Source organism: Acinonyx jubatus, chromosome A3 (genome assembly GCF_027475565.1).
Source record: "Acinonyx jubatus isolate Ajub_Pintada_27869175 chromosome A3, VMU_Ajub_asm_v1.0, whole genome shotgun sequence".
NCBI lineage: Eukaryota > Metazoa > Chordata > Mammalia > Carnivora > Felidae > Acinonyx > Acinonyx jubatus.
In genome coordinates, this window is record NC_069388.1 from 80938441 (window position 1) to 81010529 (window position 72089).

General features: G+C 44.5%; 1 protein-coding gene across 1 annotated transcript; it reads left to right on the top strand.

Annotated features, from left to right (window-relative positions):
* Nucleotides 1-27442: 27442 nt before the first annotated feature.
* Nucleotides 27443-49691, top strand: SLC1A4 (solute carrier family 1 member 4). The gene is made up of 8 exons (XM_015073646.3): nt 27443-28298; nt 36294-36336; nt 38521-38583; nt 39936-40102; nt 42739-42972; nt 44162-44356; nt 44664-44798; nt 46754-49691. The coding sequence occupies exons 1-8, from the start codon at nt 27772-27774 to the stop codon at nt 46986-46988; spliced, it is 1599 nt and encodes a 532-aa protein (XP_014929132.2). The 5' UTR covers nt 27443-27771; the 3' UTR covers nt 46989-49691.
* The last annotated feature ends 22398 nt before the right edge of the window (nt 49692-72089 follow it).

Here is a 72089-nt window from a genome sequence, read left to right on the forward strand (position 1 = left end):
AATACCAAGAACATTTCCAAGTTTGTTTGTTTTTTCACTTTTTATAAGTGAATAGGACCAGACATGTTATGCTCAGAGCTGGACTGGAATGTTTTTTTCTTCCTTGCCAAAACAAGAACCGATAATTAGAGCTTAAGTTATTTTCACAAGGCAAAACAGTGAGAGAACATGAACGGGAGACCAGAGTTGTTGCACAGTGGAGACCTGCCCAGGGTTCGACCCCTGAGCCTACAGTGGTGTGAGGAAAAGTATAAACCTTGCTTGGGCTTGCAAATCAGGGTCTGAGCTAGACCATAAGAGCCCTCCCATTGTTAAATTCTGTAGTTCTGTTTTTCCTTTTTCCCATTCATTCATTCAACATTTTTTTTGAGTGCCTACAATGTATCAGTCATTGTAATAAGAGCTGGGGACATCAGTGAAAAATCAGAGAAACCCTCGCCCTTGTGGAGTTCAGAACTCCTTGCAAACAATCTCAAAACACAGAGACTTCCACTCTTTGTCACTATTCCAATAATTCATTCATTCATCTTTCAAATGAATTGATTTCTCCAACATCCTCATGTCAATGGATAGGACAGATATTCCTGGCCCCATTTTCCCAATGGGCAGACCAAGAACTAATAAATACAAGAAGCATTAGCATGACCATTGCAACCTTTAAGGAAACACACACAGAGGTGGAAAGGTCCAGATCTCACTTCCTAGAACCCCTGTCAAGCTCCTCTCATGGACTGGAAAAAAAAATGGAATGTATGGATTTTCTGATTAAAAAAAATTTATGTTTATTTATTTTTAAGAATGAGAGAGACAGAGCATGAGCAGGGGAGGGGCAGAGAGAGAGGGAGACACAGAATCTGAAGCAGGCTCCAGGTTCCGAGCTGTCAGCACAGAGTCCAATGTGGGGCTCGAACCCACGGAACATGAGATCATGACCTGAGCTGAAGTTGGACGCCCAACCGACTGAGCCACCCAGGTGCCCCTGGATCTTCTGATTTAATACCAATAAGAAAGCTGAGTTTCCAGACATGACTGAAGGAGCAGTGGTGAATCTAGAAAAATGATACTGCAGTAAGACAGGTGAGGCTTCCTGACTCCTTGGGCAAATAAACACTGCCTGTCTTGCTCCGTTTCTCCAAAATGTTCACATCCCCCTTTGGCATCCCAAACCACACCGACCTACAGCCCTTATCCAGGCTGGGATACTGACACCTCCTCCGGGCCCACAGAGAGCCTGGTGGCCATTGAGTCCCTTCCATTGATGCCATCCAATAGCTGAGCCTGGCACTCCCTAAATTGCCCAGTGGGGCTTTTACAGGGCACTTAATAACTTACCCATGGCTCTGGTTCCCCCAGCTCCAGGCTCCCAGCCAAGTTCTCCGAATTGTTTTCATTAGCAATGAAAGGGCTTTTTAGCCTTGCAGCGGAATGCAGGGGCTTTTGTCTCCTTTCCTCACAGGGCAATGAAGTCCCTTTCAGGCTGCTCTTCTCTCCCAGCAGGGCCCACCCATCAGAAGGCATCCAGTCCTGAATGTGGGCCTGCCAGGCCAGAAGGTGGCTCCCAACAACTCCCCAGGTGGTCTCAAGTTGGCAGCACGAGCAGAACAGGTTATCTGAATCTAATCTGTTCCTAAAAGTGTGCTGGAGATTTTAGGATATCGAGTATCTATAGTGCATTAATTAAAATGGGAAAAATAATAGTGCGTTCCCAACCTAACCAAAAACCCCAACCAATAGCCTCTCAATCACTAAAACACTCAAACACTTATAAACAATCCACTAAGGAGCTCTAAAAAATATAGATCAGTGGTTCCTAAAAGTGTGGTTGCAGACCAGCAAGCATCAGCATCCTGTGGAAACTTAAAAATGCAAATGTTCAGACCCCAAACTAAACCTACGAAGTCAGAAACTCTGGGATAGGGTCCAGCTGTCTGAGCTTTAGCAAGACCTCCAGGAGATTTAGATGCATGCTAAGGCCTAGGAACCACTGATACAAAGCATTGAACAATTACCTAACTATTTAACATTTAATGAACACATTGGAGGGTACCTTTGGGGTTTTTTGTTCGTGTTTAAATTTTATTAAAAAAATTTTGTTGAGGTATAATTCAACTATTACATTCAGGTGTACAACAGTGTTAACCTTTGTAAACGTTGTAAGCCAGTCACCACAATAAGTTTAATTACCAACTGCACCTTACAAAGTTAATACAAGATGATTGACTATATTCACTGTTCTGGACATTACAATCCCACAACTTATTTATTTTATAACTGGAAGTTTGCACATCTTGGTCCCTTTCACACATTTTTTTCCCCCAACACCACTCCCCTCTGACAACCACCAATCTGTTCTCTGGATACATGTGTCTGGGTTTTGTTTTGCTTTGTCTTGTTTGTTTTGTATTTTCGATTTCATACGCATGGGAAATCAGGTGATATTTGTCTTTCTTTGTCAGACTTATTTCGGTCCTAATACCCTCAAGATTCATCCATGTTGTCACAAATGGCAAGATTTCATTCTTTTTTTATGACGGAGTCGTATTCCATTGTGTGTGTGTGTGTGTGTGTGTGTGCATGCCACATCTTCTTTACTCATTCTTCCATCAATGGGCACTTAGTGTTTATGTTGTCTCCACATCTTGGCTATTGTAAATAATTCCACAGTGAACATAGGGGAGCATACATCTTTCCTAAGTAATGTTTTCATTTTCTTTGGATAAATACCCAGTAATGGAACTACTGGGTCATATGGTGTTTCTGTTTTTAATTTTTTAGGGGAACTCCATACTGTTTTCCATAATAGCTGCATCAATTTGCATTCCCACCAACAGTGTGGGAGGGCTCCCTTTTTTTCACATTCTCACCAACACTTGTTATTTCTTGTCTTTTTGAGTGTAGCCATTGTCACAGGTGTAAGGTGATAGCTCATTGTGGTTTGGATGTGCCTTTCCTGGATGATTAGGGATGTTGAGCATCTTTTCATGTGCCTGTTGGTGGTCTATATATGTTCTTTGGGAAAATGTCTATTCAGATCCTCTGCCCATTTTTTTAATCAGATTGTTTGTTTGTTTGTTTGTTTGTTTTATTATTGAATTGTATAAGTTCTTTATCTACTTTGGGTATTAACCCCTTATCAGATATATCATTTGCAAATCTTCTTCATTCAGTAGGTTGCCTTTGTGTTCTGTTCACTGTTTCCTTCACTGTGCAGAAGCTTTTTAGTTTGATGTAGTCCCATTTGTTTATTTTTGCTTCTGTTTCCCTTGCTTTTGGAGTCAGATCCAGAAAACCATCACCAAGACCAATGTCAAGGAGCTTACTCCATATGTTTTATTCCAAGAGTTTTATGTGCCTGAGCTTTAGAAGACAAAAGCCTATTGATTCCCCTAGGAGGCAAGAGAAGTTGCTACTTCCAGGACATATCCATGGGGGTGGGGAGGCAAGTGGAAATATAGGTACGCAGGTATCATTTATCCCTCAGTGAGCCTTAAAAGACACCACTGATTTCTTCATCAGGAGAAGCTGCTAAAGCCACCAGTTTGCACAGCACCGCACAGTTTTTCCACCCCAGAAAGGAGAGGAAGGCTCCACCCAGATCCCAGACTACATATTTGGAATGGGCAGACCCTGTCCACCCTCCCTTAACACACACACAGAATCCCTTACCTGCAGAGGTCACCTGAAGCAGCAGTGTCAGGGTAAGGACTCCCTCACTATGCAGCTTCTTATGGGAAGCAGTGAGCACAAGAGTTTTTGTTTTGTTTTGTTTTTGTAAAGAATGCAACACATTCTCTATAATTATTATTTATAGTGATTATGCATAAAATTACAGTTATGGTTTAACACATAATACAGGAGAGACATTATGTGGTGAGGTCAGCCTTCCCAGGAGACAAAAGACTTGAGTTTTTCAGAATTTCTATTACGACTCCTCTAAACTGTAAGCCCTCAGTGGTCAGTGTCCCAAGTCCTAATCATCTCTGTCCTCCCACACTCAGACACTACTGGCCTCTGTAATGATTTAGTGAATTAACTTCTTTCTGCTCCCTGTTCTTTATTTAAGCACCCAAGTGAAGATTAAAGATAAAATCCTTGCCCAACAGGGGCGCCTGGGTGACTCAGTCAGTTGGGCAGCCCACTACAGCTCAGGTCATGATCTTGTAGTCTGTGAGTTTGAGCCCCGCGTCGGGCTCTGTGCTGACAGCTCAGAGCCTGGTGCCTGCTTTGGATTCTGTGTCTCCCTCTCTCTGCCCCTCCCTGCTTGCTCTCTATCTCTCTCTCTCAAAAATAATAAACAACAACAAAAAAAATCCTTGCCCAACATGTCCCTGTGGACCTGTGGGAGGATGCACTTGTGATGTTTGCATCTGAAATGAGATCAGTGCCTAACTCCCAGAATTCTGTGAACAAAGGGGTTGAGAGTGTCCATAATCCTTCCAGGGAGTAAGAGTTAGTTGGCCCCTAAAAAGAGCCCACTGTACATGGCAGGTCCAGAATTGAGGCCAGCATCCATCAGTCCAATAGAGAAGTTTTCCTCAAAGAGGGAGACCATTGTTTCTCTCCATCATTAGATACCCAGAACCATCTGAACTCTCACTCTCCAAATGTTTGCTGCAAAAACAAGACAACATTTTTACTCAAAATTCACTACGTGAATCAAACATCATCCCATCAGAGAATTGTTGTGGCTCCTTCAACAACGTTGAGGTTTCTGGAATCCCGGATAGGGGCTGTGCTATAGACACATCTCAGCTCTTAGTAGTAGAAGCACCTCTCATGCCCGTATTGTTCGTACATATTGTGAACATGTCTTGTAAGGAAGTTGAAAAGCCTGTGAATTAAGTAGCTAGCTTAAAAGACCTAAAAATCCCCATAACTTAGAAGAAGAAAAGTTGAGAAGTGATAAAGTATATTTGCAAGAGGTGAAAACATGACAGGCATAAATGTAGCCATGCACATATCCCATCTAACGTGTGTACAATTTATTTCTGTGCACTCTGTGCATTAATTTTGGATCTTTAACAAATAATTTCAATATTTATGTTACATTGAGGGACTGCCTATAAACTCCTCGAGGGAAGTTGTAATGCAAAATGGGGATCATATGAATGTAGTTCTAGGTGTAAAGCTATTTGTGATGTTTAGCAAAAGGATATGAAATCAAAGCAATTGTCAGCGAATTTTATCAAACAGCCAAAAAAAATTTTTAAGAGAGAGAGAGAGAGCAGGGGAGGGGCAGAGGGAGAGAGAGAGAGAGAATCTCAAGCTCTCTAGGCATGGATCCTCATGCGGGGCTTGACCTCACAACTGTGAGATCATGACCTGAGCTGAAATCAAGAGTCGGACACTTACCAGACTGAGCCAGCCAGGTGCCCCAAACAGCCAAAATTTTGGTTAACTGGAACCCTCAAGTAACCATTATATTTTTCTAAACTCTAAAATTATGAGGAAGAAGCAAGTCCCCTGACAATAAATTCAAATTAGGACTATAACCAAAATGAATGAAGCCAAAAGCCATCTCACAGTGCTGGAATATAGCACCTCAGCTCACACTCATAAACTACAAGGATCAGTCCTTGCATCATAAAGGACCCTGATTAGGAAAATGGCAAGACGATCTGGAGACGGATGGCAGTCGCAGAACAGTGTGAATATACTTAATGCCACCTAACTGTACACTTAAAAATGGCTCAAATGGCCAACTTTATGTTATGTATATTTTACCACAACAAAAAAAGAATATGGCGAGTCATTGACTTTCTTGGTTTTGTAGGCTTATTCCAAGTGTTTAGTTAAGACTCTTTGGGGGCGCCTGGGTGGCTCAGTCGGTTGAGCATCCGACTTCGGCTCAGGTCATGATCTCACGGTCTGTGAGTTTGAGCCCCGCATCGGGCTCTGTGCTGATGGCTCAGAGCCTGGAGCCTGCTGCGGATTCTGTGTCTCCCTGTCTCTCTGCCCCTTCCCTGCTCATGCTCTGTCTCTCTCTGTCTCAAAAATAAATACAAAACATTAAGAAAAAAAAAGACTCTTTGGTTGCAGAAAAGGAAAATTGTAAGGAAGCAGGGGTACATTGCAGAACCCGAGGGCAGGAATGCTAAGAGGTCTCGGGGAGGAATAGAATCGGGAACTGAAGGGCCATGGAGACTCTTCTTTGTCTCAGCATTTGTCAGTGATTCTGTTTCACCCACATGCTCTCTACAGCTTGGTTTCTCTGTCTCTGGCCCGCTGAATGGAATATGCTCACTGCCTTCCTCTGTCCATGGCTCCCGAGTTCACTCCTCATGCTTATCCTCCCACATTAAGAAACTTGCAGTGTCTCACTCCCAGCTCCATATTCCGAAGAAAGGGAAGCTGATTGGCATCTCCTGGCCAGGTGGCCTCCCCTGGTCCAATCAATCCAGGGCTGGTACAAACATGCCAATTTTCTCTGGGGAACCCTGAATGATGCAGCATGGTATACGTGGTTTTTTGTTTTTTGCTTTTTGTTTTCATTTTACTCTGTTCCTTCACAGTTCAATACAAGAGTCAACTACTGTAAATAAAACAAATCTCCCAATTGAGGTCAACTATTCAGCATGCCTAACAATTTCTAGGTTTGCCTTAACTGAACGAAGCCTGAGCTCTTCATTTTTGATCGCCAGGGTGAGCATTTTCATTTTCCACTTTACATTTGTTTTATAAAATAACCACTGCAGGGGCGCCTGGGTGGCTCAGTCAGTTAAGCGTCCGACTTCAGCTCAGGTCACGATCTCGCGGTCCGTGAGTTCGAGCCCCGCGTCGGGCTCTGTGCTGACAGCTCAGAGCCTGGAGCCCATTTCAGATTCTGTGTCTCCCTCTCTCTCTGCCCCTCCCCCGTTCATGCTGTGTCTCTCTCTGTCTCAAAAATAAATAAACGTTAAAAAAAAATTTTAAAAAAATAACCACTGCAAATATAATTAAATATTTAAGTAATCATCCCCAAACTGTGACATTGAAAAAAAAATAATAAAACTCCAGAACAGAGCCGTTGGCTGGCAAGTGACTCCACCGTGTGAGAGCTGGAAATGTTCATTTTTCTTAGCTGATGCACGAGTGTCCGAATTTGGCATACAGCCCTCAGTTTAGGAGAGTCAGTTAGAGGGTAAAAAGGAAGTTTAGGTTGTCTTAAACCCCAGCCATTAACGTGGAGAATAATCTATGCTAAGTAGCAGTGAGGTGTAAGTATATAGTAAGTCTCAAGCCAAATTTGGCAAGTGACCAAAAGCAAGGCAAGGAAGGCCATAGAAAGACTGAACCAAGGACAGATTATGTCTGCTTTCAGGAGGAAGGGTACTAGGGACGGCATTTGGTCTGGGCCTTAAAGGATGGGACAAATTCTGACACATAGATAAAGATTGTTAGTGTTTTAGGAAGTCAAAGAAATAATATCCTTTTTTTTCCTCCCTCCTGAGTTTTGAACTATTTGAGACACAGACATAGGAGTCTGTCTGATGGAAATGAAAATATCATTCTTGTTATTATAGAGCTGTTAAGATAACATGACTAAAGTCTGTGGCCAGTGGGTTTATGAAGGCTTAGCCTCTGAATTAGACACATTCCCCGGTCTGGGGCCCAGTTGGATGAATGCTTTAAAATGCACAGCAGGGATGTCAACCAGAATACAGGCCCATCCTAAAAGAGGAAGGGGCTGGGGCCAGTGTGCCCAGGTCTTTCTCTTAGAGCCACCTACCAGATTATCACTTCTGAGATGAAGACTAAGGGAGAGGAGGGGAAAGGGTGTTAACAGTTATCTAGGAGAGGGAGCTTTTGTTAGCTAAGACATAAATGTGTGTTGTTGTTATTGTTTACAACGAGTGTGTATTATTTTCATAACAGGTATTATTTGTATACTTACAAATGAAGCCATTCCCTGGAGGACATTTGTTCTGTGCTTTGAGGCAGGGGTAGCATTTACCAAATGACTTGTGAGCTCATGGTTGCATACCCTGAAACTGCCTCTACAACATGCACTCTACCCACTTGCCTTACCAGTAGAACCCTGGTTTTGTCCAGGGTGCCCAGGTCGTAAGGCTTGATTTTTCTGAGCTCCTTCACAGTTAGTAGCAGTCATGTAACAGGGTTTGGGGCAGTGAGATATAAGGGTATATCTACTGAATGGGCTTCCAGAAAGACGTTTTCCTGATGAAAGGAAAAGACTCAGTCGCTTTGCGACTTTTGCCTTTTGTCCTTGTCCTTTCTCCTGCCTGAGACACAGATAGAATTGACATCTGGAGCTGCAGCAGCCCACTTGTGACCATGAGGACAAAAGTCACATGCTAAGGATGGTGACCCAAGGAACTAGACAATGTTGGGGTCCTTCATGACATCATAGAGTCACTGTACCTATTCTGGTCTGCTCACCTCCAGATTTCTTATTGTGGGGGAAAAATATATTTAGTTAAACCATTGTCAGATTCCTGTTACATGCAGGCAAATGCAATCATTTTGTATGCCTGCCCATGTACATCATTGATTGATTACTACAAATGTCACATACCTGATCACATAATTTCAGCTTATGTTCGTGATAGTAAGCAATGCTTATTCAATATTAAACAATTATACAACACTAGCATGTGTAACTTTGATCTATGACCAAAATAAGAAAGCTTTAAATACAAAGAAGGATCTTGAGGTTCTGAATGGTATCTGAACCAAACACAAATTTAGACCACTTTAAAGTGAAGGTAAGCAAACTGAGCTTTAACTTTCTAAAAGAAAAAAAATCTAGGTGTTTGTCACCCCAGATGAAACAATGAACACTCTTTAGAGTAGCCTAATTTAAGAGGACACAGATATCACACAATATATAGCTTCACATCCTTTCCAACTTTGCTCCAATGTACCTGGTCAAGGTGGAACTTTTCACAGCACGCAGCACTTCAAGCATAGGCCAGAGCTGCATCTGACAGACCTCTCAGCCACAGCAAGGCTGTTTCCAAAAGAAAGAGAGGTGACTTTTAAAAGACATACAATATTTAAAACACAAATACATAAAAGACACAAAACAGGGGCGCCTGGGTGGCGCAGTCGGTTAAGCGTCCGACTTCAGCCAGGTCACAATCTCGCGGTCCGGGAGTTCGAGCCCCGCGTCAGGCTCTGGGCTGATGGCTCAGAGCCTGGAGCCTGTTTCCGATTCTGTGTCTCCCTCTCTCTCTCTGCCCCTCCCCCGTTCACTCTCTGTCTCTCTCTGTCCCAAAAATAAATAAACGTTCAAAAAAAGAAAATTAAAAAAAAAAATCATAGTCCAAGGGACACCTGGCTGGCTCAGTCAGAAGAGCATGCAACTCTTGATTTTGGAGTTATGAGTTCGACCCCCGCATTAGGTGTAGCGATTACTAAAAAAAAAATAAACTTAAAAAAAAAAAAAACATAGTCCAAGAATAGGAGTTGGTGTGGTCTAGGAAATCCAGGTTAACATTCACAAGGAGAACCTGCTAGTTGTCACTTTGAATCAGCTTTCTACTGCATTTTTTTATTTATTAAAAAATCAGATTATGCAAGTAGGTCATGTTCATTGCGAGAAATTCCAACAATGCAAAAGTATACAAAGCCCTTACCTGCTGGACTGTACACTCTGCAAGGGTAGGCCAGAACCATTCTATCTACACACAGTAGGGCTTCAAAGTGGCAGCACGCCCCTTCCATGGCTAACAGGCTAAGGTGTTGCATTACAGGCCTCTCCTATGCAGAATTTTAACAAATAAACTTTTAATTTAGAATAGTTTTAGATGTACAGAAAAGATGTATGGAAAAGAGTTCTCATATACCCACACCCACCTTCCCCTGTTTTTAACATCTTCCTTTAGTATGGTACATTTGTCACAATTAATAAACCAGTACTGACACTGTATTCAGATTTCCTTAGTCTTTACCGAATGTCCCTTTCCGTTCAACATCCCCTCCAGGATGCCATACTACATTTAGTCACCAGGTCTCTTTAAGCTCCTCTTGGCTGTGACAATGTCTCAGACTTTCATTGTTTCTGATGACCCTGGCAGATGTGAGTATTGGCCATGTATTTTGTAGGATGCCCCTCTTTAGGGATTTCTCTGATGTTCTTCTTGTGATCAGACAGGGTTAGGGTTTCAGGAAGGAAAACCATAGAAGTAAAGGGCCATCTTCATCACATCACATCAAAGGTATGTATTACCAATATGACGTACCACTGTTGCTGTTGACCTTGACTCCTATGCAGATTTAACCATTCCTCATATACTGCTAAATGGAACCTTGTGCCTTTCACATCAAGGTGAAGATCTGGTTCCAGTTCATAATAGTCAGTGTCCCCAGTTAGCTTGGACTTGGGCAGCCTAAACACAGAGATGATTCAAAAGAGAGATGTGTGACCTTCACACTGGCCCTGAGCACGGGAGGAGATACAGGGTGGAGAGGAGTCAGGATGACCTGCCCACTCCTAGTGTGCCAAACCCATGAGGGAGGCTAGCGAAGGGCAAAGGTCAGCTGCCAAGCAGGGCCAGGTGCCCAGGCCTCTTCCTGTTCACTGGGGATGACCTTTCCTGGTACAGCTTGGATTTTCAACCTCCTCTCTTCTGCAGTGCCTTCCTGAGGGTGACTCACTCCCCAGAACTCTCAGAGGCAAATAGAAGTCCAGGAAAGCTAGTCCAGAATACAAGGAAAGGAAAAAAGAAAACAGGAATTAGATTTGACAGGTTCACCAGAAGATGTCTACCCTGCCCTTCTGTTACACTGCAAAGTTTTGCTGGATTCTTTCTTGCAATAATCAGACAAGAATTCAAATTCATTTTCCTTGGATGGAATTAGGAGTTGGAATGTTGTTTTCCCCTCCTCTTTATTCTGATATGTTATTTAGTTCAAGCAACTGACTAGACCACACAAAACAGTAATAAAATTGTTATATAATTGTTATTTTAGGCAATATTTTTAAGCATTTTGCAATGTATCAGGAGCTTTGCTAATTATTTCATATATATAGGTCATGTAATTCTCAGGAACTTTTTGCAGTTGTTAGCTCTATTTTCTAGATGGTTATATGTGGCACAAGAAGGTTAACTAACTCGCCCAAGATCACATAGCTAGTAAGTAGCCAGGAAAGACAGAAACACAGTCTGACTCCTCACACCATATGCTATACCACTTAACAAACCAGAACTCCACACTTCTACACTGCTCAACAAACCACCACATAGCTACTCATCAACAAACCACCACTCCGTGTTGCTACACTGCACAGCACGTCCCCATACCATACAGTAGTGTCTACAATGCTCTGAGCAACTTGCTGGGAATAGGTGTATACATAAAGCAGAGTCCTGGCCATAAAGATCTCACTGTTGGTCCACTTTTCCCCAAAAGTGCAGGGGATCCAGAAGTCCCCACATGCCCACGAGCAGATTCAGGGGTGCTGGGAGAGTTGGCTATCTAAAGGAGACCTAGGTCAGGATAAAGAACTTCAGTCTGTGGTGATTTTGAGACCAAAGGAAATGGCATGGAATTTGACCATGATCCAAAATAACAAACAATATTCGAAATGTTGAATAGTCAATTCAAACCATTAGAAAAGACATACACCCATCAAGATGGAGGATAGGCCAATCTAAATAGTGGCAGCTAGGAATAGGTAGGAGGGGTTGGAATTAGCCCCCAGACAACCCGCAGAGATGGAGGGGTACATGCCCAAGAAGCCCCTGTATCACCACAGGATCATCTACGTGCCTCTATGCCATCATGAGGGGCACCAGAAGGAGGAGGAGGGTTGGTTGGATTTTCCGCATCCACAGGTGTTATTGTGTGCTGGAAAAAACACTAAATGTTACTTGTGTTTTCATTAATATTGTATTAGCTAATAAACCTATAAATCTATTTTAGCCTATTAGCCCAACATGCAGATTTTATTTATTTATAAATCCAGCAATTTTTGTGTTAAAATGAAAAACACTCACTTGCCATTTCTCTTTGATTCGTTCTCATTTCCCTAAATGTCAGACACATTTACAAACTTGATTCCTTAAATTCCTTTAGAGATTTCAAACCGTAGTCAGAAATATAACATATCTGATTCTCCCAAGAACTTCAAACACCAAACAGCAGATGATAAATCTAAAAAATACCTTCCTGATTACTCAAGTAACTCACAAATTGAAGCAGATTTACGAATTTAATAAATAAACCAGATTGACTTTAATCATTTTAAGGCATCTAAACAAACAAACCGTAGACAAGCAGCACAGAAATTTAAAACCTTGGCGTTGTACTTACTTAAGCACAATTTACACTAAGTTATCAATGTTGTTGATTCGTTACTTCATCTGTAGTAACACATTACTATGAAACCAAAGTCTTATTATATTGACTGGAGTCAATGGGCTCTGGACTGGTGACCCCCCAGGGCTCAGCCCTTGGACTTCTCGTTTTCTGTATCTGCACTCACTTCCTGGCCATCTCATCTAGTCCTATGCCTTCAAATGCCATGTATGTGCCCGTGACTCCCTATTGTGCACCTTCGGCTCCAGTAGGCATTAATGTTGCTCACCCGTATTTCTGGTGCTTCTTTTGCCAGGAACACAAGACAATTGTACTTTCTCACCCCTTTGGGGTGAACTGTGGCCACGGGACTTGTCTTGCCCAAGGAAATGTGAGTAGGAGTCATGGGCCACTCCAAGGTGGAAGCATTTCATTGCGGGTGTGAGGCTCTCCGGCTCTTTTTTTCCCTCTGCCCACAGCAATAGTCCAGGTAGGGGAGCCTCTATCAGTCTGCATTCCACAGTGAAAGTGATAAGGAGCAGAGCCCTGCGCATAAGAAATCCAGTGTGAATCTAGTGAGAGTGCGATTGTTTGTCGCTGCACATCCTGACTAGTATTTATCAGTCTACACCTCTCTCCTGAACTGTAGATACTAAGTCAACAGCTTCACGAGGATATCTAGATAGATATTTCAAATCTAACAGGACCACAACTGAATTTCTTTTATTTTTATTATTATTTTTTAAATATTTATTTATTTTTGAGACAGAGTGCGAGCAGGGGAGGGGCAGAGAGAGAGGAAGACAGAATCCAAAGCAGGCTCCAGGCTCCAAGCTGTCAGCACAGAGCCGGAGGCAGGGTGGGAACTCACAAACCTCGAGATCATGACCTGAGCCAAAGTCGGATGCTTAACCGACTGAGCCACCCAGGCGCCCTACAACTGAATTTCTTATCTTCCTCCCTAAAAACCCTGCTGTTCTCAACCTTCCCACCTCAGGCGGATGTCAGTTCCATCCATCTCATTGCTTAGGCCAGAAACTCAGAGTCATCCCTGTCTCTTCCCTTTCTCTCACATCCTATGTGCAATCCATTAGCAAATAAGAGTGGCCCTTCCTTCAAAACACATTCAGACTTGAACCATTTCTCACCAGCTTCTGTGCCACTTGCCCTGACCTAAGCCGCCATCACCTCATGCTTGGATAATTACAACAGTCTCCCAGCAAGGCCCGCTGCTTCTACTCTAGATACCCCCGGACAGTCTTATTCTTAACACAGCAGATATTTAAAAAAATTTTTTTTCAACGTTTATTTATTTTTGGGACAGAGAGAGACAGAGCATGAACGGGGGAGGGGCAGAGAGAGAGAGGGAGACACAGAATCGGAAACAGGCTCCAGGCTCTGAGCCGTCCGCCCAGAGCCCGACGCGGGGCTCGAACTCACGGACCGCGAGATCGTGACCCGGCTGAAGCCGGACGCTTAACCGACGGCGCCACCCAGGCGCCCCACACAGCAGATGTTTTAAACCAGCAGAATCATGCTCCAAAGCCCTGCAGCCCCTCTCCCTCTCACTCACAGTAAAAGCCAAAGTCAGTGTGATGCCCTACAAGGCCCTGCCTGGGCAGTTCTCTCAACACCTCCCCGACCACAGCTCCTGTCACTCTTTCCCTTTTTCATTTCACTCCAATCACACTGACCTCCTTGCTGTTCCTTGAACACACCGGTACATTCCCGAGTTAGGGCTCCTGTCGTGCTCTTCTCCATATAGAATGTTCTTTCCAGATACCCACTTGGTTAACTTCCTCATCTCCTCCAGTTTTTGCTCAAATCTCATGTTTGCAATGAGGCCTTCCAATTTCAAACTGCGTACTGCCCACCTCTGGATCTCCTGATCTTTTCACCCTGTTCCACAAGGTTTACTACCCTCTAACCTACGTGCATAGTCTCCTTCTTTATTTCATTTATTTATTTTTAATTTTTTTACTGTGTATTTATTATTTTTGAGAGAGAGACAGAGACAGGCAAAGCTCGAGCAGGGGAGGGGCAAAGAGAGAGGGAGACACAGAATCCAAAGCAGGCTCCAGGCTCTGAGCTGTCAGCACAGAGCCCAATGTGGGGCTTGAACTCACAAACTGTGAGATCATGACCTGAGCGCAAGTCGGATGCTTAACCGGCTGAGCCACCCAGGGGCCCCTAGCCTCTTCCTTTATTAGGCTTATTGCATACTGATCTCTCCTAGCTAAAATGTAAGCTTCGTGAGGACAGATGTTTTTGTATTGTTGTTTTCTTTTGTTTTGCTTTGTCTTTTTCCTTCACGGCTACATCCCAGATGCCTAGAATAGTGCCTACAATAATAGCCACTTGATAAATACTTACTGAAATAATTGGTTGAATTATAAAATACATGAATTATGATCTGGGACTGAAACACGGGGTCAAAGTTCTCTTTCCAGGGTGATCTTGTCCCAAGCAAGTATTGTTTTGGACTAAGCTGAATTGCTACTTCCTGGATTTTACTGGTGGTGCCTAGGTGCTAACTAAATCTGACTCTGATGTGTGTATGGTTTGCATTAGCATACAGAGCATTTTCTGCAAACACTATTTGAAACTCTTAATTGCTTTGTCCTTGAATGTACTATAGTTCACTTTTTTCCTTTGAGTATCATTATGTACTCTTGTTTTGCACAGATTTTTTTCCCCAGTGCTCAAGTTGTTACAATTTGGCCAATGGGAGTCCCAGAAATCTCTGCAAGCATTTTTGCTTCTTCACAACAGTGAGACTTTCTAACCCATTTCTGCTTTCTGCTCCAAACAGAGGCCTATTCTCTGTCAGCTACTCTCCAATGAACCTGGTTCCTTTCAGTAGAAAATACTAGAGACCAAAATCTTGCTGCTATAGGGATCCACACCAGATTGTTCCTAGGAACACAAGGGGAGGCAGCATCCCTATCAGATCACTTTACTGACAGATAGATGTGGTATATCTTTCAAAGTTTCCATCAAGCAGGATCCAGGCAGAAAAATAGAAATCACACTACAGAGGGGCGCCTGGGTGGCTCAGTCGGTTAAGCATATGACATCGGTTCAGGTCACGATCTCACAGTTTGTGAGTTCGAGCCCCCCATTGGGCTCTCTGCTGTCAGTGCAGAGCCTGCTTCAGATACTGTCTCCCTCTCTCTCTCTCTGCCCCTCCCTCACTCATGCTTGTGCTCTCTCTCAGAAATAAATAAAACGTCAGAAGAAGAGGAGGGGGGAGGGGGAAAAGGAGGAGGAGGAGGAGGAGGGGGGAGGGGGGAAAGGAGGAGGAGGGGGAGGGGAAGAGGGAGGGGGAGGAGGAAGGACGCCTGGGTCCAAATCTATTTCAGCTCAGGTCATGATCTCAAGGTTCGTGGGTTCGAGCCCCGCGTGGGGCTCCACACTGGCAGCACCCAGCCCGCTTGGGACTCTTTCTCTCCCCCTCCCCCACTTGTGCTCATGCGCTCTCTCTCTCGCTCTCTCTCTCAAAATAAATAAATAATAATATTTTTTAAAGGAAATCACACGAGGAATTTCCATCAGATGAAATATAATATAGGTAGTTGATTACAAAGGTGTTAGGAGGCTGGGGGCGGGTGGTTGGGGGGCCGGTAGTGAAAGGGAAAACAAGAATGCTGAGGTAAACCAGAGATTAATAACCTAGCAGCTACCACCGGGCTGGGGAGCAAATGGGAAGAGGTGGCATTGCTAGAAACCAAGGCTTCAGAGCAGGGCTCCGCAGAGCTGACGCCTGGACCGCTCTCTGCAGGTGCGCGCTTGGTCCTCCAGGAGGGGCGCGGCTCCGTGGGAGCTTCGCGTCTGGGGAAGACGTAGCTGGCAGGCGCTGGCCCCTCGGAGGGGCTGTGCGAGCCTGGGGAGCGCAGGTGGGGCTGCGGAAAGAAGCTAGAAGCTGGAGCTGTCTGCTGCTGTCAGTCATCTGCCAACAGGAGGTAGGAGCAGGGAAGAAGCCCTCCTCCCCCTTCTTCTGCCCCACCAGTGCCTCCCGGAACCGCAGGAAGCTGGCCGGCAAGGGAATGTGGGAAATGTGGGAAGTGTGGCTCAGCCCCAACATCCCGGAGCAGGGAAGGGTGGGCCGGGAGTGGGTGGCAATAGCCGGATAAACAGCACGAAGGGGCGTGAGGTCGCCAGGACTTTCCAATTAAACTCCCGCTTCTTCCAGTTATTATTTTTTTAAATCTTGTCCTGGGGTAAAATATTTTTTGACTTACCAGTTCTCCACGTGTCATATCTCTCATCAACTGTAATATGACATCAAATATATACGTATACGCTTTTATATGACACTGTATTTAAATATCCATCGAACATCAATGGCCACTATTACACACTACTAACCGTTTCTGTTTTTCTCAGAGTCTGACCTGGGCTGCAATTACATTCCCTTTCTCTCTCTTTCGTTGCGGTAAAATAGACATAATATAAAATTTACCATCTTAATCGTTGTTAAGTTTAGTAGTGTTAAGCATATATTCATATTGTAGTGCAACTCATCTCCAGAACTCTTTTCATCTTGCAAAACTTAAGCTCTGTATCCATTAAACAATAACTCACAATCCCCATTTTTCCCCTTCTCCTCAGCCAATGGCAACCACCATTCTACTTCCCGTCTGTGAATTTGCTTACTCTAGGTAACTGGTATTGGTAGAGTCGTACAATATTTGTCCTTTTGTGACTGGGCTTATTTCACTTAGCATAATATCTTCAAGGTTCCTCTGTGTTGTAGCATGCGTCAGAATTTCCTTCCCCTTTTTTTTAAAGATTTTATTTTTAAGTTATCTCTATACCCATTGTGGGGCTCAAACTCATGACCCAGAGGTCAAGCGTCACATGCCCTTCCAACTGAGCCAGCCAGGCACCCCTGGAGGCCTTTTAATATTCTGTTATGTGTATGTGTACATACTCCACATTTTGTTTATTCGTTCATCTGTCAACAGATACTTGGGTTGCTTCTACCTTTTTGGCTGTTGTGAATAACACTGCTATGACTACGGGTGTACATTTCCCTTTACTTTTATAATCCATATATGGCTTTTTGGCCCCCCATTCTACAGGAGTGGTTCTTAACCCTGTCAGACATAGCACTTTCATTCATCCAAAAATGAAGTTTAAAAATAATATAGCTTACCTATCACATAATTTCAGGAAAATCAATGTAATGGAATAATATATATTTTATTGTAAATACATACCTGGGAATGATCCCACAGGGTATGTAATGGAATAACTAAATGTTTGCACATTGTACATCAATGTAGACTATCTCGGGACATCATTTTGGCAATTCAAATACTGCGAGTACTGTTGCTTGGTGGCATGATTTCCTAATGTGGGTCACATACATTTAGTAACGTTTGAAACGGAGCAATCATTCTTCAAGGTCCACAATAACTGTAATCATAGACACAGTGCATATTTGTGTTGGGCAAAAAAAAAAAATTGATGCTTCTGTCTAAAACAGAGTTAGGTTCTTGGCTCAGGTCATTTTAAACAGATTATTCCCTTTGTGGATATCAAACAGGACATTGAAACTTCATGAAGGACACAGGATGGTTTGTTGTGCAGAATGGTCCAGGGATTTACAGGACATCAAGCATCTTTGGCCAGTGCCCACTAAATGCCAGTAGCACTGCCTCAGTCATGATGACAGCCGAAAAGTGCCCCCATTCGTTTCCAAAATTCCCCCCAGGAAGCAATATCAGCCATGTTAAGAGCTGCTCTTCTACAAGTAAGTGGATTCTTGATGCCTCTGTTAAATCTCACCACGATAATGCTATGTAGCTTTGGCAGCCATGAAAAAAACACCTTGCAGACTTATGAGTCTAGTTGGCCAATTAGTGTGCTCTGAAACCCACTGCCAATTTTGTGCCAAGGCCATGCTTCCCATAGGTTTCTCCCAGCCAATGGCTGCATGTAGTGGGGATACTAAGGCAGACCTGTTCCTGGGAGGCTCGAGACTCCTCTGACAGTTGACTTTGACTGAGCTTCCCCATAGCCTTGTTGAACTTTCTTTAGACTGCATGGCAGACATTTCTACCCAACTTTCCTTCCCTCTTTCCTTCATTTGGGTCAGACTCGCGTGGCCTTCTGACAGCTGTCCTAGCTCACAGTTGCCTCTCTATTTTCTCTCCCATTGGTATTTCCTGAATAAAATCCTTTTACATTTTATTCCACCTTGGCATCTGCTTCTTAGAGGATCTGGACTAACACTGAACTACAAAACCTCCATGGCACACAACCGTAGTGTTTATCGCTCTCATTTCTGAGTGGCGGGGGTCAGGTGACTAGACAGCTCAGCTGACCGGCTGGAGAAGTCTGTCTGGTAGTTGATCTAGGATGACCTCTGCCATGATGACTGAGGACTCAGCTGTGCTCCACGTGTCTCATATCTCCCAGTAGGCATGTGATAGTGCTCACACAGGCACAGGAGGAAAGCCTCATGTGTAAGCCTATTTCAAACCTCTGCTTGCCTTGGGTCAGCTATACCAATTGGCTAAAGAAAACCATACAGCTGAGCCCAGACTGAGTTAGAGGACCCTGAAAAGTAAGATAACAAAAAGTCAGGATACAGGAAGAGGTGAAGAATGGGCCTATTTTCATAATCTACCACCATGTCCATGCATGTTCCCTATTAGTAAAACACCACTCTTTCTCAGTTTATAAAAAAGTGTAACCTCTCTTACAATTTTCTGTAACCACATCATTGCAGAGTAACTTGATAGAGAGGAAGTCTGAAATGCTGAGTACTTACCAACAGACTCTGAGTTATCCACATGAAGCTATTTAAACTGGAGAAAAACTTCCATTACATTCACTGTCAAGTTAAAGTCATCTCCTCCTCCCCTTGGTGACCTAGTGCTGTGACTGCCCATGACAAAGATTAGATCAGCTACAGACAGCAAAGAATCTACATTTTCTTTGTGCATTATAGTGACTGGTTGAATTTTCAAACCCCTTCCACACAAAGATGGAGAAGTCTGGGCATTATTATTTTTAAAATACATTTGAATGAGGGGTGCCTAGGTGGCTCGGTTGAGCCTCTGACTCTTGATTTCGGCTGAGGTCATGATCTCACAGTTTGTGAGTTTGAGCCCGTGTTGGGCTCTGTGCTGACAGCGTGGAGCCTGCCTGGGATTTTCTCTCTCCGCTCCTCTCCTGCTCTCAGGCACGTGTTCTCTCTCTCAAAATAAATACATAACTTTATAAAAAAAATTTAAAAGATAAATTTGAAAGAACTCAAGGTTATCCATGTGATAACATCACTTACTTGCAGGCCAACATTCTTTCTTAAGTAGGAGGAAAATCTGTCATGTTACAGGTCAGGAGCCAGGAATTACATCTAAGCCTAGGTTCACCCCTAGCCGTGGGCGCTGAGTAGAAGCATCATTTGTCATGTGTGTCCTAGAAGGAGATGAGTGGAGAACCTCAGCTGTGTCCCACAGTGACCTCTCTCTCACTGCTTCAAGCTTTTGTAGCCCATCCCTTCCAGTAATGGTACTCAAATCCCTTGCGCAACAAAATCAAGAATGGAGCTCTCCTACCCCATGCACTTCCCATCCCCCATCATTTATGCCCTCTTATAAAAATAATTAATGTTTTATAATCTTGAAAACCTGTTAGCCGGAAGATAAGGTCTCAAGGGCAAAACAGTTAACATCCATACACTCCTCACCTAGTTTTATCAGCCATTAACGGCTTGCCTCCCTCACTGCTTTGCCCTCTGTGTATGTATACACACTCGCTCTTTGCCAAGCCACCCGAGAGGGCTGTGCAGACACCATGACACCATCCCTAAATACTTCTCCTCACTCTCCCAAGAATGAGGCCATCATCCTACTATCCAGAACATTGTTGCCACATTTAAGAAACTCAGCATTAGGTTTAACATACATGAAATTTCCCCAGTGGTCTCAAAAGTATGCTTTGCTTTGCTTTTATTTCAGATGCCATTGGATTTGGTTGTTATATCGGATTAATCTGTTAACTGGAAGAATAAGAACATATATAGATGCATTCGTCCTACCCCAGTGCTACAAAAATAAACTTTTCAGGGTTGGAGCCCTGGAATCTATCCTTTCTAAACTGTTTCTAGATGATTCTGATGAGAGTCAAGTTTGGGCACCATTGAGTTCTACTTGTACGGTTAGTTATCTTTTCAAAAGTCCACCACTGTTTCCCTCAGAGAATTATAGGGACTGGCTTAATAAGTTCTTGGGAGAACCATAACCCATTCTAATTAATATCCATTTCCTACCCTACCCTCTAATCCCACCTGCTTCTCTTAGCATTGGACAGGTGGCGTGGCTTATGATAGTTCAGCTTATTATTTTTTTACTTTACCATAGTGTGAAATTGATATGCATTCAGTTGAAATAGTACTTCAAATTTTAAATTTGGATCTTTTCCTGGGCTAGCGATATGCAGTAAGATCCTCTCTCACGACGCTGGGGCAGTGGCAGCCCCAGCCCCCAGTCAACCACACAATCAAGAGGGTCAACAGCCAATACACTTAACAACCATTCTGCACCTATGCAATCATTCTATTTTGTGTGCCAGTACAGTATTCAATCAATGACATGGATAGGTGATTTTGCTCAGCTGTAGGTTAATGCAAATGTTCTGAGTACACTTAAGGTAGGCTAAGCTAAGTTATGATGGGCTATAATTTTGGTATTTTAAATGCATTTTCAACTTATGATATTTTCAATTTTGGGATGTAACCCTGTAAGTCAAGGAAGATCCCTACTCAGTAAGAAGGACTTGGTTTATAGGCTTCGAAAGCCTAGCCCTAGACTTTTTCTTGAATTTCTCTTTCATTCTAAACTCTGTTAATTCAGCACCTCGTAAATACTTTTTTATTGAATAGTGGGGTGGGGTAATGCAGGAGAAGAGGAGTGGCTTGTTGAAATGTAGGTTCCTAGGCCATCCTCCAGGCTCAGGAATATGCATTTTGATCAGGTCCCCAAGTAACCTACACTCCTTTTTTTTTGTATTTCACTCTATGGACCTTACAGAGTGATTTATATTCAGTAAGCCACTCAGTAAACATCCAGTGGTATTATTGAATTAAATCTCTACCCTTAGAGGGGCGCCTGGGTGGCTCAGTTGGTTAAGCAGCCGACTTCAGCTCAGGTCATGACCTCACGGTTTGAGTTCAAGCCCCGCATCAGGCTCTGTGCTGGCAGCTCAGAGCCTGGAGCCTGCTTTGGATTCTGTATGTCCCTCTCTCTCTGTCCCTCCTCTGCTCGTGCTCTGTCTCTCTCTCAAAAATAAAAAATAAATAAACACTAAAAAAAATTTTTTTTTAAATCTCTACCCTTAGAACATTTGTCCACGAAACACAGACACCCAACTAATTTATATTCCCATCTTGTAACTCATTTCTTCTGATGCTTTTATTTCACTGTTCTGTTTAAGAAGAACATGTGAGTTTACATAGCTTTAGTTTTTCTCTAAAACCATAGAAACATTATTTCTGTTTCATCCTACCTTTTACTCCCACTCTGACCAAATTCCCTTTTAGTGTTGACTCACTGTGTTTATCTGAGGCTGAACCCGAACTTTTGGTTCTAGGGGCATTTTTACGACCCCCTTTTTTCTTTTCCTTCTTTTTTGTGGGTAGAGATGATATTGAGGGGAGCCTTGAGGAAGGACTACAGATTACAAAGTCACCAGTACTTTGACTCCGCAATGCCATGGCACACTAAGGTGTCCACCACGGAAGGAAAGTACTTATTCATTATTTTGGATTTTCACCTTGCTTGGTTTGTTTGTTCAGTAATCTAATCTATTTGAAAGGCAAATATTCTTTTTTTAAAAAAATCACATTGCATTTTCTACAAAGCTGTGTTTTGCTGACATGGAAAGAATTAGACTAGAGTTTAACTTTTTAAATAGAATTATTAGCTCTAATTGCTAAACTATCTAGTATCTCTCAGTGAAGGTACAGAAGTACTCTAGAATCCAAATTTGCCTGTGAGGGATACCATTTTCCTTTCTCAGTCCATTTGTGGCAGAAAATAATTCCCGCTGTGTGATTCCAGTGATGCCGTGATCATTCAAGTGAAATAATGTGGAAATACTGAACTGGCATCTGATGTGAAATTCGAACTGAGATTATCTCTTTACTAGCAGAAGCCTGCAAGTGTGTATAATACAAACCATCAACCAATACATAAGTATATTGGAAGTGAAAAACAGTCACTTTGACAATGTAGGAAAAACACCATTCTTAGCACTTCATAAGTAAAAAATCCATAGCATTGCTTTCGTGAGGGAAACAAAGTCTTCACGATGGATGATGAACGATGCAGTCATGGTTTTAAGAACATGACTAAATGATCCCAAAAACTTTCTAACAGAGGTGTCCAAAGAGACATCAGAGTGAAGGCATTTTTGGGAATAGTGACATATGTGTGCAGCACTGTTCTAGAATGCATGCACATTTGAGCTTTAAGGACGTTACTGTGGATCAAAGACGGCAGCAAATTTTTTGCTTCTCCCCCTTTTAGAGGTGGAGCCTAACTCTCTTCCCTTGAATCAGGACTGGCCTTAGTGACTTTCTTGGCCACCAACGTGTGAAAGAAGTGATATTGTGGAACTTTTGAGGCTAGGTCAGAAGAAGTCTTGCAGCTTCTAACCTAGATTTCTTAGAACACTCCCTCTGAGGGAAGTCAACCACTACGAGAAGTCTGACTACACTGAGATCGCTATGTTGTAAGGAAGCCCAAGCTAGCCACACCGAGAGACAGAGAGACAGATGCTCAGCCAGCCCCAGTTATTCCAGCCACGCTAGCACAGGCACCAGTGGTGTGACTGAAAGATCTTAGACATTCCAGCCTCAGTAGATGTAATGTGGAAAAGAAGCAAGGATCTCAGCAGATAGCCAGAAGTGAGGCCACAGCAATATGGCCTTGGTTGAGCTATTCCAGCCATCTCCAGTCATTAAGCCACCCCAGCCAAAGATCTAGTCTGAATTTCTGGCCTACAAAATCATGAGCATAAGAAAATGGTTGTAATTTTATGCCACTATGTTTTGGAGTGGTTTGTTACATAAAAATAGATAACTGGAACAGATGTAGAAGAGAGGGTTTATATTATTCAACTATTGCCACAATGATAAAGCATAACACGTGACTCCAAGACTCAGTAAGTTTCAACAGCAGCATTTATTTTTCTCACTTATAGGTCCGTGGGTTGCCTGGGATGTCTTCTTTAGGCAGCAAGGCAGATGGGTTTGCAGCTGCAGGCCGGATTCAGACACATTTCTCATCTTTGTTCTGATACCAGGCCAACAGGACAATATCTACCTGGGGCATGCCGAGTCACACGTAAGCAGGAGTCCAAGTGCAACTCTGTAAAACATTTTGCTGCCTCTGCTTGAGTCACATCCACTCATTTCATTGGCCAAGTAGGTCACATGGTCAAGGTCAAAATCTAAAAGGTGAGTAAATGTACTCCCATCCAAGTGGGAGGAAGGAGGAAATTCTTGCTGAACAATACTCCAACCTATTGAGAGTTTCAAACATCAGATGATGGTGGTGGTGGCGATGGTGGTATCAGACTGGACCACTTTTAAGGTATTTTGTAATTTGATACTTACATATCCAGAATCCAGAGAAAACACATTAAGTATTGTAGGGGAAGTGTCTAAATACAGGAGTCAACAATTTTTTGTACTACACAATGACAAGGAGGAGGCACGTAAAATTATGAAAAGATGGAAGAAATGTAATGGTAGAATGGAAGAAGAAGAATTAAGGGGGAAGAAAGGAGAGAAAAAGAAAACAGAAAGTTAAACCCTATACCAACTGTTGGGGAGGCTGAGAGCAGATATCCTATTTCTTGGTTTGCCTCACATGTAGGCAGAGCAGCTATGGAGCAGCCAGTGCCTGGAAGAAGCCCCCGAGACACCAGCTCCTACTTAAAGAGAGGTTTTGCTAGTTCAGACATTAGGCATGGCATAAGGCACCGCCAACACCACACCACACTTACGTCCAATGAAAGTGCCAGCAGGGCGGGGAGTTCCTCACTCCCAACTGAGGGTTAACTATTAACACACCTCTGGGGTACACACAGCTGTGTGCGGCAAGCACAGCTGGAGCGAGGGGGATTACGAAAGGCTTTGGGAGAGAGGTTAACTGGGACTGCGTGGAGAGGCAAGAAAATGTGGAAGAAGCACACAGTCCTGTTTTTGTAGCATGCATAGATGGTGAGTAAGCCAAGGCCAGATGGTGGTAGGCCTTGAATGCCAGGATGAAGAGCGTATTCTTAATTTTTTTTTTTTAACGTTTATTTATTTTTGAGACAGAGAGAACGCATGAACAGGGGAGGGGCAGAGAGAGAGGGAGACACAGAATCTGAAACGGGCTCCAGGCTCTGAGCGGTCAGCACAGAGCCCGACGCGGGGCTCGAACTCACTGATCGTGAGATCATGACCTGAGCCGAAGTCGGATGCTTAACCGACTGAGCCACCCAGGCGCCCCTAGCGTATTCTTAATTCAACGGGCACCGCTGCAAGCTGTTGAACAAGAAGTGGCATGAAGGAGCTCTCCTGGAATACCATTCTTTCCTGCTTCTTTAGTCACAGAAGCACTAACTCCTAAAAGAAATGTATTTATGGAAGTATAGTTGATGCACAGTGTTCCATTAGCTTCAAGTGCACTACATTGGGATTTGACAAGGCTATACCTTGCGCTGTGCTCCCCACAAGTGCAACTACCATTTGTCACCATACAACCTATTACCATACCATTCTATATTCCCTATGCTATACCTTTCACCCTCGTGGTTTATTCATTAGGAGCACCAGTTTTTAGCTGGGGATATGCCTGTGCAAAATAAATATTACATTTCTTCTCTTGCAGCTAGGTGAGGTCATGTACTAAATTCTGGTTAAGGAAATGTAAAGCACATAGTGTGAACAACTTTTAGGAAATGTTCTTAAAGGGAGAGGACATTTCTCCTTTTTTCCTTGCTGGATGGAAGCTGAACCTAATCCTAACATGTATATTATTCATTAGGAGGATTGGTCTGGGGTAAGGCAAAATATAGGATGGCTGGAACAAGAAGAGCATTGGAGGTGGAAAGACTAATTAGGAGAACATTTTAATAGTCAAGATAAGAAGTGAGGAAATAAGAACCGAGCCAGAATGGTAGCGGTGGGAATGGATGGGTTGGGGAGGGGGGTGGATGTGATAAATATTGCGAAAGGAGTGTCTGTGGGAGTTGGCAATTGATCAGATGAGAGGAGACACTAGAGAAGGAAGAACCAAAGGTCATTCTGAGGCTTCAAACAGAGGTGACTGGATGGACAGTAATGTTGGTAACAGAAGTAGGGGATTCAGAAGGATGAGTAGCCTTGAGGAATGCAGCCATGAGTTTGGTTTTGGACATGTTGTGTTGGTATGCCTGCAGGATATTCAGGTGGAGATATAAAGCAGGTTAATTGAAAATTCATTTCTGGGGCACCTGGGTGGCTCAGTCGGTTGAGGGTCTGACCCTTGATTTCCACTCAGGCCATGATCTCCTGGTTCGTGAGATGGAGCCCCACAACGGACTCAGGGTTCTCTCTCTCTCTGCTTCCTCCTGTGTGCACTCTCTCCCTCAAAATAAATAAATAAACATTTTTTAAAAAGAGAGAAGAAAATTCATTTCTGGAGCATGATTTGAGAGTCCTTTGCATAAATGTGGTAGTCCAAACAAAGACAAGGGCTGGGTGCCAAAACAGTGTGTCTGTAGAAAATCCTTCCTTCAGTGCACACAGAGAAATAAACTGTTCTGAAAACATAAAAATATGCTGGTCACCTGACACATACTTCCCTCCCTTCGTCAAAAAAAAAAAAAAAACCCTACAAAGTCCAGCCAATGGCTTGGCTGGCTGGCTTCAAGCAAGGGAATCCTCAGTGTCTCAAAATTTGGACAGCTCCTTAAAGTTCCTTAGGAAGGCATTTTGATTTGCACAAATATCTGTGCGGACTTGTTTTAAGATGACTCCTTTTCAGCAAGAGATTATAGCAAACTGCTTTCCTCCTTGACTCGGGTTAGCCACATGCAAGATTTCCTTTCCACTGGTCTTAAAAGAACAATTTTTTAAAAGCAGAATGAGAAAATACAAAAAACTAATACATGTGACGGAGTAAAACAACCCTGCAGAGGTCTCTGATATCTGCCATGACCAGAGCAGCTATTAAATAAAAGTTAAAATAAAAAGGAAACGAATCGGATGTTAACATTTAGAAACCATCTTTGCAGGCTGGCTAAACCACTATATGTACTGGTTTCCTGAGACTGCTGGAAGCCAAGAGATGGAAGAGGGTAAAACCTAGTGGCTTCTACGTGGTAGAAACGCAACTGGAAGTCAGGGCGAGAGAGCTGTGGATTCTGGAAGAGTTTTCCGTCTTCAGCCCACATACCGCAGACAGCTGCCGGGTAACCCCGGGCCTATACCCGAGGCTTTAAGCCCCACGCCTCGGAGAGCGCTAGAGCGCGCAGTGGCACACCCGTGCGCTGGGTTTGGTGCCACCCAGAGCTCCGTTTCACTTACAGGTGAATCTTTGTTAGAGCCTTTAATGAACTTGGGATAAGGTTTTTCTAATTCATCCAGCCATCCATCTCCTGTCTCAGGGACAGAAGATGGACACCCGGGCGTGCTTTGTGGTACAGGACTCCTGGAGGCCGTGGCCCCCTTACAGCGCGCAGCCCCTTTGCAAGAAGGGTTGTCAGATTCTCCCGCAGCCCGCGGGGCCGCGCGGGGGCGAAAGCACCAACCCCGGCGGGAACCCCTCCCTCCCCCAATCCCCAGGACAGTGAACGCCGCTGCGTTCCACATTCTTCCCGGCCCTCTGACCCTGAGGGCCCAGACCCCGGCCGACCCGAGCGGCCCCGGCAGGTGCCAACGAGCGCCGGCCGTCCCTCAGGCCGCGCCCCGCCGAGGTCACCCGAAGCCGGCCCCAGTTAGCGGGGCCGGGAGGCGGCAGCCGGCGCCCGGATTGGCCCGCTCGGCAGGCGCCCCAGCGGCCTCAGCAGCGGCCTCAGCAGCGCCCCCCGCCCGGCCGCCCCTCCCCCCGCGCCGACAGCCAGGGCGAGGGGCGCGCGGGGGCGGCTCCCGGACGTTGATTGGCCGAAGTCGCGGGGGGCGGGGCGGCGGGTGTGAAGGGGCGGGCTCGGGCCGCTCCCAGCTCCCTCGGTTCTTCCCATCTGCGTCCGTTCTCGCGGCTCCCGCGTTGCATCATCTCCAGCTCGCGACCGCTGTGGGAAGGTTGGGCGCGGCGCGACACACTCAGGCCGGTGCTCCAGCCCTCTCTCCCGCGCCTCTCCTGGCCCTTTCCACACCTGCTTCTGCGCCCAGGTCGGGAGCTCTCCGCGGGCCGCCTCCCAAAACCCGCGGGACACAGCTGGCGGACGTCGCCAGCTCCGCCTGATCCGTTCATTGAGAGCCTCGTCTTATCCCAGAGCAAAGTCCCCCGCCTCCAACAGCTCGGGGCCGCGGGCACCGCCATGGAGAAGAGCAGCGAGACCAACGGCTACCTGGACGGCACCCAGGCGGGGCCTGCGGCAGGGCCTGGCGCGCCGGGGTCCGCGGGGGGACTCGCGCGGCGCTGCGCGGGCTTACTACGGCGGAACGCGCTCGTGCTGTTCACCGTGTCCGGAGTGGTGGCGGGCGCCGGCCTGGGCGCGGCGCTGCGCGGGCTCGGCCTCAGCCGCACGCAGGTAGCCTACCTGGCCTTCCCCGGCGAAATGCTGCTCCGCATGCTGCGCATGATCATCCTGCCGCTGGTAGTCTGCAGCCTAGTGTCGGGCGCCGCCTCCCTCGACGCCAGCTCTCTCGGGCGCCTGGGCGGCATCGCCATCGCCTACTTCGGCCTCACCACGCTTGGCGCCTCGGCGCTCGCCGTCGCTTTGGCGTTCATCATCAAGCCTGGGTCTGGCGCGCAGACCCTTCAGTCCAGCGACCTGGGGCTGGAAGAGTCGGGGTCCCCTCCGGTCCCCAAAGAGACAGTGGACTCTTTCCTCGACCTGGCCAGGTAACGCTCCCCCACCTTGCCAAGTGCACAGTGAGGAATGCCAGCTCTCAAATACACTCCAGTGCGCGCGCGCGCGCGCGCACACACACACACACACACACACACACACACACATCACCCTCATATACTGCTAAGAGTTCATTCTTAATTGGCTGCTGGTGGACTTTAACTTTTTTTTTTTTAATATGAAAATACCGTCTGCATGTTATAGCCAAGAACCAGCCCCACCGTTAGGTATGAGTGTGTGTGAGGGAAGAGGCAGCTGTCTCACCTGTACTGTACTCCTTAAACTCTCTGGCCACCCTCACCATTAAAAACGTTCCAATCAGGCCGGATATCTTCACCCCATTTTTCTGCACAGTGCCTGAAAACTTCTGGGAGCATTGGTTAAATTGTGCTTGTTGGGTCATCCTCACCTGTAATGTCTGGCCGTCCCTGTTTCAGCCCTTTGGCTGAGAGTAAGGTGGCCATTTTTGGAAGGCAGCTATGCTCACCACGATACCACCAACGCACACGGATGGTGGCAATTTTTGAAGAGTTGTCAGTGGTCCCAAGGATAACAAGGGTGGGGTTAGCTGTATGAGACCCATTGCCCAGAAACCTGACTCTTCTGGTGGCTTGGGACAGGTTGCTGTTCACCCCATAGTCAGGACCACTGTAGAGTATTGTGAGTTTCAAGGAGCTTTATTTCTGGAAGAGTGAGTTCTAGATGGGAGGAAGTTTTGCCTGCTTTTTGTGACCCTTAGAAGTTGCATTTTATCCCTTGAGATGCAGTGTTGTTTCTGTTGTTTTGGATTATCCAAAGCCTCAGCATCTCTTGGTTTCTCTGTTAGCCTAGAGTTCACAGATGGGAAAACTGTACCCTGGAGGCATTTTCTGGCCTGGCCAGGTTCAGCTGAGTGAGGAGCTCAGCTGGCTCCCTCTCCAGGTTTCCGATAATTCTAGATTCAGAGCCTTGGAGGTGTGTTTTGTCTTGAGTCACGAAGCAAAGCTCCACGTTGCTGAGGCTGTGAAAAACAGCAAACCCTGGGCAAAGTGATTTGACTTCCTGCTACTTCCTTTGCTCCCTCTGGAAAATGTGATGACTGTCTGCCACTTAAGAGAGAGTGTGTTCATTTGAAACTATAACAACAGGAAGTCCAAGACTTGTATTTGAAAAAAAAAAACAAAAAACAAGACGTCTGATGAGGGGGACCAAAAAATTCTTACCAAAAGGGCAGGTGGAGGTGGCCCATTAGGACTTTGATATAATCGCAGTCTCTGGTATCTGGCAGCTTAATATTTGGAGTCTTTAGAGATCCTTAAAGTTTTGGAACTTTTAAATAGGGCACTGAAAACAAAGTCTGCTGAGGTTGAGACTGCCTTTGGCTCATTACATTCAGTACTATATCAGTCAGCTTTCCCTGGGAGGGAAGGTGGTTGGGGGGCGTGGGGGGGGGGGTAAAGGATTCTCTTTTGCAGGGATCAGTAGCCCAGGGAAGGGAATGTGGATGCCCAGCCCTTACCTGCTGGCGGTATCCCATAAGGAGGCTCAGTAGCATTCTTTTCTCTCCAAAAGAGGGACAGTGGCCAAAAAATGGGGCAAGTTAAGGTGAGGGGTTACTTTATTACCACCCATCCCAGAAGGGACATCTTATTTCCTGATCATGGTTTTCTAGTTTTAGATCCAAGCCCCTACAGCAGCTGCTTCTGAAGTGAATGGTGGCCCAGCATCATGGCTTATTGACCAGTCTTGGTGCAGACTTTTCAGTGACTTGGACTGCAGGAAAGGACTAAGAGAACCTTTGTTGTGACTTGTTGGGAATAGGTTGCATTTCATAATGCTTCCAACAGCCAACCTCCTTTAATCCAGCAGCTCTCGGATAAAGGTAGGGCAGGTCGTATGATCCTATTTTACGACTGAGGAAACTGAGACTAGAGAGATTAAGTGATTTGCTCAAGGTCACAGGGTGGTTTACCAAAAGAGGAATTAGAAAAACTATGGGTCAGGGCGCCAGGCTAGCTCACTCAGTGAAGCATGCGACTTTTGATCTCAGGGTTGTGAGTTCGAGTCCCATGTTGGGTACAGAGATCACTTAAAAAAAAAAAAAAACTTTAAAAAAGAAAGAAAGAAACTACGGGTCTTGTGTACCAGGGCTCTATTTCTCCCACTCTCCCCTTCCCCCAGTCAAAATGCCATAGTAATGATGCCATGCTGCTGATCTAGTCTGACCATCTCAGAAATATTTGCTCTGGGCCAAATGGGAATCAGGTAAGAATATAATTTGGGTCAGGGCCAATGCCCACTTCCTCTAAACAGAGGATCTGAGCCTCTTCAGCAAAGAGAAGCCTATTTACTGCTGCTCAGATCTGGCTTTGACGTTGAGCAGTTTATGAGAGAAAACTGAGTTCTGAGCCATGTCTAAATGCTTCCTCGCTCTCTGGGTAGAAGTTTTAAATTTTCTTCCTTCAAAGAAACCCCACAGATGCTGATTTTATGTGATTCTGGGCATGTTTCTTGGCAAAGGCAGGGTGTGGTCCTGTCTGCCTGTGGGCAGTGAATGAAATGAGACTGCCAGCAAAACACCTCAGTTATCCAGCAGGCCCTCAGCGGGTAAGGGCCCAAAACTTAAATACCAGAGAGAAGTCTCTGATGACTTCGTGCAGCTGCTGCCAAGGCTTTGCTAAAGCCCATGAGCTTTCCTGGTGGTGAGGGCCTCACAACTCCCACAGGGTCTCTCTGCCTAGATTTCGAATTTTTCTCAAGATGGAGCTACAAGCCAGAAAGAAATGAAGCTAATAGATAAGGTTTTCAGAATGCCATTACTGAGTGGTTTGATTTTCCAACGCACAGTGGATTAGAAATAACAGGCTGGGAAGTGGGTGTGAGGCACTGCTAGAAGCAGGCCCTTTGAGAGTTGAGAAGGGGTAGAGTTGGTGGATAGCAACTGGCAGGTGGGAAAGTCCCAGTCTCCTCCTGAGCAGCCCAGAGCCCTGTGCCCAGGCCCCGGAACCATACAGGACTCTCAGAACTGGATGTGACCCAAGTGATTGAGCTGTGACTTTCCATCCCAAATGAAATGGTTTTGGCACCAAAGAGACAGAAACAGGTTATCAGGAACTCAGTCGTTATGGAACTTCTTGGCAAACCATAAGAGACTTAAATACTGAGAACAAACTGAGGGTTGATGAGGGCTGGGGGAGAGGGGAAAGTGGGTGATGGGCATTGAGGAGGGCACCTGTTGGGATGAGCACGGGTGTTGCATGGAAACCAATTTGACAATAAATTATACTAAAAAATAATAAAATAAATTTTAAAAAATTATGGAACTTCTTGGTCCCTAACAATACTTCCTGATCATGAGTGCTAGAGCATGTCCCTAACCTCTGTGTCATAGCTTCCTCATCTTTCATAGCCATCATGAAAGTACTACTTCAGAAGATTGTTCTGAGGGTTAAATGAGTTATGTCTGTAAAGCTCTTAGAACAGGGCTTGCCCAATATATGCTTGCTCTTGTTATAAATGGAGCAGTATTAAGAGCGATTGGGATTTTTGTTTGTTTGTTTCACGTGACTCTATGGGGATGGCCCTCTTTTCGTAGTCTGAAAGAAGCGAGAGTAAACAGACGGGGACAGCCGAGGAGGACTTGAAGCTAATGTAGTCTTTAAGTGTGTTGGGAACCACACGAGCTTGGAGAAAAAGAAGTGAACAGTTACTATATTTTGGACTGATAGAATCAGCACTACGGGAAATTTGGAAAATGTGGAAAAGTGAAAACTAAACACAGAAGAGCCTTCCATTCTAAAAGGGAGCAGAAATCTTCACATATCCTCCCTGACATTCCAGTTTTGTTCCTCCCTGCATTATATGTTTGTGATCTCCAAAGTTGACCTCAATTTTCTTCAGCTATAAGTGGGAAGGACTGAAACAACTGGCTCCTAACATTCCTTTGGGTGCTAAAATTTGTAGTTCCAAATGGAAAGCCAGAGGCTTATCTGCAAAGGTAGCAGGTAGGAACAGCTCTTGGGCCCAGGGCTCCGTCTGCACTGGCAACCAGAAAAATGGACCTGGGCCACTGTCTTTTGCAAAAGCGTAGCAGGGTGCAGCCATGTGCATGGTAAACACAAATGAGATTTTGCCTGTTGCTCAGTTTTCTAGGCTTTTTTTTTTTTCCTCGTGCTCATTTTCTCAACAGTGGATAGTGCTACAAGCCTTTCCCTTCGCAGAGGGAGACGTAAGGGACTTCCTTTTCCTTTCAAGGACTGGTGTGAATAGGATGCCTCTCCGCAAAAAACACATTTCTTTAATAGCTGCAAAGAAACCTATCAGACTGAGCTCTATTATCAGCCCCGAGATCACAGTCAAGGCAGTGAATAGTGAATAATTTCTTTTAACTGTTGGGCCACAGCAGGTTGTTTGACCCATGCCCTATGTCTCTCTTCTATAGGCAAAATGTAGACTCTTAGCAAATCTAACAAGGATCCAAATTAACCGAGGGTTCTCAAACTAAGTAGTCACTAAAGGGAAAAGGTGACACTTTGTTGTTTTAAAAAAACAAACACTAAAAGGTTTTAACCCGACATCTTTCCTTCTGCCACCCAGGAGGCTACCTGAATAGTTGAGAGACTGAAAAGAGCCCCCGGAGAGGCCACATGGGTGGTGATTAAAAGCAGACACTGAAGGGGGCTCCTGGGTGGCTCAGTCAGTTAAATGTCTAACTTTGGCTCAGGTCATGATTTTGCAATTGGTGAATTTGAGCCCCGTATCAGGCTCTGTGCTGCCAGCTCAGAGCGTGGAGCCTGTTTGGGATTCTGTGCCTCCCTCTCTTTCTCTCTGCCTCTCCCCTGCTCGTGCTCTGTTTCCCATTTTCTCTCTCTCTCTCTCTCTCTCTCTCTGTCAAGAATGAACCTTATAAACAAACAAACAAATAAAAACAGACTTGGGTTTGAATCCAGCTCTGCCACTTACTAGCTGTGTGGACAAGTCAGCTAGCCTCTCTGTGCTTCAGTTTACTTATCTGTAAAATGAGGCTAATAATAATATCTACTGCTTACACTTGTTATGAGTATTAAATGAGTGAATATTGGAGTGTCTTGCTAATATTTTCAAGTGTCCCAGCCCCTCAAGGACAGCCCTCAGGCTACTTGCTACAGAGAATTAGTGCTGTTCTTAGCCTCATTTCCCCAAAAGTCCCCCACCCCGGGGGCCCAGCAGTAACCTTACTAGCTGGAATCTAAAACTGGATATGGGCCTTAGGAAGAGGGTAGATTACTCCCCCTGCCCCCTACTGTCACCATAGTGCAAGCCCAGGACCCCCAGCCCTTCCTCTGCTCCCAGCCTTGTAGGGGGTAGCAAGATCTGAAGGGGCATGTCCCTGTTAACGGACTCTAACAATAAACACTAAGGGTAATAAATATATAGCAGGCGCACATACCGTGCCATATCCTGTTCTGAAGAGCCTTTGAAATTTTCATAAATTTGGTAAAGAATTTTTGAACCTAAATAAAAGGAAATATTTCTGGAACAAAAAATATGCCTAAGCAAAAGTAAATTGTTTTCCATTCTTTTCATATAGGACAGGGAAATGCAGACCACCCTTGACAAATAGGATCAGAAGAGCAAACGGTACCCAATGTATAAAGAAGAAACATCTTTGAAGTGTTTCACTGTGTGAGCTGCGGGAGCATATGCTACCGCTGACAGAAGTTCTCCTTCCGGCAGTTCAGCCTCAGCCCAGACCGGTTTTTCTGTTTAAGTAGTGTACCCAAAGACTCCTATAGCACTGGAAAGGCTTGTCCGTTCACTCTCTCCTGATTTGGTCTGACTTGGCTCTCTGAATTTAGTATGGACTTGACACTTTTAAATTATGGCACCTGTATCTATATACCAACCCGCCCCCCCCCCCCCCAACAACACCAAAGGCACAATCTGTCAAGAGCACAGAGAAATGTTTTGCTTTACTGCCACAATCTCAGCTCCTTGCCCTTGGTGTGGGCAAGAGGGACTGCGCATGTTCTGTGGTGACCAGAGGGACCAAGGGAGAGGAGAATGATTTTGTGGATGCATGAGCTCCATCTCACTGCCCCCAGGTGGTGCCTTCCTAGGGATTCACATCTGAGAGCTGAGCTATAGAAAGTTCAGTCATCCCATTGAAAGTATGCATTTTTATGGTTGTAAAATCTTCTTTGCAGTTAGCACTGTATCTTTTTATTTTTTTAAGCAATTTTGAGATGTGATTTAGGTACAATAAAATGCACCCATTTTAGGTGTACAGTTCAATGAGTTTTAATAAAGAATGAATTGCAATAAGGAAAGTCTTCTAGCAAGAAGGAAGCCACGATTTTATGTAACTGAATCTTGAAAATGACACCCCATCACCTTTGCTGTATTCTACTGGCTAGAAGGAGGTCCTTCTAGCCCACACTGAAGGGAAGGGCATTGCACAAGATGTGACTTCCAGGAGCCTATCTTAGACTGCTTGCCAAGCCAGGTTGCAGTCAGAGCTGCCTACCTCTGAAACCAAATGCATTGCAAATAGTTGCATAGAGATTCCAGTGCTAGGGAAACAATTCAACCACAGAAGTCAGAATTACTGGATAAGTTTGACATAAATTGTAAAGGATGATTTGGAGTGTTTCACTCTTTTAGACTTATTCTTTTTTTTTTTTTAATGGTTATTTATTATTGAGAGACATAGAGAAACAGAGCATGAGCATGGGAGGGGAAGAGAGAGGGGGAGACACAGAATCTGAAGCAGGCTCCAGGCTCTGAGCTGTCAGCACAGAGCCTGATGCAGGGCTTGAACCCACAAACTGTGAGATCGTGACCTGAGCCAAAGTCGGATAGTCAACCAACTGAGCCACCCAGGCACCCCTCTTCTAGACTTATTCTTAAAGGAAGTGGTACAACCAATGGACAGGGAAATGTCACTGGAATTTTGTTATATATTAAGACCAGCGTCTTGCATAGAGCCTGATCCAAAGGAGGCTCTCAGTAAAAACTGTTTGCATGAATAGATTTTGGTTTCAAAATCTAGCTTAATTTGATCAGTTCTATTGCCCTCCTTTTATGACAAATATTTTATAAAACTCTTCATCCTGAAATGAAATCCATAAATAGAATTTACCTACACACATAATCTCAAAGCATCAACATGACTCAACAGTAATATAAAAAGATAAAAGGAGAGTAATGTATAATAAAAAATAATATGTTTTAATACATAAGTATCCTGAAACAAAGTGGCTAGGTGCTTGCTTCTCAATTTACATTCACTGTGAATGAGACAGCTGTAAATGCAGGCTGGTACTTGATACTTGTGTGGGTAATTAAGGACTCAGATCCTACAATTTGCCATTCATGATGTGATTTTCCAGAAAGATGAACAATTTTTTGCAAGATTCTGAATAAAGCAAAAAATTATCCCACATTTTACACAGTAGTTGCATTTCTGGAAAATTCAGTGTAAGTTCAAATTGTGCAAAAAACCCAAAAGCCAACCTTGTTTTGGAGTTGGTTTAGGCTGAGGTAATTATAAATAAGGTTTTCATCTACAGGTATATAGGACATTTGGACAGCGTGAAGGCCACGTGAGGGCCTCAGTAGAACGAATAGCTGGGACCTGGCACCTTCCGCTATACACACTCCCCCAACTGCAGGAATGCCCCCCAATTATTTTGACAATGAAAACATTCCCTTGGATTTCACCAGTGGGCTGTACCACTCTTGCTGAAAACCTCCGCAATAGGGCTTAACTTCTTGGGGAAAAGAGAGTGCTATGGTTTTCCTGGAGTACCACGAGGGAGATGAGCATAAGACTCTGTGCTCTCAGAGCATCTATTGTGGCCTAGCAGCCAAGGCATAGTAGGGTGCCTGGGTCAAGCAGGGGCCACAGTAACTTCTGGAGGTGGAGAGAGAGGGAACATTGTGTGTTGAGCTGTCAGGAATGGGCATCTTAGAGCAGACGCTTTGAATGCTGAATCTTAACACTGACAAAGTGCTTTCTTTTCCAACAGAAACCTGTTTCCCTCAAATCTTGTGGTTGCCACTTTCCGCACGGTAAGGCTTGATGCTTTGTTAAGAACGGGAAACTTTGATTGGGGTGGTGTATAAACTCGGCTGTAGAGTTAGGTAAGGCGGGACAGGCCAGGTAGTATTGTTAACAAAACTTGGTACGCTGGCTTACATTTTTATAGAGGGGACCCTGGAGTAAAAACAAACCAAACCACAAAAAACAGAAAGGTTTCCTGAAATATCCCCCTGGATCCATCATCTTTTCGTATCACCTGGGAAAGATATATATACTCTTATCTTTTTTTCTGATTATAAAGGTCATATATGTTCATGCAAAAAAAATAAAGTGCAAAATATGAAAAATATGGAAGAAACTAAAAATCACCATAACCACTACCTAGAGATATCCATTAACATTTTGGTATGCATCCTTCAGATATGTTTTTTCTCTGCATGCGCACACACACACACACATTTTAAAAATAAAAATAATTATACTACACGTTTTAATAGTATGTACACATACTACACATATTGTTTTTAATCTCTGCTTTAAGGCAGCATATGATAAACATTTTTCATGTCAGTAAATATCCTTCTGCATAATGTTAATGGCCGTATTCCACTGTATGAGCATATCATAATTTCTTTCTGTCAGTCCCGTATTGATAGACAGATTGTTTCCGTTTTTCTCTAATGTTTGCAAGACTGCAAGTAACGTCCCTATAGTCCTGCTTTGTGAGGAGAAGGAATATAAAGGTCTAGATTAGATAGACTAATCTCATTACCTTTTCCAAGCAAACGTTTCTGTTTCTACTTACAGCCCTCTCTCCCTCTCTCTCTCTTATTTTTATTTTATTTATTTTAAAGGTGTATTTGTTTATTTTTGAGAGGGAGAGAGAGCTTGCACGTGAATTGGGGAGGGACAGAGAGAGAGGGAGAGAATCCCAAGCAGGCTCCACACTGTCAATGCACAGCCCAATGAGGGGCTTGATCTCACGAATCGTGAGATCATAACCTGAGCCAAAATCAGGAGTCAGTTGCTTAACCGACTGAGCCACCCAGGTGCCCCCACTCCTGTTTTTAAGAACTGCATGTAAACACAGCTGTGGCTTGTATTTATAATGTGAGATAGGAAAAAAGTAAAAGGTTTATGGAGTTTTCAGTGCTTGTCACAGAAGGTGTAGGGTGAGTTTTGTTTCCCCTGTCACCCTTAATCACAGGACAGCTGAACACCTCTGTCTGTCTGAAAGCTTGATAAATCAAAGCTGAAAGAAACCAGACCTCATCAACCGTAGGCACAAAGCAGTATACCCTAAAGGGCTCCTCGGGACAGTTCAGAACCAGGTGTCCTTAGAAGAGGTCAGGAAAGGTGTTTTATAACGGATTCCATTCAATTGTGCATACCGCCACAGGGAGACAGCTGTGTGCATCAGGCAGAAGTATGTGAAGTCAACTGTAGGACCAGAGTTTGGAGAGTCATTGTACTTAAAAGTGAGTCTCCCAGATGACTTAGCCAGAAAATGCCATCTTGCCTCACATCCTTTGCTTTGGAGAGTAGAGGCCAAGGCAAATTAGAAGTAGATGTTGAAAAAGCAGTCAAGCTCAAACAAGTTCTGGAACAAAGTGGAGCATAAATGTATGAATGAAAATAGGGGCGCCTGGGTGACTCAGTCAGTTGAGCTTCCGACTTTGGCTCGGGTCATGATTCTGCGGTTTGTGAGTTTGAGCCCTGCATCAGGCTCACTGTTGTCAGTGCAGAGCCTGCTTCGGATCCTCTGTCTCCCTCTCTCTCTACCTCTCCATTGTGCTCTCTATAAAAAAATAAATAAGTAAAGATTTTAAAAAATCAATTAAAAAAAATAAAATAAGACATTGAAAAGTAAACTTCAGCATTATGAAATTAATGTTCTCCAAGTAACAAAGTGCCAGCTGTTTGAAATATCAAACTATCAGGATGAAATTGTGCAGACCTCCTCCTCCAAACCATTGTCCCTAACGCTGTGGGTCCCTGAATAATGCAGAGGCCTCTTGGGGTGTATGCTGCCTTGGCCTTAAGTAACTTTTGTACAGTTCTCATAGGCCCTTGTCAGGCCAACCGAGTGAGGAATTCTGAGAACACTTGGAGTGAATAGTGAGGAGTAACAAGAGGCCCCACAGTCGTGTCCCTTCCTCTGATTGGTCTTCACCTGTGAACTAACAGCGGGTTTTTCTTTCTCTTGTTCCCAGTATGCAACTGATTATAGAGAGATGACCCACAACACGAGCTCTGGAAACGTAACCCATGAAAAGGTAAAACTCTTTACAAGATCACTTGTGGCAAATGACTTATAAAGCAAATAATGCTTCTAATTGCAGGAGCTTACGTGATGCATCTTTTCCTCAGCAGGGTTGAAAACTCTGGTGTTTGAATGAACTGTCCGAAGAACATACATTAGGTTTGTTCCTTAGGTTATTTACCAACATGGCCAAAGGCCAGCATCTGTAGTATTGGAATCTTTAGTAGATCCATTTCATTGAATTGGAACTAATATACCCTTTCTTCAATATATTTTGTCTATTTTTAAATATATTTTATATATGTAAATATATGAAAATATATTTTATATATTTTGTATATTTATATTATATATTTATATTATATATATATATATATATATATATATATATATATATATATAATAACACCCCTTCTGCCATCCTGAAATATAACTAATAAAATATAACTACCTCTACACATAGAACTTATCTTGGGGCCTTAACTCACTATTGCCATCATTCATTCACACATGTTCTTGGAGCAGCTATTATTGGCCAGACACTGGGTGAGGTCCCAGCCTTCATGATAAGAGCTGGAAGGGACAGGGGACCTTGAGGATTATTCAGTGCTTCTCCAGAGCTGTCATGGGAAGAAGCAGGTACTTTACCCTTTCCCCACCCCACACATACAGCTTCTGAGGGCTGAGGGGCTCTGAGTTATCCCAGTCTTTCTTTGATTGAGGAAAAGTTCTACTTAAAAAAAAAAGTTGAAAACTACTAATTAGTCCAGTTCATTTCATCTGACAGTTGAAGAACCTGAAAGTCTGAGAAGTCATTTAATATCAGAGCTGGGACTAGAACTTAGATCTGTGGTAAAAATGCTGTTTCTATTTTTGCCGTGCTGACATATGTTTCCTGTTCAGAATTTCATGGTGTGTTTTGATGGAATAAACATTACTCCAATATATGCTTGTAGTAGTGCGATTGAGCATTATGGGGAAAAAAAAGGAATACAGTATGTCTATATATTTTAAGTCAGTGACTTAGGAAAGAATATCCTAAAAATATCCACGTTGATCCTGAAAATCTTTTGTGAAATTTGTCAGCTAGGAGGGCCACCACAACAGTCTAGCCAAAGAATTTGTGGACATTTGGGAGGCACAATTACAATCATTGACTCTCGATCTGAAGAAACTTTTCACCAACCAGCTCTTTTATTTTTTTAAATTTATTTTTTTATATTTATCATCAAAGTGTAGTTGATATACAATGTTATATTAACCGGATCTCCTAAAAGCAACCCTTTGAAGTGATCGTCTGACCTCTACTTGAATTCTCACTCATAGATTATAAACTTAGATCCTCTGTCCCTTCTGATCCCACAGATCCCCATTGGCACTGAGATCGAAGGGATGAACATTTTAGGACTGGTCCTCTTTGCCCTGGTGTTAGGAGTGGCCCTAAAGAAACTCGGCTCCGAAGGAGAAGAGCTCATCCGTTTCTTCAATGCCTTCAATGAGGCAACGATGGTGCTGGTGTCATGGATCATGTGGTAAGTTTGGCCTGTGCATTAGTCTCCCTCTCATTTCTCCTGCCATCCAGAAAAGAATCCCAGTCTACTGTCCGAGGTCACCCCTGTGGGGCCAACCTGGCTCAGAACTCCATCTGTGGTTGATGCGCCTTAGGCCAGACTTGATAGAGGGGGTGGTGGAAGTGGAGAGGTTTCTCGTCACGTCCCCAGTCTCAGAGAATCAGGAATGTGCCATAGCTACCTGTGCCTTCTTCACCACCCACGGTGAACCTTATGGTTCTGTCACTGGTGATTTATTTATGGGTTTCTACCATTATCCGTATCATATAGGATGCCCATACCATCTTGTGGGTCAATCAGCTCCATAAATCTGCTATCTGCTATGTAAAATAAGGCTTATTTATCTTAAAACCATACACCTCAGGCTTCAAAGGGGCCCCTTACTATAATATTTCACAGCATGGAAGACAAATTCATTTTCATCCCACGCATATATAAACTTGGAATGGTCTCTTTTTACATAAATGTTTCTTTATGTGACATCAATAAAAGGGCAGTTGTTTAATAAAAACCATTTGATTGATTCTGGCTAACAAGTAAAAATTGGACCAGATCTCTCAAAATGATTTCTTAGAAATCCTACCAATTCCAGCACCTATTCCTTATAAGCTTTATCTTGCTGTTTTACTCAAGTCAAACTTCTGTGGGTTTTAACTTCTACACATACATTGTCAAAAAACTTAGTTTATCCTTTCATACACAAAGCATTTTCCTTATTGTAAACCCTTAAATATCCCAGAACTTCTATCAGATAGCATTAGGGTGGCAGATTTTAGGACAGAAGCCTGGAATTTGGTAGTGAAGTTTATCATTAATGGGAGGCCAAGTCCAGTGCCCCCACTGGTGGTGTTTATCTTCCCCAACCAAAAATTCCAGAATCTGACTCTATCCTTGCAAATGTGACCCTTCATATGACTATTGTTGTTCTGGGGAGAAAAATATTTTCAGAAAGAAAAAAGTATTTTCATCACATGTCAGGTTCTTTTCCTGGCTTATTTTTTTAGTCTAAAATCTTCTCAAAAGTTTAGATTACAGGAGATTATTCAAGAAAGTGATGTTCTTGGGTTAAGACACTTTCAATCTGGAAACCAATTTATAGTCATTCCTTCAATTCAAGGTACTAGTCACAGAGGCAGAGCCTGCTGTGTGTCTGACTGGAGTGGCGATCTGTTGCCCAGTAAGCGCATCTCACCAGAATTAGGGTTTAAAACGCCTTACCTGGGGGTGCCTGGGTGGCTCAGTCAGTTAAGCATCCAACTCTTGATTTTGGCTCAGGTCATGATCTCACGGTTCGTGAGTTCGAGTCCCACGTCAGGCTCTGTGCTGACAGTGCAGAGCCAGTTTGGGATTCTCTCTCCCTCTGTCTGCCTCTCCCCCTTCTCTAAATAAATAAATAAATAAATAAGTAAGTAAGTAAGTAAGTAAGTAAGTAAATAATACTTTTAAAAGTCTTAAATACATACCTATGTATCTAAATGCATAGTAAGCAAAGTAGTTCTCTGAGGAGGAGTCTGGCATGAGGGTGGTGCCTAAAGAGGATTTTGGCCTAATCTGTGTTCTAATTTTTTGAAAGGACAGTGCATTCATGAGTTGCTATGGAATTTAAAATTAATAATACTGCTTAGAATATCTGTAAAGAAAATTCAAGAAACCAGTGACATTGGCTATCTCCAGGGAAGGAAACTGAGTACTTGCAGGGAGAAGTGGGAGGGAGACTTTATTCATCCTTTTGAACACTTTCACATTTGAACTATGTGACACTATATTTATGTAATTGAAACTTACAAAGTCAATGGTTATAAAATTCTTCCTAAATTTATATTAACTTCAAAACAGCTGACTTTTGTTTTCTGTAGCTCCCATAGTTCATTTCTTCCTTTTTTTCCTCCCATCTTGCCATTAAAAAAATCTTCACGTTCGAGGAGTGTTCCCTGAGGGTCATTGTTAATGACTTTTTCCCACGGAATCATGTTTTGCAAACCACAAGGAATTTAAAACTTAACAAAAGTCCCAGCTTTGGCTCAGTTCTGTATCACAGCAATTCTACAAAATAGGTGTTAGTCTTTTGTTTTTCTAAGTTCTCAGAACAAGCCTGACCAAGGCTGAAAGTCAGGTTCTCAGTCCCAGAGGCTTTGATCTTGAGGAGTTCCTTGGCTTTCCACTAAGGAGCCCAGGTGGTTGGTAGCATCCCTCTATTAAGAACATAATATACCCAAGGGGAAAGAAGTCTGGGTTCTGGTCCTGACCCTCTTATCCCTGGTGATTTATCATGTTAATTTTACTTAGTTTCACAGCCTATAAAATAGGCCCATCCTTTTCTATTCCTCAGAATCATACTAGGGAGAGCTTCATTTTTTTCTTTTTTTTTTTTTTTTAAGCAGGTCCCACACTCAAGGTGGGGCATGAACTCACTACCCTGAGATCTAGAGTTGCATGCTCTACCGACTGAGCCAGTCAGGAGCCCCTAGGCTTATCCTAAGGAGAAATGAAGACCACTTAGTTGAAAGTCCCTGTGTTGTATATCAGGAAGGGTCTGCATCTCCCAGCCCCATCATCACATCACTCTTACTGACAAGTACCCTATGCTCATGCCCTAGGTATGTGCCTGTGGGCATCATGTTCCTGGTTGGAAGCAAGATTTTGGAAATGAAAGACATCATTGTGCTGGTGACCAGCCTTGGAAAATATATCTTCACATCCATATTGGGCCATTTTATTCATGGAGGAATTGTTCTGCCACTTATTTATTTTGTGTTCACACGAAAAAACCCATTCAGGTTCCTCCTGGGCCTCCTCACACCGTTTACAACAGCATTTGCCACGTGCTCCAGGTGAGTCGGTTTCAAGCGGCCTTGGCTGCTCGGAGCCATATTACTGTGGGACCAGAGCCCAGTCGGTGATGCACAACCAACATCTCGACATATTTTAATTTCTTGAAAACTCTCAATTGATCTTGTCTGGTTTTTTCAAATTACCAGTCCCACAGTTTTATGGAAGTGGTTTTCTGGGGTTGCCAAAAAGAGGGATTGCCTCATTCCCTCCTCCTTCTTGCTCCTTAGAGGTCGAATCATTATTTAACCCAGTTGTGGGTCCTCACCCTAATTAGTAAGACCTTTGCCTGAGTAAAAGAAGGCAACCACTTAACTCAAAACTCACCACAGGGAAGTTCCAGAATGACACCTCCCCAATTCTACCTCTGGATACATGAATTAGAAAATAAGACCAAGGCATCATGGTGAGGGATGCGTCATCCACAGTATTGTGGGATTTTTTAATTTAGTACAAAAGATGCACCTTATCATTATTGGAAATCCTTCAAAACAGTTGGGCTTTCCAAATATGTTAAAAAAACTTTCAAAGGCTGGTGGCCCATTGCATTTATACATTTGGTTTTTGCCTCTCTACTGCATGTTTCCTCCCATCCTGACTGGCTATTTATATGACACAGTAGGAATGGTAAAAAGAATTAGGTAGGTAAATTCTCTGGCTTAGACAGAAACAAATCTACTTCTCAGCTGTGCCGGCTACCCTCTGTGGAGCCTGCAGAGCGGGCTGGAGTAGGGCTTGACCTTCGAGTTATCTAGGAACACAGTTACTCTCCAGACTCACAGCCACTGCTACTTCTTGCCCTAAAAAGGAAAAAAAATCGTAGCTTGCCTTTTACTTTTTTGGGGGAAAAATTCAACATAGGAGATGCACATATGAATAAATAGTTCTTTGTTCTCTTGAGAACAGTTTGCACCATGAGGTAGTGTGTAGTTTCTTGAAATATTTTGAACAGGTGTATACAGGTAAATAACAGGTAAATCTAGGGAGTCAGATCTTGAATACTTTGGGAATTGACAAAACCCCACATCATGACAGAAACTTTGAAACAATTCCGATTCTTCTCTGATTTCGGAGTGCGGGGACCAAAAACGAGGACGATGCTAATTGCTCTGTTCTTGGATCTGAGCTGAGTGATATATTAGCCTGGCTGGGAAGGACTATTCTCACGGTGGGTTGTTCTTCCATTTCCAGCTCAGCAACACTTCCCTCCATGATGAAGTGCATTGAGGAGAACAACGGTGTGGACAAGAGGATCAGCAGGTTCATCCTCCCCATCGGGGCCACCGTGAACATGGACGGAGCGGCCATCTTCCAGTGTGTGGCCACCGTGTTCATCGCCCAGCTCAACAACATCGAGCTGAAAGCAGGACAGATTTTCACGATTCTGTAAGCGCACTATTCTTTTCTTCACCTCTAGGCCTGGGTCAAAACTCGAGGGGTTTTGCACATGTGTGATTTCCTTTGGAAAACCTCATGAATACCAGTCTCACCATGACTTGAGGATGTCTCATTAGGAAAACAACAGCGTGAATTCATTACTTGAAGAGAGTGAATCATCTCTCAAGGGCACAGCCGGCAGAATCTAGGGTTGTGTGGTTTTCAGTTTCTAAGCCATAGCTGCCATATTTTGCATATTTCTCTGTGCCCACACCATGTTCTGTGTTAACGGCTAATCTTCTGTGCCACCCCCTAGAGTGACGGCCACAGCCTCCAGCGTTGGAGCAGCTGGCGTGCCCGCTGGAGGGGTCCTCACCATCGCCATTATCCTGGAGGCCATTGGGCTGCCCACTCATGACCTTTCTCTGATCCTGGCTGTGGACTGGATTGTGTAAGTAGCAAGTCCTAAGGGCACTAAATAAAAGAAAGTCTGTGCTGACTTCCCTGGGAGCTCGGTGCCCTGCAGGGCCTGGGGCATGCAGAGAAACTTCACACATGCTCCCTGCTTTGTGAAGGGAGCCTACAGTTGAGCTGGCAAGACAAGATTTAGAGCTAGAAAAAATTAAACAATATGAGAGACAAAGGCCCATGAATGATCATGAAATGTCATTACTGAGAACTTGGTCAGAGCATCCAGGAAAGCAGGGGTCCAAGGCCCAGGCTGGGTCCCCTGTGCAGGCCGAGGTGGCACAGGGTCTAATGGAGATTGTTGGCTACAAGGAGCCTTTGGGAATGATTGTCCTTGGCCTGGAACATCCAAGGAGTGATTTCTGAGAGGGAAGTGAAGATGAACCCAGCTGATGTGAGTGGCTTGGGCTCAGAGGAAGCGGACTTAGGGGGTACAGCTCAGTGGTAGAGCATTTGACTACAGAGGAAATGGAGTGAGGAAGGAGGTGTGATTCGCACCACCATCACCAGCGCTCCTGTAATGGCACGGAACAGTGAGTGTTGATTCTGAGTTCTGATTCCTTGAGTCATGTGATACCTTGTTTGAGTATAAACAATACTTATTTTATAGGGAAGTTCACCTGAGTTACTAATGTTGGACAGTAGCAACATATGGATAAGAAAATGAGCCATGGAGCCCAGGTACCTGGGTTTACATCTCAGCTTTGCCATTTATTAGTTGTGTAATTGGAACTGTTCTGTGTTTTAATGTGCTCACGTGTCAAGTGGGAATAATTGCACAACCTACATCAGAGCTGTGTTGAAGATTAAATGAGCTAGCACCTCCACAGTGAATAGAAGAGTTCCAGGATGGTGGTAAACAAGTACCTTAGTGAAGACACTCCTGGCTAGCCAGAGCCAGGCATGGCATATAACCTAAACTGGAACCTGGCACCGGGCTTGCGGCTCTGCCCATTGTGGTTGGGAATGGTGGTCTCCAGCCCTTTGTGTAAGCCCTGGAAATTTGAAGGAGCCTCTCAGAATCCTTATGGCTCCTCAGCACAATGAGGTTGAAATGTGCAGCAGAAACCCGCATCATCCGGACAGCTCATCAGATAGAACTCAGTCCCTGAGCTGGTGAGTGGGACAGGACCAGAATGGAGCATCAGAGGCCCCGTCTGCTTTCTTACTCAGTTGCCTCTGCATGGGGAAGGCAGGCCTTTAAGAGGCACTTAGGAACAGGGAAATAGGGCCCCAGGTGGGCTGCCCAGTAGAGACCTAAAGTCACGTGAGCCCTCCACCACCCTGTGGCCTCTGCTTCCACAGTCCTCAGCTTCTCTGGGTCAGTCAGGCAAGTTCACACCTTTTCCCCTGTGTTCAAAGTGGGCACTGTACTTGTTCTGAACCCCAGGAGAGAGGAAGGTTATTGGGCTAATCTATGGGAAGACAAGCTTCTGGAAAGGACAGTGCTGTGAGATGGTGTTTGCCAACCGCCATGGAATACATACGAAGATTAACATTCAGCAGAGACGCAGTGTTGAGGTGAGAAAAAGAAGGGGTGTTCCCACGGTGTACTGAGAGTGGGAGAGAAGCTGGATACAAAACCACGTCTACACTATCCATCCCAGTTATATGTGATTTTCATATGATGATGTCTATTCTACCAAAAATACATACACAGGAAGATGACTGGAAGGAAACAGATCAAATGTTACTAGATTCTCTCAGAGTTGTGAGGTATGGATGGCTGACTTTTGTTTTCTTCTTTATATTTCTCTTTCTTCCAGGTTTTCCACAATCAGGTTATTAGTTTCACGAAATAAGAAATATTGAAAGAAAATCAGTTTAGAGTGAAGTGAGGCTTGTGCCCTTAGTAGCCTGCTGTCCAGAAAACAGCAGGGCCTGCAGGCTGCTGTCACCGCAGCACCGGTGTGAGGCCTGCCTTGTCTTTTCCTGCAGGGACCGCACCACCACCGTGGTGAATGTGGAAGGGGACGCCCTGGGTGCGGGCATTCTCCACCACCTGAATCAGAAGGCGATGAAGAAAGAGGAGCAGGAACTGAGCGAGGTGAAGGTGGAGGCCGTCCCCAACTGCAAATCGGAGGAGGAGACGTCGCCCCTGGTAACACACCAGAACCCTGCCGGCCCTGCGGCCAGCGCCCCGGAACTGGAATCCAAGGAGTCGGTTCTGTGACAGGGCTTGCTTTGGGCTTGCCTGCAGCGGCGGTGCCCGGCCTGTTAGTGCAGCTGCCGAATGCCAGACACCGCGCTCGCTCTCTGACTTTTAGCCTCCAAGCAATGCTTTGGCCCAATCACCAGTTTGAGGATTACCTCTCGGCACAGGCATTGGGCTTCCCAGTGGGAACTGGTTACCGAAGACCAGGGCACTCTGATATTCGGCTTCATCCGTGTCCAGGTGCAACCGTGTGTGCTCTGTTTGGAAACACGCCCTCCAGCTGCCAGGCTGGGTGCGTAGCAGGCTCACAGGTCCTGGCAGTCAGAGTGTGGAACATGTACTCCTCATTGCACCCAGTCAGGTCTGCACTGGGTGCTCTCTGGGCAAACCCAGGGGGCTTACAGTCATCTGTCGCATTGCCTCATGAGCCGGAGTAATTGGAAAAATTCCTAAATTCTTACCCTTGGCTGGAATTCACTGAGCTGGGACTCGAGGTGTCTAGATTTTGTACTGTTGCGAGGTGTGGCTGGCTTCTGATTCACTGGTTGCTTGGGGGCTTGGAGGCACTGCATGTTGTCAAGTTAGAAATACTCTAGATGGTGTTAGCACTGCGGGGGTCTCTGGTCAGGGGCACTAAGCAAACAGTTTAAATTCTGAGGTCAGAGAAAGGAGGGGGCATGCAGCCTGCAGGGGAAGGGATGCACCCTATCAGGACGGGCGCACACACACACACACACACACACACACACACACACACAGTCATCCTTATTCTCGTCCCAGCCCCTGGGGAAATTTGCTGCTTCTGTGACCTGGCCTCTGACCACACTGTAGCTTTATCCCCATCCACTCCGATCTGGCAATAGGCAGAGAGGGGCCTCTTCCTCCATGGTCATCACATTCAGAACCCTTGTTGGTTTATCAGTCTATTATTATAATTCAACCAGACCCCTAAAATGCTGCACTGCAGCAAAACAAAGACAAAAAGAAAACCACAAACCCACTCACTAATTAGGGTGGGATGCCCCCATTCCAAGGTCCCCAGACCCCCCAGCTTTGGCTGATTTCTGTGGGCTTAGTTTCTTTTCCTGCCAGTACATCAAGATTTAAATTATAAGCCAAATGTCTGCTTCCTCCAGATGCCTACTGACTGGGTTTGAATGTAGGCGAGGAGGCTTCATAAAGAAGACCGGTGTTGCCAGGGACAGGGAGGATTGAAAGGCACAAGAATGCTATTTCACTGTGGCTGTGGTGTGTATCCTTGGTGTGACCTACAGCAAGTCCTGGGCCTCACTTTACCCCATTTGTAAAATGGGGCTGATGTCACCTGCCTCTTACCTACCTCAGAGGGATTTGGTGAGGCAAAGTTAGTGAATCCGTGAAAACAACCATTTCAGTTCTTGGATATCAAGTGCTGACACCCCAATGCTGTTAGTTTTTACCTAAGTGATACCTTTCTCCACAGAGGCCTCATCCTGCTGGTAAAAATATCTCTTACGACCAGGGCTTTGTGCTCCGTGTGCATTAACCACTTCTATCATGCCCCTCGTTCTCTTTGTAGTTATTTGATAGCATCAAGTGCAACCTCCTGATGTCGTTCAAGTGTTCCTGAATCAGCCACCCCCACCTCCCACCACATTTCTGGGTCCCTGACTTCCGTGTGACTCCAAGACCCGGGCAGCAGCTCTGCCACTCACAACAGGCCACAACAGCTCCCAGACTGTCGGCATCCTTCGTTTTCTTATTTTCCCTGTTGCCGTGGCATTGCTGTCACCCAGGCCCTGCAGAAGCGAAACACACACACACACACACGTTAGGATGTGTGTCCCATTGTACTGAGAATGGGCGGGCAGGACAGAAACAGTCAGACTTCTCCGTTTTAAAACCGGGGTTGTGTTCCTGAGTGGAAGGAGTGGGGAAGAGCCCTGCTACACAGAGCCAGTCCAGCTGGTGGGGAGGCCCAAGTCCCTCCAAATCTCTTTAAACCAGCTAAGTCTCTCCTGTCCTCTGTGAAGCCAGGAGTGACCAGGAACCAAGCTGAGAGGTGCCTGGAAACCTTTACACTCTGGCTGGTTGTTGATCCCCTTCTGTTTTTAAAAGAGAGACAATCACACTGATCCCAAATCGCAAGTGAACATTCACGATTTTTCTGCCTTCTAGAGATCTTATCTTTCCTTCTCCCACATATATCCATGGCTACATATGCACACAAATGCACATGTGTATGTGTGTTAGACACATTGTTTTAGCTCCAATCTAAGCAAGTTTGAGTTTGGATAGAGGTGATCTAACCATAAGTTTTAGGGCTTCTGCAAACTGATTCTTCTGTTTCTAAAAGTGAATTCTTTCACAAAATATAAGCATCAAAGCCGTACATCCAGTGACTGCACACGCTCTGTCCCGAAACTGGCAATGCACTAGGTAGCATGCTGTGGCCTGGAGAAGGGTGCTTCTCTATGAAATCCTGATGATCGCCCCGCTTCTCCTGGGAGGAAGAAGGTGCCATGTTTCTCCCCGTGTTTCAGTCCACAAGAGGAATCAGAGCAGGAGTGACCCAGCTGGGGAAAATCCCACTTTCTCGTTGTCTGAAGCTGTCTCCCCTGCTATTCTAACATGTTGTCATAAATACTGTTCAGATACTGTTAATCTCTGACTGTTTTATATGTGTGACATTTGCCTTAAAACATAGCAGTCCTCAAAATGAATACAGTATTTCTACTAGGATCTGCACGTTCCTTTATTCCTTTCTTATGTTTGAAGTGGCATTTACCAATGGAGCTCTGCTAGGGCATCGCCTGAGGGTGACTGAATTGATTTTGGTTCTAGCAGCTCTTAACCAGCCTGACCGCCTGAGGCAGGGTAGGCTGACTCAGGGGGGCAGAACCCTGCAGGACGGTCACTGATGCGGCTTGCGGGAGGTGAACGTCCAGCTGCTCCTGGCTGCTTCCTGTTCAACACTAGCAGGGCTCGTGAAAAAGTGAGTGGTTTTGCCACATACCTCCATAAAATTAAGTCTTGTCGGAACAACTGGGTCAACAGGCCTTAACTAAGCATCTGTAAGCCATGAGCCACACTGGAAGAATGCCCCCGTCCATAGTACTGAGATAGTCCCTCCATGAGGCACTGGCCCAGGCCTCCACCATCATCCACACCACACCCAGCCCATTCTTTTATATAATCTCATGTTCAATGATACCACATTCCAGCACAATTAGGGAACTTAGAAGCCTCTTATAAAAGATTATCCTACAAGTTCACACTGGAAGCCTTAGTTTCCGGACCCTGGGGCCTCTGAAGAAACGGGTCCCGTTCTGACCCTGGACATTTCCAGCTCTCTGTATCGTACGGACACCAGTTTTAATTTCTGGGCAAGGCCCAAAGGGATGAGAACAGAGTTTACACAGACCAAGGGCCCTGCCACTAAGGACAATTTGGATTCCCACCTTGGAGTGCAGCTGTCTTGCTTCTTGGTTTTGAAGAGTGTTTGAAGGTTGAGATCAGTACTCAGTGCTTCTGCTTTTCAAGACAGCCAAATGAAGAGGAGAAATTCCATAAGCTGCCTCTTCCCAGGGGACCAGAAATTATGCTGATCTGTTGGATCATCTGAGCCTGCTTCCAACAGCATCAATGAAGGATATGACGCAGCAAGGAGGAGTGCGCACTGTCTGCCTTCTCTGTGACCCCAGGCAAAATAACCCCTCCGTGCCTCAGCCTCCTTATCTTTAAAATGGGGATAATTTTTTTTTAATTTTTTAAATGTTTTATTATTTATTTGAGAGAGAAAGAAACAGAGCACAAGCAGGGGAAGGGCAAAGAGAGAGAGACACAGAATCCGAAACAGGCTCCAGGCTCTGAACTGTCAGCACAGAGCCCAACGAGGGGGTCAAACTCACTAACCGTGAGATCGTGACCTGAGCCAAAGTCGGACCCTTAACCGACTGAGCCACCCAGGTGCCCCTAAATGGGGATAATATTCTTACCATTGGCACAGGCTATTGTGCATGGAATGTGCTTTGGCAGTTGTTGGCTCTCAAATCAGATGCATTCAAATGTCTCTTATTCACAAAAGAAGCCCTCCACTCATGATTTCTCTCTTAAGCTACATCCTCCCAAGTTGCAACTCAAGATGCTGCCAGCTCCCGGGAATACCCTGCCAACAGAGATTTGCTTTCCTGGTCAAGCTCAACCTCTATTCATCCTGCTCAGGGGAGGCAAAGACAGGCTGTGGTGTGGGGGTTCTAGTCTGCCTCCCAATCGCAAGGCCTTTGACCTACATTCCCCTTTACTTGGGGCCATTGATGAGTGAGTGAGTACACAGCAAGAGGGAGAATCTTAAGTTATTTGAAAGAAAACTTCCCCCTTTCGAAAGAAGACAACCCCGAGTCCTCACTGGCTTTTGTTCTTTTCAGAGAATTGGAACTGAGTATCCTAGAATTTCTCAAATCAGAATCTCAAACCTGAATTATTTGTCTTAGAAACAATATATAAAAGAGTATTGGGTTGAATTTTTAAAGAGATGTAGGATCATTTGGAGCAAGACACAAGATTGAGGTGATTCCTTTGGGACTCCTCCAGTGGTTTTTAACAGGTGAACTTGCCCCCGGTTCTAGGGCACAACTGTCCCCAGGCTCTGTCTTTAGGGGAAAAAGAATATCATGCCCAAAGCTCAGAAGTGTTCCTTCTCCGAAAAAATAGTTTCAGCGGTGTCCTGAGCTCAGTAAAGATTCAGTGTCTCTTTACTTTTTAAAAGATACAATAGTTTTGTCAAGATTTAGTCCACATACCATAAAATTCACCCTTTTAAAGTATACGATTCAGTGGTTTTCAGTATGTTCACAGAGTTGTGCAGCCGTCACCACATTCTAATTCCAGACACTTCCATCACCCCAAAAAGAAACCTAGGACTTCTGGCATCCACTAATCTGCTTTCTGTCTCTATGGATTTGCCTGTTCTGGACACTTTGTATTTATAGATAGGGATGTTTCCTTTCATAGATACATCCCAGCTAAAGAAAATTGATATTCAAAACGTAATCACTGCCCACATTCTCACTATACTCCATTCTCCCTGCACACACCCAAAGGAGATCCTGTCAGATATTCTTAATGATTAACTAAAGACTCAATCATTTTAGCATGTTGGTCCAAAAAAAGAAAGAAAGAAAGAAAGAAAGAAAGAAAGAAAGAAAGAAAGAAAGAAAAAAGGGATATATGGCTAACCGGAACACTTAACTAATTTGAAGCACCTCTCCCCAAACATGTATAGCTGATGAAGGCCCTAGACCACAAGCTAAGTTAAAATGTGGTCTGGATTCAGGCAACTGGTTGTGCCAACATTCTGCTCACTGCACTCTAGTTCCCTTGTATTCCATGTAAACGATGCTCCCTGGAGTTGTTAGTGAGGCTTCAGGGTTATAAGTGACAGCTCTGAATTCTGGAGGTGAGTTGCAGTTAAACTATCATCTTATACTCAGAGCTTGTTGAATGCCCTGTTAAAAAAAAAATTCTTTTTAATAAGTGGCGGCAAATAAATCTCAGAGGCAATAAGCCTGAGGTCTAGAGGGACCTGTTTCATCAACTTTAGCAGTCAGGTTGGTTTTCCCAATGGCTAGTGTTCCTGTCACAAGGCATCTGGGTCTGTTGCTAGGCATTTGGTAGCATCACTATACCTTCGTCTCTCTAGTCTGCAGAGCACCCTGGGCCCGCTGGCTGGATTATTCACAGCCCACCTCCCCGCCCCCACTTACCTCCAGCTGAGCCCCTCTAAGAGAACCAATCTCAAGACAAAAGGGTGGCCCCAGGAGCTTATGAGTGGTGGTCCACTACATCCAGTCCTTCCAGAAACACAAGGACAACAATGGCCAGGACTAAAAAAGGACAGATGCCAAAGAGTAAAATGCCGTATATAGTATCATTACATTTATACCAACAAAACTGATGTATAATTGATGTGTTCATAGCCTCTTTCAGGTGGAGAGAGGGGTGGTGATTGGGAGGGGGGAAAGAGGGGCCTCTAAAAGTGTTGCCAGTATTCTATTTCTTGACCAGATGGGTGTATGCTTTGCAATAACTTTAGTTGTACACATATGTTTCACATACCTTTCTGTAAATGAGTACTACTTCATTAAGAAAAAAATAATAATAATAAAGGCAGGGGGACAGGACCTGGCAGGAGATTTAACTCTCTGTAGTGGTTGCAGTTCACTTTGAGTGATCACATCCTTTCTAAGGTGTCCCACAGGCCACTGGAAATTCGCTCAGCCAACTGCATCTTGGCCATCTAGAGCAAAGGGCAGCTAACCATGACCCACAGCTTAAACCCAGCCCACTGCTTGTTTTTTGTGCAGCCCTCAGGCACTGCTCCAGCAGACTAGCTAGCACTGTGGGCCATGGAGACCTAGCTCGGGTGGCTCCCTCTGCCAGAGTCAGGGCTAACTTACCCATTAGGCCCAGTTCACATGGGGCCTACGGCCCACAATACTTTTAGGGGCCTATTTTAATTTATTTTAAAATCATAAAGAAAGAACCTAAGCTAAGCCTGTATTATGTCTTTTTTATATGAATGCAGTTATAAAATATAATCTTTAATATGTTTTTATGAAGGAAGGGCCCATGAAGGCAAAAGTGCCAGGGACCCACAGAAATCATATGTGCCCCTAGCCCCTGTTCCCCCCCTCTACTCCCAGCACCAGCCTTCCCGGTTGGTGACCACACCTTACCCCTGTCCGGGGCCTGCCCTGCTCACCACTTACATGCCAGGGACCAAGCAGTGGAATCCCAGTCCAAGCACTGGCAACTTGGCAAATTGCCTCCCTTCTGACCAGTGGCCCAAGCTGAGATGACCAGATTCGTACTCCACGGTCTAGCAGCCACCCAACCCACTGTCCACCAACCCTCTACCATCAGGCCAACGGCTGTTTGACCTGAGAATGTCTCCAGCTACTGGCAGCTGGGCATCAAGTGTATCCAGCCTTGGAGAGGGCCCATGGCAGGCAAATGGGAGGCAGGGTGGGAGTTTTCTCTTCTGCTACAGAAGCACCTACATGATATCCTTTATTTTGCCTCTTGTCCCAAAAGGCCTAAATAACTTACTATCTGGATCTTTAGTAAAAAAAGTTTGCCAACTCTTGCTCGAAATAAAATACTTCCATAAAAGAAAAGAAAAAAGAAAAATTTTCCCTGCTTTCCTAACCCATTTGTCCCTGGTATCATTTAGTGGAAACCAAAAAGTCATGTAAACTGTGCTGTAATGTTCAGCCCAGGAAAGAGGGCTCAGCCATCCCAATCCTAGACCAATAACCCGAGGTTTGTTGTTGGCTGGTTGAAATTTGTATTAGCTGGAAGACAAACTAAGGTGCATTTTTAAGGGAGACTCTAAGATGGCCCCCAGTGATTCCTGTCTGCTGGTCCTGCAGCCCTTGTCTAGGTCCTACCCACACCAGATAGGTCTGATCTGTGTAAGACAGTCAGTCTTTGAATAGGAAGCTGGCCCCTGGTCAAAAATATTACTTACTAGAAAAACCTATGTGATTACATCGTCTTAAAAATCCTCAGACACCTTCCCTCTCTGGAGAGAGAAGAAAAAGTCACATTCACATGGATAAATGTGGCGAAGTAGAAAGCCTTACCCAGTGGTTCTCAACCTCGAGGGCTTATTAGAATCACCTGAGCTTTAAAAAAAAGTCTAAGCCCCACCCCCACAGGGATTCTGATTCAATTGGTCTAGGTTTGGGCCTGATTATTTACATTTTTTTTTTAAGTCCCAGATGAGGGGTGCCTGGGTGGTTCAGTCAGTTAAGCGTCTGACTCTTGGTTTCAGCTCAGGTCATGATCTCACTGTTTCATGGTTTCGAGCCGCCTATTGGGCTCTGCGTGACAGTGGAGATCCTGCTTGGGATTCTCTCTCTCTCTCTCTCTCTCTCCTCTCTTTCTGCCTCCCTCCACTTGGGCTATCTCTGTCTCTCTCAAAATAAATAAATAATTTTTTTTTAAGTCCCAGGTAATTCTAATGTGCAGCCAAGGGGACAAACCACTGGGTTAGTGCAATATTATGATTTATAAGAAATGTATATTTGGTCTTTGTCCACAGTTACTGGCTCACAGTTCCCCAAAACCTTGGAATTTCCTGAATGGTAAGAGCAATGGGAGCATCTTTTGTCATAATGTTTGGTCTCTTGTCCTCAGTTTCTGAAATAACTTAAGAGCCATAGAGGTAAACCAAGTATCTTGTTATTCATAATAAGCCCCTTTCCAACACAACTGAGTTCATGCTGATGAGGTAACTTTCAGAAAGTGCCTAAGAATGGGGGCTGGCTGCCAGGGGAAGCAATCATGAATAAACTGTTAGAACTGTCAGTCCCTCCCCGTGATTTCCCAGGAGGAGAGAGGGTGAGTGCTGGAGGTTGAATTGATCCCCAATGGACAAAGATTTAATCAACCGTGCCTATGTAATGAAGCCTGCAGAAAAGCCCAGAAGAGCAATGTTTGGAGAGCTTTCAGGTTGGTGAACATACGGAGGTGCTAGGGGCAGGCACTCCTGGAGAGGGCACAGAGCCTCTGTGCTCTCCCCCCACACCTTGCCCTATGCATCTCTTCCATTGCGCTGTTCCTGAGTTACCAGTGATCTAGGAAGTAAATGTTTTCCTGAGTTCTGTGACCTGCTTTAGGAAATTCATCAAACCCAAGGAGGGGATAGTGGGAATCTCTGATTTATAGTCAGTTGGTTGGAAGCACAGGTAACAATCTAGGCTTGCAACTAGTATCTGAAAAGGGGGGAGAGTGAGGCAGTCTTGTGGAACTGAACCCTTAACCTATGGTAACTGATGCTGGCTCCAGGTAGATGGTGTCAGAAATGAGTCGAATTGTAGGAGACCTCGCTGGTGTTGTAGAATCGCTGGGTGGTGTTGGGGGCCACCCCACACACATATACACACAGACGCTCTGGAATTTGGTATCAGAATCAGAGCTAGCCACTTTGTCTTTTCGTAGCAAATGTGCCTTCTTTCACTATCTAGTTAGTGCTACTGACATGATGCATCTCTAGGTGACTTTTAGTATCTATATTCAACATTCCTGCCATCTGCCTTTTTGTAGAATAAAAGTATACTACATTGGGGCTCCTGGGGGACCCAGTCAGTTAAGCATCTGACTTTAGCTCAGGTCACAATCTCATGGTTTGAGAGTTCGAGCCCCACATTGGGGTCTGCACCGACAGCACGGAATCTGCTTCGGTTTCTCTGTCTCCCTCTCTCTCTGCCCCTTCCCCGCTCATGTGCTCCCTCTCAAAAATAGATAAATACTTTTAAATTTTTTAAAAAATTTAAAAATAATAAAATAAATAAAAGTATCCTACATTTAGTTCTATGCAAAGTTGATGGTGGCATTCACATGAGGAATTACAGTACTGAAGAATAGTCAACACAGATTTTCTTTCTCCCTTTTTCTCTTTCCTTCCTTCTTTCTTCTTTCTTTCTTTTTCTTTCTTTCTTTTTCTTTCTTTCTTTCTTTCTTTCTTTCTTTCTTTCTTTCTTCTTCTTTCTTTCTTTCTTTCTTTCTTTCTTTCTTTCTTTCTTTCTTTCTTTCTTTCTTTCCTTCTTTCATAATACATGTCAGCCAGTATTTGGAAAATTATCCTGCATCCTCAACCAGTAAGCGCCCTCATGGCAGGCCCTATCATCAGCTCTGGATCAATGAGCACTTGTGTCTATTTTTTCATTTTGAGTCATGTAAGCCAATGTGTTTATTTCCCCATGGTGCTTGTGTTCTCATCGCAATAGCTATCAAAACACATCCAAGTGACTGCTGGAGGTGCCACAAAAGTATCAAAGAAGAGCGTCCACCTGGATGTCCAAATGAACACCTTCAAGGAACCAATGAAGAAACAGGACAAAAATCGGCAGTCAGGTATGGAGTTCTGAACCCCTCTGACTGATAACATCAGAGCACATGAGAGGAAGAGATGGAAACTGTGAACAGTAACTAGAAGAAAGGGTAATAGGAGACTTGTCACAACCTCAGTGGATTTGAAGAGAATGATATCACAACACATCTCCTTGAGCCCAGGCTGGATAGTTTTGATCTGGATAGAGTAATCTATGAGTAAGAATTCCAAGTTGCAGACAACAGAATCCACCGTAGTTACAAAAAGCAAAAAAGCACTGGTTACATGGTTTTCGTGGGGAGCATAGAGAATTTCTGAGGGTGAGGAAGCAGGTGGGTTGCTAGTAGCCAGGAACAATGCAGCTAAGAGTTCTGAGTTCTGGAAGGACTGTTCTAGCAGAAGTTCCATCGATGCCACTGCCCACCACACCACACCTGTGCTAAAACTATATTAGTGAAGAATATGTCTGATGGACGAAGTGTCATTAGAAATTTGACAGCCTTGTTTACCTTTCTGGGAGTGGAAACCCCCTTGCGATTTGGAGGACTATTTTTAACTTTTGCACATTCTCACGTGGAGGCACTTTTAAGACTCCATTAATATATCAGTCAAGTTTCAGTCGACAAAGAAAGGGAAGCAAAAGAACAGGTGTGCGAGGGGGAAGGAGGACTCCTACACTGAGCTTACTCAGGTCCTGGCCCCCTGCTGGCCCTCACCACCGTGACCCATTAGGTGCCAGCCCGGCTTCTCCTCTTGAGGTCCCCAGGCCCTCCATCCTCGATCCTTTTCTCCCAGGCCTGCTTATCTGGCTGCAAGTGAAGTCAAGACATCAGGGAAGGGTAGTTGAAGGAAAGGTGCCCTTCTCACTACAGCAGCAAGGGGTTTGCAGGGCGTGAAGGGTCGATCAGCGTCTATTGTGGGCAGGGCCACATGGGCTACACAGAGCTCAACAATTGTCCCGTGTATGCTGCGGCCTTGTTGGCTACAATGAAATCTCCTTTCACCTTCTGCTCTGACGTCTTCTCACACTTACAAACATACTTTCCCCTATGTCATTTCTACCTGAGGGATGCTGGGGACTTCCAACAGAGGACAGAGTTCCTCATCCGCCAGCACGCTCATGAGGCATTCTTTTGTGAACAGCAAACTACTGGTCCTACAGCTAAGTTTTCTGCTTTTTCTTCTTTTTTTCCTTCTCTTTCTTTTTAAAAAGAAATGGTTTGGAATTTCTCCAGATAACCAAAGCCATTTTCACTGGGGACCAATAGAGTCCTTACTGGAGCTAGGGGGCCACCCTGTGGCCAAGTGTCAAAAACCGAGGTCCAGGGTTCCCCACCACTACCTGCCCCCCATGCATTTCTGCAATTAATCTTTTCACTCAAAGAGCAGATAGGAACACCAGGATATTTGCTAAGTTTCTGCTCAGAATGTTCTATTGGTTTTCCAGGGTAGACTATTTAGGCCACACATGTGGCTAGACCATCATCATCAGCATCACTGAGAAACTTGTGAGAAATGCAGATCTTCAGGCCCACCCCAGACCCACTGAATCAGAAACTAGGGGTGGGGCCAGCCATCTGAGTTTTAGTAAGCCCCCAAGTAATTCTGACACCAGGTAAAGTCTGAGAACGACCAGTTTAGACCCACTGGGTAAAAGGGCATCTCGCTGGGCTAGGCTAGCACAGCAACTGTACTGATGGTTACTGATTATAATTATTGTGGCACTCGTTCGTTCAGCAACTGTTGTCTTTCATCCATTTAACTTATATCCAGTGTGTGGCAAGAAAGTCTATGTGATTGGAGCAGAGTGGCTGAGGGAGAGTGAAAGGAAGGAGTTTTGAGAGGCAGACAGGGGGCCAGGTTGTGTAGACAAGTAGTTCATGATAAGGACTAATGTGTCCTGGGAGCCCCTGGAACTAAATAGGGAAAGATATAAGACTGTCTTATAAATAATCACTTCGGGGGTTGTGGGTGGGGGGATGGGCTAAATGGGCAAGGAGCATTAAGGAGGACACTTGTTGGGGTGAGCACTTGGTGTTATATGTAGGCGATGAATCACTGGGGATGTAGGGGATGAATCTACTCCTGAAATCATTATTGCACTATATGCTAACTAATTTGGATGAAAATAAATAAGATAAAATAAAATAAAACAAAATAAAATTAAAATAAGGTAAAATAAAATAAAATAAATGCACATTAAATAAATAATCGCTTCGGCTACGGATGGAGAGCAGACCATGGTGGAAGCAGAACAGACAAGAAGCTAGAACAAAGCTCAGGAGAGGGGGGGCAGTGAGGTGGTGACTTGGATGGGGTGTGGCAGCTAGAGGTGTTGAGATGGCTGGATTCTGGGTGGATTTTTGAAGGTAGAGTCAGTAGGATTTACGGATGAACTGGATGTGAGATGAGACTGGGGGGGAATCTAAGTTGATTCCAAGATCTTACGCCTGAGCAAAACTGTATTTAATGAGAAATAATTAAGTGCCTACTAAAGATACACTTAAGGTGTATTGCATACAGACCAAATATCTCAGTAGGCAGGACTAATTAAGTGAAAATTATGGGTTGTTTTCCTTTGCACATAATTCTTTGTTTTAGTCAAAATATTTCATCTTTCATAAAAATAGTTTTTAATTTCGATAAGTAACCTGGTGGAATTTCATAGACCATGTTTTCATACACTGGTATCTGCAATGAAGGCAGAGGTTGTGCTTAAGGTAATCAAGGGCTATTCTTCATATTAGAAGTTGAAATAGAATTCCTTTACCAATTTGCTACTTTTGTGCTTCCTGCGGTACAAATTAGCAGCAATTATGCATGCTTGCAAACATACATTATAATATATAATAGAGCCAGCCATACCCTCCCCCATTTAACTTAGGAGTCAGATACTTGGCAACCTCAACTATTTGGAACTCAGGTATGAATTGCCAAACTCTACTCAGCAGCTTAAGTGATGTGTCTGAAATTAAGGTTAATGATTTAATAAGCTTAATTATTTGATTTCTTCTGGCAACCTTCCATTCTTCCCAGGTTTAATCCAATTCAATGAATGGTTATTGACTGCCTACTGTGAACTGGGCACCCTATTAGGTAGGCTGCAGTGAAGAATGTAAAAGGGACAGCAGAGAGCAGATTACAATCACATGGGGGACGGGGGCGCAGACCAGCTGTCTGCTGCAAGGAGGAGGGAGGGCATGGGAAGACCACCGCCTACGAAAAAAGAAGTCTCAGATCTTCTGAATTAGCACTATTAATAACACCAGATAATTAAAGAGCTCCCTAGGCTAGAGTACAGCCAGCTCAGTGTCTGAGCTTTTCTAATAATGATGAGTTATAAAATTAAAAAGAAAAACAATTGCTAGTAACTCAATTTCGTATTGGGAAATGACACAGACATTTTAGAAAACGTTTAACCAAAATAATTAGCATTTAACTTAAAGGGGGTCTTCTCTAGTTGTCTAAATGATTAATTAAATTTGGACTGTCTCATTTTCATTAGAATTAATAGGATGTTAATTAAGTGTAAATGTATTGTAAATGTACCTGGAAAGTTCTATTAAGGAAGAGTTTGAAAACTGAATCTTGACCGGCCAAATAGACTGCTGGTTTGGATCTTTTCACATTAATGGGCTACAGGCTAGGTGAATGTGTGGGACAGGGAATGGGGAAGAATTGCTAACTTGTTCTTGTTACCTTGGGTTCTTTCCTTTCTTTAAAATTTCCCACAATAAAATGTTTTTTAATACACATAAAACTAATAGAATAGCGTAAAGAACCTCCATATATTTGACCCACAGGTTGACGCATTGATAAATCTCATTTCATCTATACCCACACACATCCCCCTCCTGCATTACTTTCTTTAAGTTTATTTATTTTGGGAGTGAGAGAGTGAGCAGGGAAGGGGGAGAGAGAGAGAAGAGAGAGAATCCAAAGCAGGCTCTGTGCTGTCAGCACAGAGTCCAAAGCAGGGCTTGATGCCACGAACCATGAGATCACAACCTAATCCAAAGAGTTGGATGCCCCCCTCCTGCATTATTTTGAAGCAAATCCCAGACGTCATGTAATTTTATCCATGAATATTTCAATATATATTCCTAATAGGTAAAGGCTCTTTAAAGAAATTCCCAAAATTCCATGATCATATCTAAAAAATTAACAGTAATCCTTTAATATACTCAAACTCTGGTCAGTTCAAATTGCCATTTGCTTCGTAAAGTTACATTATGTATTAGTCTGCTAGGAAGATAAATCCACTTGTTTATGACTTAAGTGCAGTTGTTTTCATCCACTTGCTTATGACAAAGACAAAACCCAGTTGTTTTTAGAAGTTGTTTTGCTATGAGACCGAGGTTAAGTTGTGTCAAGATGCCATCATCTCTTCTGTTCTCACTGAGAAGCACTCCAGAGCTCAGTGCTGAGGGGCCCTGCCCGGGCTTATACATAAGGACATAAGAAACAACTCTGGCAAGGGGACAGTTAGACTATAAATACCGAGAGTTTGTGAGGACATCAGAGAGTGTTTAAGCACACCTGTACTTTGCTGGTCTAAACAGCTCTCTGAGGACCTTGGGGCAATTAGGTCCTGCCTTGGTAAAGGCTGCAGTAAAGATGACTCTTTCCCCCAGTCGTGAAAGCTGAGCAGCAGCCGTAAAGGAGATCCTCTAGCCCACCAGCAATGTGTCCTAGCAACTGGAGATTTTTACTTTTGCCCTGGCCGCTGGACATCAGATCTAGGTTAGTTAAACCATCTCTCCTGAGTATAATCATATACCTCAATTAAATTTAGACTTTGCTCCTTTCGTCTTTCCTTGCCCGGGACAATTATGTGATTAATCTATCATTGGTTTGGAGATTGTTATTTCCTTGCTGGCTTGAGACATTATCCTGTACGCTATTGGCTTGTGAAATTCCCACAGTGAACCTGTGTTGAACACAGCTGACCCTTGAACAACATGGGTTTGAAGTGCCCAGGTCCACTTCTACGCAGATTTTTTTGGATACAGTACTGTAAATATATTTTATCTTCCTTAATAACATTTTCTTTAGCTTACTTATTGTAAGAATACATATATGTATATAACGTATATATAACATACAAAAATGTATTAATTATTTGTTATCAGGAAGGCTTCAGTCAACAGTAAGCTATTAGTGGCTGAGTTTGGGGGGAGTCAAAGTTCTACGTGAGTTTTCGACTTACATGGGAGGTTGGTGCCCCAACCCCCATGTTATTCAAGCGTTAACTGTAAATTGCCAGCAAAATCATACTCAGTCCCTGAGCATTAACTTGCCTCCCCAAACAAGTTATAACTTTTAAAAGGTTTATTTGAATTAGGATCTATATCAGGTCCACACTGCAGTTGATTGGTATGTCTTAGTCCATATATCCCCCATGCCACCCCACCTGTGCCCTTTAAAACTTTTAAATTGCTAAATGAGAACTTCTCCCTCCCATTGAACAGTGTGGTGTGAAGATGTATGATTTGGGACTGCTACAAACCATTTTGCTGCTGTGCAAGGGGAAAGCCCATCAAGGTCCCAGCAGGAAACAGGTGGCACAGCTAAACTGGGCAATTTGAGGAGCAATTAATATATATAAATATATATAAGGACGATTCACCGTTATGAGCATGGTGTAGGGAAAACTCCAGAATAGTGAGGTATCTTAGGGCTATTACCACTCTAGATCTACAGAGGGTGGTGACTGGAATACAGAGACAGCAAGAGCTCTATGGAGACAGTCACCTCACAGGTGAGGGCTGATGCTAATCTGTTGTGTGCCCCAACAAAGACAGAAGTTTAATAAATACCCCAACTGTCCTCTGAGCTCTTCTAGTGCTCCACACTGGCCAAACCCAAGTGGAAGGCAGAGGGCAAGGGAGGGCACCAGTGTAATCCAGTTAGTGACTCTAAGGTCACTTAACAGCATGCAGAATAGAAAGACATGAAGAGGCAAAAAGAAGATATGAAGCATAGGTATTGATGCCAGGAGAGGGGAGAGGGAGCCAAAAGGGGCAGGAGGGGGTGTGAAGACAAGCTGACACTACAAAAGTTAAAATAGGAAAACAGAGCAAAACCAGATCACTTGCTGTGCTGAGTTGCTGGATCAGATATCACTTGAAGCTAGATACTTCTGTATTTCTCAGTTCTATGAGCTAATAGATTCTCTTTATTGTTTGAGTATTACATGAAACATAAAGAAACCTCATAGATGTAAGAAGTCTCCAAGTGTGATTGAGCTTTCAATAAGCAGAAATAGAGAAAGAACTTTCCGGAAATAGGGAACAGCATAAGCAAGGCAAAGGTGGAAAAATGGGGGGCACGATTAGGGATCCACATTTGGGTAGGCAGTTAACTGGAACATACAAGCCAAGTAGAAAAGTATTAGGAGAAGATACAGGAAAGGTAAATTGGGTCTGTAGAATGGAGGTCCTAGAACTTCGAGGTTGAGGATCTGGGAGCTCCTGCAATTGGCAATGGTGATCCGTGAAAAGTTGAATTGTGCTTATAATTACTATTTTCTTTATGGTTTTCAGGGGGTTCTGGGGAAGGGGCACCAGAGCTGGTACATGTAATTGTGAATAACTTGATAGCATGAAAAATCAGTCACTACAAAGCAGGAGAAAGAGGCTAAATGGGACCCAGCTGCAGAGCTATACTGAGGGCTCCTTGGCTGCCATGAAAATCTGATCCTGGTCCCTGCTAAGCACCTCTCCTGCTCAGGTTAAGCTAGCCCCACTTATTGTGTCCTCCCATGAGGCCCCAAATGGTTGCCCAGCTGACTATAATAACTCTCCTCAAAGCTACTCCTAACACCAAGGAAGCTGGGTGACAGCTCAGAGCTTGGAGCCTGCTTCAGATTCTGTGTCTCCTCTCTCTCTGTTCCTCCCCCACTCATGCTCCGTCTCTCAAAAATAAATAAACATTAAAAAAAAATTTTTAAAAAGAATACAGGTTGTAGAGGTGCCCGGCTGGCTTAGTTGGTAGAGCATGCAACTCTTGATCTCAGCGTTGTGAGCTCTAGCCCCATTTTGGGCATAGAGGTTATTTTAAATTTTTAAAATTTTAATTTTAAAAGATATTCTCATCACAAGAAAAAAAATGCTAGTTGTAGAACCAGACTATTTGGTTCAACTTTTAGCTCCATCACCTACTAGTTGTATGGCCTTAGGAAGTTAATCTCTATGCACTTCAGTTTCCTCATGTATAAAATGAGGATTAAAGAGGCACATGAATACCAATAATAGTATTTGATAGTAAAACTATCAATATATATTATCAATCAATCAATCAATATATATATATATATAAAATACTATCAAATAGTATTTGATAGTTTTACTAAAATAGTATTTGATAGTTTTACTATCAAATAGTATTTGATAGATTAAATGAGAAGTATTAATATGTGAATTTCTTAGCACCGCCTGGTACATAGTAAATGCACCAGGTACGCAGTAAATGCCCATGAAATGTTAACTATAATTATTGTAATGGCTATTAAATTAGAAGTTTCAATGGAGGCACCAACATACAATAGATTTTGGATACTAATGGGAGTTGTGAGTTAGCCTAATTTGCAGGATTTTCCAAGTAGAGAGCTGAGATCTATTAGAGAAATTACCCAGATCGAGGCTATCAAAGAGTCCTGGTGGTTGGACATGAGGAGAGAAGAATTCCTGGAGCATTGCTTTAGAGTGATAAAGAAGGGGATTGGTAGGCATTGAGCTAAGTATGGCTCCTCAGCTTGAAACCCACCCTCTGCACTAGGCTTCAGGATTCTGGGTAGGGGCTCTCCCTTGCCAGCCGCTCATTTTAGGCGCTGCCAGTAGGGGCGGCAGAGGAGCTCACAAGACTGGAGGAAGAAGGGCTTTTTCCTTCCTGCCTGCATACTGTTCCTGTCGCCACCACCCTAGCAATGTTTCTTCACCTTGGCAACAACAGTTCACGCCACTGGGGTCAGTTGATTGAAATTTAGTTTGTCACCTCCCTCTGATGGTAGCTCATCACACCCCCTTGGGCATCCTGCGTGAGCCGGCAGGCACCCCCTCCTCAGGGGTCTGAGTTTCAGCTCCGCAGGCCCCTCAACAAGCTTCCACATTAAATAATCCCAAATGCTTCTCTTTGCGCCCCCAGCCCTCGGTGTGGTAGTGGCTTCATGCAGATGCCGTCTCCATGAAATCTTACTGTCCTTTTGCCTTTCAGTTCTGCTTAGTTAACAACTTTCATGTTAACTTTTCTCAGTTAAAATCAATGATGTGGTTTCCGTGTCTTGACTGGATCCTGACTAAGAGGTGGGGGGTGCCTGCCTTCACCCAGACTAAGTGAGAGGGGCGTCAACCAGAGCCCTTAGAGAGCTGGATGTGTGTCCTCTGCAGCTATGGAGGCAAGTGGATGAGTCTCTCGCCCTCACTCACGAAATCTAGAGGCAGGAGACAGGCTGATGAGCTGCTTTGGAAAGAGAATGGATGGGCCTGCATGAGAATGTGTCTCATGGACGCGACCAGTAGCGAATGAGAGAGAGATGGACCAGCGGGGTGGTCTCAGCCAGCCACTGAAAGGCCTACCTGAAGGACTAATGGGACCACAGCTGAAAGGAGAAGATCTCGGTGATTCTTAGAGACCGTGTGGAGCGAGCAAAGAATCTGCTGCATCCCCACGTTGAGAGGACTCAGGTGAGGCCAGCAGTGGTAGGGTTCCTGAAAGCGGACCCCACGAGAAAATCTGTTTATATGCCTCCGGGCCGGGAGAGCAGGGAGCCATCCCACTATAGTACCGGGTGCAAACATACTTGGCCCCCTCCAGCTCCTACCTCCTGTAATCCGAGGGATCTCAGAGATCCCTTGTAGGGAGAGGGGAGAAGATGTCACATCAGATTGAGAGTTCTGACTACTTAGGGCTGATATCATAATGGCTACACTGGGACTTTGTGATTTTTCTTTTTTCTTTTTATTTTAGCGAGAGACAGTGAGAGCATGAGGAGGGGAGGGGGCAGAAGGAAAGAGAGAGAATCCCAAGCAAGCTCTGTGCTCAGCGCAGAGCTTGGCGTGGGGCTCGATCCCACGACCCTGGGATCACGACCTGAGCCAAAATCAAGAGTTGGATGCTCAACCGACTGAGCCACACAGGTACCCCAAGACTGTTTATGACTTAAAGCAATAACCTCTTTTTACTTAAAGTGACTAGAAAAATAACGAGGCTTGCAGGGTTTGATGCAGGTGAGGGAGAAGAATTACTAACCAGCCCCCCAAAGAGATGATGGGATTTAATTCTAATGTTGCTGTTTGGGGGGGGGGGGGTTGCCTGGGTAGCTCAGTCGGTTGAGAGCATCTGACTTTGGCTCAGGTCGTGATCTCCCAGTTTATGAGTCTGAGCCCCACATCGGGCTCTCTGCTGTCAGAGCAGAGCCTGCTTTGGATCCTCTGTCACCCTCTCTTTCTGTCCCACCCCAGCGTTGTCTCTCTCTCTCTCTCAAAAATAAACATTTAGGGGCACCTGGGTGGCTCAGTCGATTGAGCGTCCAACTTCAGCTCAGGTCATGATCTCACGGGTCGTGGGTTTGAGCCCTGCATCGGGCTCTGTGCTGACAGCTCAGAGCCTGGAGCCTGCTTCAGATTGTGTGTCTCCCTCTCTCTCTCTCTGTCTCTCTGTCTCTCCCCCATTCATGCTCTGTCTCTCTCTCTAAAAAATAAACATTAAAAAAATTTTAAAACATAAACATTAAAAAAATAAAGTTGCTGTTAGGATTATACATCATACATTCAGCTTTTTCAACTTACAGTCAGATTAGTAATGCTGATAACAGTGTAACTCCTGTTAGTAAGGCATCTTATGTTCTCTAGATACCAGAGATGTTTGTCCTCTACCACTCTCTGCAGGAAAGCTGTGAGCCTTCAGTCAGATTTGCCCTGTTCAAATGTGTCCATGTTCTCTTTTTTTAATGGAGAGTAGGGAAGAGCTTTAGTAAAAAGCCCCAGGAAATCTCTTGAGTTCTGTTTAATGTTCCCTTTTTTTTCTAAGTACATTTTCAGAAATAAAAAGTACTTTTAGCTCTTAGGGAACTAAGTTTTGCAGTTGACTCTGAACCTGGTCAGACATAGCAGTGGCCATCCGGGAAGGAACATTTTCCTGATCAGGCCAAGGGTGTAAATAGAGACCGACTGCCCTCCCACCATACATGTCAGGGAGCTTCCAGAAGGCAGACTCCAGCATAGAGAAGATGCTCTGCTGATGTTTTGCTGAACAAACACTGCCCTCGCCTCCTCTGTCCACAGTCTGTGAAACTCTTTGTGACAAAATGGACTCCACCTTGTGGTGATACTTGAGAACTGCACCACTAACCTCTGGTTTCCCCCAAGGGCAACAGGATCACCATCCCCTTTTTCCTAGTCCCTTCATACCTCCAGGTCTCTTAAAAAAGGAAAAGCAGGGGCGCCTGGGTGGCTCAGTGAGTTTAGTGTCTGACTTTGGCTCAGGTCATGATCTCGCGGTCTGTGAGTTTGAGCCCCACATCCAGCTCTATGCTGTCAGCTCAGAGCCTGGAGCCTGCTTCAGATTCTGTGTCTTCTTCTGTCTCTGCCCCTCCCCTGCTCATGTTCTGCCTGTCTCTCAAAAATTAACATTAAAAAAAAATTAAAAAGAACAAAGTGTGTGATGTCAAAAATTTTTTTAAAAACAGGAAAAGTATACTGGGGCTCAGTTGGTTGAGCATCCAACTTTTAATTTCGGCTCAAGTCATAATCTCATGAGTTCAAGCCCCACATCAGGCTCTACGCTGACAGCATGGAGCCTGCTTGGGATTCTCTCTCTCCTTCTTTCTCTGCCCTTCCCCCACTTGCCTGCACAGACACAATCTCTCTCTCTCTCACAGAATAAATAAATAAACTTAAAAAAAAAAAAGCCCCAAGTATATCAAAGTAAATATCATGCAGGCATCTTAAACACAATTTGCCTCAAACTGTTGTGGAATCACTGAGCACAACAGTCAAGAAAGACTTGTTGAGATGTTGTATGGTGCAACTTAGTACATTTAAGTAGCATGGGGACAGGACCTGTGAGCCAAAAGATCTGCGCTTTTACTGTATGAAGCTGGTGGTTATATGCTTAGTGCTCTAGGAGGCGGGGGTGTGCAGGGAGTATTAGATCATAAATGTTTTCTTCAAACTTCTACTCGTAAAACTACTTTAGAAAGAGTTCTCTGGTGCTTATCATTCAGCCTGATACTAACTATCGGTGAGATGTACAGGCAGTCATGAGACCCTTTAAGAACATAGCAACCAGGGGCACTTGGGTGGCTCTGTCGGTTAAGCATCTGACTCTTGATCTCAGCTCAGGTCTTGATCTCAGAGTTGTGAGTTCAGGCCCCATGTTGGGCTCATACTGGGCGTGGAACCTACTTTAAAAAAAAAATGTAGCAACCAGTAGGTATTTGATCCTTGTCAGAACTACGCAGGTTCTAGACTGGCCTTCTAGGTCAAAAGTAAACATTTTTCTGCTTCTATCCCTCATCAAAACCATCTATATTCTTTATTCTCCAAGTCTATACATCCTTTTCTATCAGTATTATGCATTTTCTTTGATTTCTTCAAAGCCACAATAGGCCAGGTGCTTTAAAAACATTTTCACATTTAATCCTACAATAACCTGAGAGACTGACAGATGTTACCATGACCATTTCACAAATGAAGAAATCTAGGCAGATGGGCTCAGAGGCTTTCAATAACTTGCCCAAGGCCACACAATTAAGGAGTGGGGGAGTAGGATTTGAACTAGGGCGCCTGGATTGACAAACAGACTCTTTCCACCAAGCCACACTGCCTCTTGGTTGATAGGATTTTCATCTACTCAGGTTTAGAAACTGGAAATTAGTAAGGTGTTCTTGATTCCTCTCTCTCCTTCATCCACATGTGAAGACGGTTTACTGACACCACCTCCTAAATGACACTGGCACTTGTCCTTTCCTCTTTCCCACCATCACCATCTTACTTTGGCCCTTCCCCGTCTCTCATATGAAATACTTCAAGAGCCTCCTAACAGGGTCCCTGTCTCTCCTGCATACTACCCCACTGAAGAGAGTCCCTGGTTTTAAAATCTAGATCTGCAGAGGTACAACCCTCCCCAGAGGACATTTGGGCACATGTATCAAGAGCCTTAACAACGTCTATACCCTTTCAATCAGTAATTCTATTTCTGTGACTCTACCTACAAAAAAGAATCCCGCGTATATAGAAAAAGCTAAATGCACAAATAAATGATGGGGTTTTGGAATGGTGGGGGTTAGGAGCTGACGGCCAAGAAAGAATTCTTGAGATGTCTCTGGTGCAAAAAAGGTGATTTTATTAAAGTATGGGGGGCAGAACCCGTGGGCAGAAAGAGCTGCATTGGGGTGGTGAAGAGCGACTGGTTATATACTATGGAGCTGGGGGCCATAAAGGCAAAAGGGAGGCCCCCAGAAAGACTTTCGTATGCTAAAAAGGACTCAGAAGATGCCAGGGACCTTGCCATTGTCAAACTAAGGCTGTTTTCCCTCTAGTAAGGCATTACCATTACAACAATAGGGGGTTCCTGGAGAAAATATATACTCTGTGTTTGTCTCAAGTATTTGTCAATGGGCTACAGGTTATAAGGAAAATTAATTTTACCTGCCGTTTCCTTATTGCCTTTGTTCCCCACATCACTATGGTGGGGAGGGTGATATTGGGACTCCAGGAAACTGAGTCTACAGGTTTTTGGAGATTAGGCTGTGGATAAGATTGCCTTTTTCTTGTAATTTACTAAGATAGTTGTAAACTGATGGAGACTCCTGTCCTGCACGACTGTGATCTCTATCAGTTAGCTGTTTGTTTGTTTTTCTTCCTTTCCTTTGTGCCTGAGGAATATCACATATGTTCCACCTGGGGGTGGGGTGTCAGTTTGCCTTATGCTCCCTCATCACAAAGATGGTGAGGGTGATGAGGTTTTTGGGTGATAGTTCGGTTCATGGGGTCCTGAGCCAATGGCCAAGAAAGAATTCTTGAAGACGTCTTTGGTGCAAAAAGGTGATTTTTATTGAAGCACAGGGACAGGACCTGTGGGCAGGAAGAGCTGCCCCAGGATCATGAGGAGAGACTGGTTGTACACTATGGAGTTGGGGGAGATAAAGTCCAGGGGGAAGTTTCCAGTGAGCTTTTCATATGCTAAAGAAGACTCACAGGATACAGGAGGGCTAGCTACTGTCAAGCTAAGATTGTTTTCTCCCTAGCAAAGCATTAACATCAAGTTGTAGGTGGGGCGCCTGGGTGGCTCAGTCGGTTGAGCGTCCAACTTTAGCGCAGGTCACAATCTCGTGGTCTGTGAGTTCGAGCTCTGTGCTGACAGCTCAGAGCCTGGAGCCTGTTTCAGATTCTGTGTCTCCCTCTCTCTGACCCTCCCCCGTTCATGCTCTGTCTCTCTCTGTCTCAAAAAAAAAAAAAAAAAAAGACAGTAGGGAGTTCCTAGAGAAATGTTTTACTCAAGTATTTGTCAATGAGCTGCAGGTTGTAAGGAAATTTAGTTCTATCTGTCATTTCCTTTTGCCTTTGTTTCTCACATCAGGGGCAGTATTATTGTTGTGGTATATTCATCCTCTACAACTTTTTTAAAACTCCATTAGGGAACAAACTGTCTAAATTAGTTCATTTCGGGGCCTGGGGGGCTCAGTTGGTTAAGCATCCAACTCTTGGTTGGCTAAGGTCGTGATCTTGAGGTTCATGGGTTCAAGCCCCGCAAGGAGCTCGACGCTGACAGTGTGGAGCCCACTTGGGATTCTCTCTCTTGCGCGCGCTCTCTCTCTCTCTCTCTCCCCCATCTCCCCCTCAGTCCCTCCCCCATGCTCACTCACATGCTCTCTCTTCGCCCTCAAAAATAAATAAACTTTAAAAAATAGTCCTTTTCAACTCTAAACTAATAGGAAATTGTGCCCCAGGCCATCCTGGGGAGATCCTTGGAAGCCCCTGCAGCATGGGTCATCCTTTGTCACTGTGGAGGCCCCCACTATCTCAGTTTGCCTGGTTCCCTCAAGTCTAATATCTCCCTAGCTTACATGCTACCCTTGGAGACACATGGATATTTGGTGGGGCCATTCCTTGCTGTTCCTTTCCAAGATCTGGCCACCTCCCGAGGTGTTGTCCAGGAGCAGGGCACCCAGCCCTGGACCCCTCCCCCAGCCTGAGGATCCTTTGCCTGGTGAAAGTTCACCAATGCCTGCCCTCGCAGGTCTCCCTCAGAGCCATTCCTTGTCTCCTCCTCTGGTCACTGAATCACCTCTGGGGGTTTAGGCTTTTGAAAACAAAGCCAGGAAGGGAAGTGTTTTGTAGGCAACTTCTTTCAGCTCCCACAAATCTCCTTGGAGGAAAGTAAATACAAAGCCCACCACCTGCTTGAGGAGGAAGGAAGAAAAATAGGGGGGGGGGGAATCCCACATTAGTATCTCAAAAAATTATCTTACCTTGAGAAGCTGGAGCAAGCAGTGTCGAAGTGTGAATATTAGACATGAAGTCTGTGGGCTGCACAGAGATGCTGATGTAGTCTGGGCATCAACCCATTCACCCACTCATTTATTCCAGATGCAAATTTCTGAAGTTTTGGTGAAGATGGTTGAAAGAACAGGTATTATCACAGTGACTGCACTTGGCTTTTCCAGTTTTATAGTCTCTGAATGCCTATAGAAATCTCTCTCCTGCCTGTAGCTTTAATTTTCTTGGCCCTATGACCAATGATCCCATGTTCATCTCCTGCCCTGCCTTCTGAACCTCACCTCCATGTCTCCAGCCGATGGAGAAAAGCACGCCTCCTTTCACTTCATGTCCCAAACCAACCTTGTTGTTGTTGCCCTGAGCCAGCTTCCTCTGCACATGTCATTCCTGTCAATGAGATGGGAGTGTATAGGCCAAGCAATGTTCCTCTCTACACTGTCCCCTTCTGGGAGCCTCAAAATGCCTACCAAAGGCCCTAATTTAGGGCCTTCTTTGCAGAAGTTTTTCTGTCTGGTACCATCTCAAAGGCAAATGTGGAGGGAGCCCACATTTCCCTTCCACTGAAGGGAACCCACTGGTGGAAACCCAGTCACAAAGGCATCCGAGCTAGTGGCCAATCTGGACCCTCTCAGTAGCTTGGAGTGAATGTGCTAGCCAGCCAGAACACCCTCTATTACATGGTGGCCAACCACTCAGATCGTCTCTCTGGGGGCTTCAAGTGTTGGGAGAAATGAATAAAGT

Excerpts from the sequence above, each read along its gene's own strand:
- SLC1A4 (XM_015073646.3), top strand. The coding sequence starts at position 27,772 with ATGGAGAAGAGCAGCGAGACCAACGGCTACCTGGACGGCACCCAGGCG. Across the intron at positions 28,299-36,293 it reads TCTTTCCTCGACCTGGCCAG|AAACCTGTTTCCCTCAAATC; the intron begins GTAACGCTCCCC and ends CTTTTCCAACAG. Across the intron at positions 38,584-39,935 it reads GAAACGTAACCCATGAAAAG|ATCCCCATTGGCACTGAGAT; the intron begins GTAAAACTCTTT and ends CTGATCCCACAG.